The sequence below is a fragment of the Triticum aestivum genome, chromosome 7A (genome assembly GCF_018294505.1).
Source record: "Triticum aestivum cultivar Chinese Spring chromosome 7A, IWGSC CS RefSeq v2.1, whole genome shotgun sequence".
NCBI lineage: Eukaryota > Viridiplantae > Streptophyta > Magnoliopsida > Poales > Poaceae > Triticum > Triticum aestivum.
In genome coordinates, this window is record NC_057812.1 from 9812956 (window position 1) to 9885044 (window position 72089).

The 72089-nt window shown below is 47.4% G+C and overlaps 3 protein-coding genes and 1 long non-coding RNA gene across 4 annotated transcripts; 2 read left to right on the forward strand and 2 right to left on the reverse strand.

Annotated features, from left to right (window-relative positions):
* Positions 1 to 15348: 15348 nt before the first annotated feature.
* LOC123147531 (RING-H2 finger protein ATL39-like) lies at positions 15349 to 15855 on the reverse strand. The gene has a single exon (XM_044566803.1). The coding sequence runs from the start codon at positions 15853 to 15855 to the stop codon at positions 15349 to 15351; it is 507 nt and encodes a 168-aa protein (XP_044422738.1).
* Positions 15856 to 25067: 9212 nt separating this feature from the next.
* LOC123153853 (putative receptor-like protein kinase At4g00960) lies at positions 25068 to 30671 on the forward strand. Its single transcript, XM_044572772.1, has 10 exons — positions 25068 to 25386; positions 25468 to 25661; positions 25733 to 25991; positions 26533 to 26755; positions 26868 to 26991; positions 27388 to 27600; positions 27686 to 27829; positions 27951 to 28085; positions 28209 to 29126; positions 29717 to 30671. Exons 2-9 carry the CDS (start codon positions 25497 to 25499, stop codon positions 28542 to 28544), a joined length of 1599 nt encoding a protein of 532 aa, XP_044428707.1. The 5' UTR covers positions 25068 to 25386; positions 25468 to 25496; the 3' UTR covers positions 28545 to 29126; positions 29717 to 30671.
* Positions 30672 to 60829: 30158 nt separating this feature from the next.
* LOC123147754 (probable L-type lectin-domain containing receptor kinase S.5) lies at positions 60830 to 61545 on the forward strand. Its single transcript, XM_044567063.1, has 2 exons — positions 60830 to 61294; positions 61370 to 61545. The coding sequence occupies exons 1-2, from the start codon at positions 60830 to 60832 to the stop codon at positions 61505 to 61507; spliced, it is 603 nt and encodes a 200-aa protein (XP_044422998.1). The 3' UTR covers positions 61508 to 61545.
* Positions 61546 to 68640: 7095 nt separating this feature from the next.
* LOC123150840 (uncharacterized) lies at positions 68641 to 70903 on the reverse strand. The gene is made up of 2 exons (XR_006475376.1): positions 70534 to 70903; positions 68641 to 69262 (listed from the first exon to the last, which is right to left on the reverse strand). It is a non-coding gene; the product is annotated as an uncharacterized lncRNA (long non-coding RNA).
* Positions 70904 to 72089: the final 1186 nt, after the last annotated feature.

Genomic DNA, 72089 nt, shown 5'->3' on the forward strand with positions numbered 1-72089 from the left:
TGAACCATCGATGGGCTGGGTGCAGGACCCTCATATTCAAGAGCTGTTTCTCAAGCAGACGGATAACGCAAGAACTGCCGCCCGAGAGAAAGCCAAGATGGATCAACTTGATTTAGACGCGGTTACTCCATTGTATGAAGGATGCAGGCCCGAGGATACCCGCCTGAAAGTAACGCTCATGGCTCTGGAGATGAAGGTAAAACACAAAATGACCGATGCATGCTTCGACGAGAACATGTCATTCTGGCACGAACGTCTTCCCAAGGGGAACAAGTGCCCGACCAGTTTGGAGGAGGCGAAGAAAATCGTGTGTCCTCTGGATTTACCGCACGTGAAATACCATGTGTGCATGAACAATTGCATCATTTATTGGGACGAGCACGCGGAGTCTACCATATGTCCGGTGTGCGGCGTCACTCGATACAAGAAGAGGAAGAAAGCTCCTCGAAAAGTGGTGTGGTACTTTCAGATCACTCCTCGTCTGCAGTGGTATTTCGCGGACCCTAAGGTAGCAAAGCTCCTGCGTTGGCATGCGGATAGGGAGGAGAAGAAGCGAGAAGTTGACGCAAATGATCCGGAGATAGATAAAAAAGACAAGATGCTGAGTCACCCTAAGGATGCGAGCCAGTGGCAAGCGTTGAACTTCGAATACCCAGAATTTGGGAAGGATCCAAGGAACATCGTGCTGGGTGCGAGCACCGATGGAGTCAATCCGTTTGGCAACCAGAGAAGCACACATAGCACCTGGCCTGTGTTTGTGTGGATGTACAACCTTCCCTCCTGGTTGTGCATGAATAGGAAGTACATTCACATGAGTATGCTAATTGAAGGGCTGAAATAACCAGGGAACGACATCAATCTGTATCTGGGGCTGCTGAAGGAGGAGCTAGACACACTGTAGAAAACGCCAGCCAATACGTGGGATGCCACAGAGAAAGAATATTTCCCTATGAGAGCCGCACTGCTCATGACGGTGCACGACTATCTCGGTTACAGATATCTCGCGGGGCAGGTAGTCCACGGATTTTCTGGATGCGTAAGGTGCATGGATGACACAACGTATCGCTAGCTAGATAGAGATCCTGGGTCTTCGAAAACCGTGTTCATGGGACATCGAAGGTGGCTTCGCGACGATGACCCGTGGAGGAAACGCAAGGATCTGTTCGATGGTGAAACCGAACCCCGAAAACGCCCGTGTACGAGGAGCGGGGAGGAAATAGACAAGCTGTTAAAAAATTGGAAAGACTGCCCACTGCCGGGAAAGAAGCAAAAGGTGCCAGAGCCGGGAAAGAAGCGAAAGGCGCCAGAGCCGCTGCTGAAGGTATGGAAAACGAGGTCTGTTTTCTAGGACTTGTTGTACTGGAAGATCCACCGTGTGCCTCACAGCCTTGATGTCATGCATATCACAAAGAACGTGTGCGAGAGTCTGCTTGGTACCCTGCTCAACATGCCAGAGAGGACCAAAGATGGGCCGAAAGCAAGGGCAGACTTGAAATCAATGGGCATCAGGCAGGAGCTTCACGCTATATATGATGATGATGATGATGATGATGATGATGATGATGAGGCGAAGCAGGACACAGAAAGTCGTCGCAAAGGCAAAAAGGCCAAGAAGACCGAAAATGACTACCCTCCCGCGTGCTTCACTCTAAGTCAGGAGGAGATCGAGCAGTTTTTCACCTGCCTCCTAGGAGTAAAAACTTCCTTATGGTTACGCAGGGAAGATAAGCAGATACCTAGACCCAGCGAAGCAGAAGTTCAGCGGGATGAAGTCTCACGACTGTCACGTGCTAATGACGCAGATACTTCCAGTTGCAATCCATGGGATCATGGACGCGCACGTCCGTGAAACGCTATTTGGCCTATGCAACATTTTCGACGTCATCTCTCGGAAGTCGATTGGCGTGAGGCAACTCAGAAGGCTACAGGAAGAGATCGTGGTGATACTATGCGAGCTTGAGATGTACTTTCCGCCCGCATTCTTCGACGTTATGGTGCATCTGCTGGTCCATATCGGGGACGATATCATCCAACTCGGGTCGACGTTCCTGCACATCATGATGCTGTTCGAAAGGATGAATGGTGTCATCAAAGGATACATTCGCAACATGTCACGTCCAGAGGGAAGCATAGCCAGGGGCTTTCTGACCGAAGAGTGCATCTCCTACTGCACGAATTATCTAGGCATCGAGAACCCCGTTGGTCTGCCCGTCAACAGGCACCTCGGCAGGCTCGCTGGATGAGGTCACCGTGAGGGTCGCCGCAAAATGCATGTCGACTTCGAGGGTCGACTCGCCGACTTTGAAAGAGCAAACCTAGTCGCGCTACAACACATAGACGTGGTCGATCCTTGGGTGGTAGAGCACAAAACCTTTATTAAGAAGACGTACAATGACCAAGGCCAACAGAGGATGGACGGAGATATACTCAAAGAGCACAACTCATGTTTCACGCGTTGGTTCAAGCAGAAGCTTCTGTCGTACTCTTTACATGAGGATTCTTCCGCGGAAGAACAACTCATATTCGCCTTGTCACAGGGCGCCGAGCACAACCTGATGACCTATGAGGCGTACGATATCAACGGCTACACATTCTACATCGAGGCCAAGGACATGAAGAGCGATGGTTATCAGAACTCTGGGGTAACGATGGAATCCTACACCGGTAACGACAAGGACAGATACTACGGAAGGATCGAGGAGATCTGGGAGCTGAGCTACGCTAGAGAGAAGGTCCCGATGTTCCGTGTCAGATGGGCGAAGAGCGTCCTAAAAGAAGACCGGTATTTCACCACCATGGTTATACCCGAAGCCAAATCCAAGACCGCGGGCGCAAATGTCACCGCGAAAAATGAGCCATGGGTACTTGCTTCCCAAGTGGACCAATTCTTCTTCATTACCGACCCGTCAAAGCCCAATCGTGTTGTCGTGAGGAGAGGCAAAAGGAAGATCATCGGAATGGATGGAGTAGCCAATGAGCAAGACTTCGACAAGTACGGCGACCCGAGGATCGAACATGACGACGATGATGAAGTAGCAGCATACACCACAAGAAGAAGCAGGACCACCCTACCTAAAGGACGTCCGTTCCACAGAAGAACTCCATTTGCGAAAAAGAAGGGCAAGAAGATTGTGAACAGATAGCTAGCTAAGATCGATTGTATTTAAATCGTAGCCTTCATTTCTCGATTGTATTTCATGGGCACTTTTTGAACTATCATGAATATTTTTAAATTTCATGGACACTCGATCTCGATCCCCCTCCATCTCGATCGCTATCCCACCTCGCCAGATCCGGTCCCCCTCGCCGCCGAGCACCCCCTGGTCCACCGGCCACCGCCGCCAACCACCCGCACCCTTGATTCCCCTACTCAACCGCCGCCGCCGACCCCCCGCATCCCTCCCCTACTCAACCGCTGCCGCCGACCCCCCCCCCCCGCACCCCGCGCACCCTCCCCCGCTCCACCGGCATTACTGTTTGATGATATTTTGTAAAAAATTATTACTGTCTTATAAAAAAATATTACTGTTATGATTTAAACAAGTTTGAACATATTTAAACAAAAATAAGTATCAAACAGCATTTTAAATGCATAAAAAAATTGTGGAGCCTAGGAATCAAACCCAGGACCTCCTGGTGTGAGAACTGGCTGCTGGCTAGTCGAGCTAGTAGGGGGAACTTGGTGTGGATCAGATCAGGTGGAAGATAACCTGTTCGCTCGAGCAGAAATAAAAAAAATACTAATGGCGCGCCAGGGTGAGGTGCGCCATTAGTATGGATGTACTTATGGCGCACCGAGGGGTGGTGCGCCATTAGTATTGTGCCGCCCCCATCCATATTTCCTCCTCGGCCCAAACCTATCCCCTCTCTCTCCCTCGCCCTCGCCCTCGATCCCCTTCCCCTCTCCTATCCCGATGCCGCTGCCCCGCCGCCGCCCCGCCGCCGCGACGCCGCCCCGTCGTCCTTGTCTCCTCCCAAACGCGATCTGGATCGGGGCGCCTTGCCCCTGCGCCCATCGCCGGCGCCCCGTCGTCCCTGTCGCCCGTCTCCAACCACCGCCGCCTGAGGCCCCGACGTCGACGCCGCTCTCCCCGTCGCCCCACCTCGTTGGACGCCATCGCCCCGCCGCCCTCGTCGCCGGCGGCCCGGACGCCGTCCCGTCCAAACCACCGTCGCCGGAGCACCACCGCCACCCGTACCTCGTCGCCTCCTCCCCTGCGTCGTCGTCGTCCCCGACATCCTCCCCGCGCCCCACTGCCCTATCCCTACGGCCCCCGTGAGCTCCCCCTCCTCCTCTCCCCCTCTCCCCCTCGCGCGCACGCTACATGAATACAGAAAATTCGTTGACAGTTACTTACCATGGGTGCAGTCATCATTTCGTTTTCTGATTAACCGATGTTGCTAGCGATGTACTGGGTTCTGCATTGTGGGGGAGAAAGCTTTCAAATTGGCTTGTATGTACATGATGATTTTCAAGGGACATGTAGCCTAGTTACAAATTGGTGCTTACAATACATGCTTGTTTGTTCATCGACTGCTCAGGAATCAGTTGCAGTTACCTTGTGTGATGTTATTTGGGTCCTGCATTGCAGTACAAGGCTCCAAATTTGGCTTGTAGGTACATGCAGATTTTCAAGGGACATGTATTAGCTTATGTTGTTGTTTAAGCTGTGTGTGTGCTTATTTATTCAGAATCGGTTGCAGTAGCCATCTGTATGTATACCCATCATTTTCTGGTAAACTAGTATTGGTACAAATGCATATGTTTCCCTGTGGAATACGTGTTAGCCTGCATCAGGGAAAGTATCTGTAAAATCGACTGACTAGTGCACTTATGATTTGAATGTCCATGCACAAAATTGCAAGTTAGGGCATAAAACTGGGTCTATGCTTAACTGGAGTAAAACTCACATCTGGGGGACATGCTGCATTGTTGTTTATGTTGACTACATGCTTTTTGACTCCATTGACTGTTTGAGGGCAGAAAATTGCTTGGGTGCAGTCATTTTTTGATTTTATGTTACACTAATGTTGCCAGTGATGTCTCGGGTCCTGCATTGGAGGATAAACCTCTAAAATCAACTTTTGTGTACATGCTGATTTCAATGGACATATAGCCTAGCTACATTGTTGCTTGTATTATCAGTTGTGATGGAGCCCTTTTTTGCCTTGTCCACCCGAGAGGCCCTTGAGTTTGCTGGAATGTCGATTAACTTCCGTTCCGGCAAATTCGGGTACTCCATATGTCCTATTTTCAGCAAAGGTCATGCTGAAATTTTCCGTGAATTTTAGCATGACTTTGCTAAAAATAGGACATATGGGGTATTTGTGACTAATGCATGGGTCGGGGTATCTTAGTAGTTAATTAAGTAGGATCAAGTACCCCGGCGTACTTGTGACTAATGCATGGCTTTTAGGGTGCCTCGGTTTCGATAAAAACCGAAATGATGAAAGCTTAGGCTTTTAGGGTGCCTCAGAGTCAAAAAACCTCAATGATAAAAGCTTAGCTTTTAGGATGCCTCGGTGTCGACAAACCCTAAATGATGAGACCATGATCTTGTTCCTTGACAATAACCAACTTTTTGACCAAACTTTGTTCCTATTTAGAGAGAAACATGGCCAACAACAATGAGGCCGGGGGTTCGGGCTGCAAGGCATTCTGGGAGCTGTCCCAGGAGATGGAGGAACAACCTCACTTGTATGAGGACGCCGCCTTCCCCATCGATCCTGAGACCACTGATGGTACCGCCGAGGATGACCCCACTGATGCCACCACTGATGGTGCCGCCGAGGATGCCACCACTGATGATGGCGGCGCACACACAGATGGCAGCCAACCGAAGAGGCAACGGAAGGACCGGCGCCCGACCGTGCTCCGCACCCTCAAGGAGGAAGTTACTGAAGTGGACTCCGACGGGAATCCAACGGCACCCGAACGAATAGTCAAGGGGTACTCGCTTCAGCTCGGGTGCATTCTCCGGAGCACCGTCTCGATCAACACCGAGAACCTGAGGCATCCTGACCGAGGGAATTTGCGCAACCTCCTCTTCACGAAGCTGCACGGACGATACAAGTTCCCCGCTGAATTTGAAAACACAAGCCTCAAAGGGAATAAAGTGAACAATGCTGCCCTCACGAAGATGAGCAAGGCCCTGTCTACTTGGAAAAGCAATGTGAAGAGAATGATCGAGAAAGGTCAGAGTTATGAGAAGATCAAGGAGAAAAATCCTTCGATCACCGAAGATGACTACAACGACTTCAAGATCAATTGCTCGAGCACCGCAAACTCCAAATCAAGTAAGTGGGGGAAAGAAATGCGGGAGCTGAACTTAGGGGAACACACACTCGGTCCCGGCGGTTACAGAGTGGCGGAGCCTATATGGGACAAGGAGGAGGCGGACCGTGCCGAGCAAGGCCTACCACCCCTCTTCGATAAATACGGTGACAAGCAGACCAGGAACTTTGTCAGGGCCCGGTACAAGAAGGACCCGAAAACAAAGGAGCTTACCACGGATCCGAAGACCAGGGAGCTTGAACTTGTTCTGGTAAGGAATACACCCCCGCGTAATTAGCTCCATATGGTTGCATTCTAATTAATGAAGCCAAATTTCTAAATAGTTCACATTCCTTCCGTAGGCGATTGAAAGCAGTAGCGCGGGGTCGACTAAGAGCAACCCTTGGGACACCACTCTAAATAGGGCGTTGAATGTAATGAAGAACAAGGATAAGCTCAGTAAGCCGACGTCAGCTGGTCGTGTGGCCGGCAAAGGCTTGTCGACAAGATGGTCGTCATACTATAACACTGGTGGGCGAAAGGAGAAAAAGATCAGCTCGGAAAGCCAGGTGCGCGAGGTTCAAGAACTCAAGGCATAGGTGGCGCGGATTCCAGAGATTGTCCAAGAGCAAGTGCAACAACAACTCGGAGCGACGATCACCGCCATTGTGCCTACCTTGATCGAGGGGTTGAGTGCGTGGATTGCGGGCGGCCAACAGGGGCCGCCCCCGACTCCTAGCTTCACGGCCAGCAACTCGCAGAACGCGATGGCAGAGCCATTGGTGTCTCCGGCGGAGGCGGCATTTGTGTCTCCGACGCCGGCACGGGAGCTTAATGCATCCGGGTGTACGTCGGCCGGCACCTCTGCAGCAAGCGGCCCCTCCGTCAACTGCACGCCCGTCGTTGGCAGTGCCTCGACATTAGCCGAGCTCGACGCCATCATCACGGTAACTAATTAAGCCTCTCTCGTCCGAGGACTTCATCTCCTTGCCTTTGACTGGGCATCCCTGACGCCCTACATGTTTTCGCAGGGCACTGCCGATGTTCCGTGCACTCTCCTGCACTTCGTGAACAACGAGTTGGTCGATGTCACCAAGGGCAAAATCGTTCAACCGGGCAACCCCTTGTTCCACGGTACCCAGATGCCATCCAACTTGTTTAGGGTTCAACTTGTTCGGGTGCTGCCAGGCTGCGACGAGTTGTTACCTCAGATTCGACCCGTCGGGGCCGACGATGATGACGTGATGACCCTCAGCGCCTGCCTGAGCTGGCCCCTACTTTGGCCGAAGAGCCAGATTCGTTTGGGGGCGGGGGACACCACCCCAAAGACAACACCGCCAGTCGTGCCGGCGCCAAGTCGGCCCCATGGCAAGACCGCCGCAACGGTGCCGGACATCCCTATGCCACTGGATCCAAACATGCATATGGCACAGGATCAGAACGACGACGACGACGATACATTTGGCAACGTCGATCAGTACTTTGCCGATCATGGGTACGGTGGCGACTTCATGGGGCCTCCTTCTCAAGAACCCAACCCAACAAAAGACGTGCGCGATCTAGCTGGTACCGCGGAGAAGCCAAGTTGCAACCGGCATCGTCTGCAGTTCAGCTCTCAGGAGACGCCTCCAGCTGCCGACTTCACCGAGCCTCAGATAGGCGAGGCGCGAAATATTATCAGCCCCAACACACTCAAGAAGGCGGTCTGTGAGCGGAACTCGGTCCCATTACAGGAGAAGAAGAAGGCACGCAAAAGAAAGACTAACAAGGGTGCGAGCCAGCCGGCACCGAGTACGATCCGTGCTCAGGACGGGCCACCTTCACCTAAGGATTTAATGAGGAGGTTGCATGTGGTGGGTAGGCTGATGCTACCGAGAAATATGCTCGATGCTGCAACCGGTGCTATGCGGAGTCTGCATGACAGTGTTCTTTCTTTGGAGAACCGGCGTCTCAGAGAGAAGGATGTGGCATACCCGGTTTTCGCGGCCAAGGTGCCAGAGGGCAAGGGCTTTGTGGATAACTCCATCGGGGGTACGATCGTCCTGCGGTTTGATGACATCCACGCTATGTTGAACCTTCATCCGCTGCACTACACCTTCGTTCGGCTATTTTCGCTGAGTATGGAGATGCGGATCATTCGCGACAAGACCCCGGACATCATGATAGTCGACCCCTTCTACATGCGTGCCAAGATCTTGGGCAGCGCTGGGGACCGGCAAGTCGCGAGTTCTTACCTCGAAGGCGTCATTCTGGCAAACCAAGATAAGGATAACTTCCTCATGCCTTACTTTCCCAAGTAAGTCCTCCCCTCAACCGCCGCGTAACATATGAATTCTTAGATTTTGATCGTTTTTCTTTTAACATTCCGTGTTTTCTGCAGTGACACACATTGCACGCTCATCCTCCTAAGCCCCAAATATTCCATGGCCACGTATTTCGACCCGGACCGTCAGTCGAACGTAGACTACACAAATGTCAAGAAGGTTCTTGATGATGTTCTCCCCGGCTACGCCAAATCTGGAGGCACCTTCACCAGACCTATTCGTAAGTACGGCAAGCACGTGTTCTCCCACAATACGACATTCTGCTGCGTCAAGCAGCCGCCTGGCGGTCAGAAGGGTGCCTACTACGCCATCCATCACATGCGGGCGATCGTACGGGACCAGCATCAACTTCTGCTACCGAGTAAACTCAAAGATTGGGCAGCGAGCGTGTCGGCAATCCAGGACGCGGACATCAGACAAGAATTCTTTCGCACCCAGTCGGAGTTCACGGAAATCATCCATCAAGATGTCCTTCGTACCTCGGGGCAGTTCTACCTCAGAAATCAACCGTCCAACAGTGACATCGACACAATGCTACAAATGCAGGCTGACAACGACTGTTATTTCATGACTCCCACGATAGACGGCGGCTTCATCCACGCTCTGGTCCCTTGAGTCGAGTCGAAACCAGTGATGTTGTGTCTAGTTCTGAAACATCGATTGGCTCATGTTGTAATTAAACTTTAATGAACTTGTAGTATGTCTCTTTGGTTTCGAGAGTCATTCAACTTAGATGTAATCGATGCTATTAATGTCTTGCTTTTCTCTTCCGATCGTTCTGTTGCATACTTATATATTGCTTATGTATTGTCTGTGAATTGGTACTAACGTTTCGTTTGGCTAGTGCATAGCGATGCCATCGTATGTCGTGTACAAGGGTAAGGTTCCCGGAGTCTACGACGACTGGGAGGAGTGTCGGAGACAGGTTCACCGATTCAGCGGTAACAGTTACAAAGGGTACACCACTAGGGCCGAGGCCGAATCTAGATACGCCCGCTATCTAGCGGGAGAGGGAAGGGAGCGTTGGAGGAACCGGATGAAGACGAGTTTCATCGTGATGATGCTCATCGTGATGACCGCAGCTCTCTTCTATGTGATGGTAGTTTAGATGATCGATATCGACTTGTAATGTGAAGACAAACTCGCTACTCGCGGTCTCGAGACTTGTAATATAATGTTCTATCTTTGTTCGGTCTTTTCAATTCGAAGACTAATATGATGAATTTTATTTGGAGACTAATATGATGAATTGTATTCAGAGACTAATCTTCTATTGTATTCGATGAATCTGTTGTTGATGTGTGCTGTCTATATTTTGTCCAATTATACATTTTGTAACCTGTGCAAAAAACAGAAAATAGAAAAATAAAAAAACCTAATATTCATACTAAGGGCGCATCACATCACAGTGCGCCATTAGTATGCCAAAGGATACTAATGGCGCATCATTAAACAGTGCGCCATTAGTATGCCGAAGTTACTAATGGCGCATCTTGTTGTTGTGCGCCATCAGTATGCCAAAGCACCTGGGTATACATGGCCCCCTGGGAGGCATACTAATGGCGCACTGTTGTATATACTAATGGCGCATCTGAGGTCCGCCATTAGTATACCAGAGGCGCATCAGTGGTGCGCCATTAGTAAAATATACTAAGGCGTAGCACTAATGGCGCACCACTAATGCGCCATTAATGGCCAAATTAGGTGCGCCATTAGTAGGCCTTTTCCTAGTAGTGCTTCGAACCAGCCTAGCGACCGGATTTTTCCGGTGAACCACCGCACACCTACAAACCTTCTTCCTCGCCTCCGACTATGATGCCACTCCTCACTACCGCTCGATGTGTCGTCCTTGTCTCCCACGAGGTTCTGGCTCAGCCTCGCAGTGCCATCGACACCTTCGGCATCACCGTTGCAGCTCGTAGTGCCATCAACGACTTCGGCCTCAGGTTGCACTTGTGTTCTCCCAAAAATCAACTTGCAAAGATTCAAAATTCAATCGACTTACGAATAGCTCATGCACAATACTAATTATGTCTAACGTGTTACCTTTAGACACTCACATGGACATCACATTTCTCCCATTGCTCGTGCGTTGCAATGAAAGCATACTTATTCTGATGATTTAATAGCGATCCTATCCTCATGCACATAAGACGGAACTTAAATCTATCTGCCCCCAATACAATGTTGGCATCACCGTACCCGACTCGCAATCTCTTCTATCCACACCCCCATACAACCAGAATGGTAAAAGTCAATTTCAAACATAAACATTAAACTAAATTAGCTAAACTGTTCTTGATATTGACCTAAAATAAGAAGCCCAAAAATCAAACTTCCTTTTGAACAAGAGTTGTTGTACAAAAGGTTTACCTAGCTAACCATGAATTTATAAGAGAGTATGAAATCAGTCCACAAAAATACTCAAGAAGCGCATCCACTCTGTCCTTCTCCCTCTTTCCATCTGTATCCTCTTTCACCCCTCTTCTCTCCTCTCTCATCCATCCTCTTCCTTTTCACATCCATCCGTGCTCTGCAACCTTCTTCCTTGCCTAAAGAAAAACAGATAATAAAATGTTAAGGTAAAAAACACATCAACGTGGAGTCCCAAAGCTGAAAAACGTTATGTAATAAAAATAGATGCATGTAACATTAAAAATCGCAGACACACATAGAGCAAGCATGATCTTAACTAATAGGTTGTTGTATCAACTACTTGCATGTATATATGAATTCATCTTAAATTTCTAAGAAAGGAATGCAGGTTGTGGGGCTTACTGTTATTGTCCTATCAGCAGAACCAGGACAAAACCATTTGTTCCCTGGATCAAATGCTACAGATTGCACCCATCCCAAGTGACCACTAATGACCTGTATTACAGAAATAGAAAATATATTTTATCGCTTAGTGAAAACTAAGATGCTCTCACAGTATAATTCCAAGAAAATATGCAAAAGAATCTAGAAGATTTAACTATTTAAACCAGTACATAAAAGCTCAAGGTAGGGTTATTACAATTGCACGCATGATCAAACTAAATCTTATTTTCTAATTGAAATATGACATTGGTATTTCGAGAACTTATCTGAGGTGTCAAACCTTACAGTTACAACAACATAAATTGGAAGGTCGCACTTGAAAATTGTACAACAAACAAAATACTCCGATGGAGCATGCCATGCAGGTTTAGGCTACTGGCACAGATGTCAAGAATTTGAAAAACATATCAAGATATGAGCAATTTAAAATAACAACCAGAAGTGCACATTAGGTCCTAAAAGTACAATGTCCCAAAGTACAATGATCAGACCACCATAGAAGTGCACATTAGGTCCTAAAAGTACAATGTCCCAAAGTACAATGATCAGACCTCCATTGATTCTTTTAGCATTACGATCTAGCCCACCTTGCACACCACCATCATGGTCCAAAGAGTGAAACTGAAACATATGGTCTGGTTTCCTGTGAACCTAAACTACTATGATGGAATAATGAACTCAAAGGAAACGTCAAAATAGAATTATTTTTAAAATATTTTTCTGATGAATGATCCGAGTGATAAGAGACCCAAAGCAACATAAACACACCACTATTATCCTTCTGAAATATGGATGTTGAGGAATCAAAAGGTTTGTCAGGAAAATACTATATTTTTTTCACCATTATATATTTGAACTAAGAAATCTTCTCTTATAAAGGGAGAATTATTTTAACAAAGTTAACATTCATATGTACAGCCAAGCGCCAAAATTTTTATTGGTATATTGTTTCAGTTCACCAAAAGCCAAATTTCTCCTTAAGATATCTTGAATGAAATTAGTGGGGGGGGGGGGGGCATTCATTACATGGATGGAGATACCATAGTTTGAGAAATTCTGAAACATAATAGATACTCCAAATACCTGTAAAGCAAAAAAAGAGTAAAAAAGGTATTAATCATTACTCAAGTTTATTTTACAATGTACGTGCACACACGTCAAGACCAGCACATCCATATAATTTAGCATGCTAATGGCTTTCAAACTTCAAGCAGAAGGTATCCGGCTACTTCGTGAGTTGACCGTATAATCAACCTGTGTATGAGTGAAATCAGTCTGTCTATTTGTTCCGGTGAGATGCCCATGCACCTACCCAGCTCAATCGTGTTTTCCAAAATAAAGGCACCATCTTGATCACAACGAAATCTACTTCTACTTGGTCATGTCAGTCATATGTTGTTGGATGTAGTCAGTAATCAGTTGAGCCTGAAAAGCAGTCGCTAACCAATCAGGCACTGTAAGGGCTGATGGGTCTTTCTTCTATCATAAGACTAACTTTCTTCTATGAAGCTGATAGGCGTTTCAATTTTTATGGTGTACTCTTGAAGATCTGATAGCTAGATATGTTCTCAAGAAATAAGATGAAGCTAAGATGCTACTACATGACTAATTATACCCACCAGCAAATAACAATAGTAAGAATCAAGCTGCAACTAAGAGTTTAATTGCAAACGTACGACAATTTGTGTTTGGGTCACTCTTATTTGTGAGCCTTTTTTCCTGGTAAATTTTCGACGTCTGTTGCTCCAATCCAAGGTGACATCCTCCCATGACGAACTTAGGTTCGCTGTGTGGCTAAGTCGTCAGAGATGTCTTGTCCGACGACCGGCAGCCGCACATGAGGGCGTTCTTGGGGATCAGGAACTTGTCATTCTCTCATGATCACGAGGTATGCCAATTCATAGTAGTATTGCCAGAAGCAGGATTCTAAGTAATTTTTTAAAAATGGAACACAACTCAATATTGTCGACAGTCCAGAGTTTTCAGAAGAAAGCACAATATCCTTACCTAAACAATGTACCGCAAAATGCCATCTCTTAAGGTGTAGATCTGTCTGCTTTTCGGCGACCATTTTCCTCCTTTCACACTGCACCAAAATTTAAGACTCGCTCAGATTCAGATCACATAAAATAAAGCCACAAAGACAGGTAATCATTCCTACATCACTGAAACCAATGTCTCTCACATGCGTACCCAACAACCCAAAAAGACGTAGCCGTCGATGTGTTACGACTGTACTTTGTTCTCAGAGTTGTCAAACACAGGAGCTCTGAGCCACTCCACCTTGACATCATACTGCAGCAATAGCAATGTGTACCATTCAATTCACTACTTGAGAAAGAGGGCATAGGTGCACCCACAAAGGGCGGCGTCTTCCTTGAAGTTGGACGTCACAGAGACACACAGAGAAAGCACAAATCAATGACTATCCATGGAATCGTACCAAGAACACAAGGGAGGGTGGGATTTGAGACGGACACCATACCTGCTTCGCCCCAAAGCCGAGAGGGCACACGCTCGCCAGCCGTTGCCCCATCCTCCATAGCTACAACACTAACCTGTGGGCGCATGCGAACACGAATCCATAAAAAATGGCGATGCAAATCAGCGAGGCCCATCCATGGCGGTAACTGTGTCAGAAGCCGAGGAAGATGCACACACATGGGGAGAGGAAGAGCGGCATGTCAGAGTAGCGCACCGTGGGCCGTGCCTCCAGCCTGCCTCCCATGCGCCCCTCAGTTTGTCTCCACCGCACTCGCTCGAGGGCGCAATGGACCAACCGCGCCGCAGTCTTTGCTTCGATGTCCCTGCGGCACACGTCAGCGGCGGCGGTCCCGTACGTGGACGCGATCTCGGCGGCGTCTTATGTGTGACGGCGGGCGCGGCAGCGGCGATCCAGACGGCGGTGGCAGCAATCCGGAGAAACGACCGAGATGGCGATCTGGAGAAACGGCGGAGGAGGCGATCCGAAGAGGGGATCGATGGAGACACGTGTCCCTGCGGCACACGTCGGCGGCGGCAGTCCCGTACGTGGACGCGATCCCGGCGGCGTCTTCTGTGTGACGGCGGCCGCGGCAGCGGCGATCCAAACGGGGGCGGCGATCCAGACGGCGGCCGCGGAGGGGGTGCAGGGGTGGATCGGGCGTGCGAAGGTCTGGTCGGCGGCGTAGACCGATCTGCCATGGGCACGAGGGTTTTTTTGGCAAAGGTTTTTTTGGCAGAGGTGGGATGATGACGAAAAAAAACGGTGGTGAAAAGATGACGAAAATAAACCAGCGAAAATAAACCATGCGGACTATTCACCAACTGCTCCATTAGGAGTAGAGATTCCGTGCCGAGCCCCCACCGGGTGCCCTAACCGGCCCGGCGGTGGGTCGGCGCTGGGCGGCGGATTGCTGAGCACGTCACGAATGATAGTAAACCTGGGCATGGACAGCCTGAGCCCGGCCCAAAAATCCAGGCCAGGACGGGCTTGCACTTCGCTTTCCATCCTGCAAGGAAGTTCCGGTCAGGCTCAAGCTTCTCTTTTCCATGATTTCAGGCAGAGCTTTTTGGCTCCGGGCCGGGCTTAATGGAGGCCAGGCCGTGGCGTGGCCATGAGGATGGTCGAGACATCGAGCGGAGCCGTTTGTCATATTTTATTTATTTCATATTGTAAAGATATATATATTTTCCTCTATTTTTTTAGCAACATATATTTTTCTCTATAAATTTGGTCAAAATTTGCGAAGGTTTTTCTTCTTGTGAAAATAATATCTAAGCCCACTATGAAACGCAGCCACCAATATAAGCACACTTGACTTCACAAACATTCCTGTACACGCACTATGGCCGGAGCCATGACCACACCACAAAAAAAGGCCATTCTCCGGTTAGTATCGCTACTCGCTAGTCGATCCATCACTCTGGCTATTCTCCGGTGGGTGTGGTTCAATTCATCCGTTCCAAGGCAGGCGGCGTGCCTGCAACTGCAACCACGCCAGGTGGCAGCGCCGCTGTCGCGGCCGGTATGGTGCCGGTGGCAGCGGCGCGGCACATGGGGCAGGTGGAGTGCGCTTGCAGCCAGGCGTGGACGCAGTCGGCGTGGAACAGATGCGCGCACTTGGGGAGCCGACGCAGCTTCTCGCCGGCCTCCACCTGCCCTAGGCACACCGCGCAGTCCATGGGCGCGGCCAGCGCGTCGGCCTGCTCGTACACGATCGCGGCGTCGCTCATGCCGGCCTCCTGGTCCTCCGCATCCGCACCCGCGTCCGCGCCGCCCTGACGGTGACAACGGCGGCGGCGGCAGGCGTAGGAGACGGTGAGGTAGAGGAGGATGGTGAGGATGCCGATGGCGAAGGAGAGCCCCGTGAGCAGCAGCCGCGAGCGGGTGCTGTACCTGGAGCTGTCCGCGACGGCGAGGTCCGCGAACACCCATGATGTGTCCGGCGCGCCCATGCTGCTGAAAGGTGAGAATGGCGTCGGAAGCTGTGGATCTGTGTTTGTTTACGTCGTGGTGCTGGTGCTGGGGCAAAGTGGCGCCGATGCAGTATATAAAGTGGCAGCCGTACGTAGGGTATAGTGATGATCAGTGAGCTCCACTCGCGTCGCTCATCACGTGCTTCCCGATCGAGATATTTGTGGGGGACAAGGACACGCGCTCCCTTCCGAGACGTTTTGCATGGTGGTGGTGGTGAGACATGTGCATGCAACGTACCTATATTCTCGATGGATGGTCTAAGTTACTCCCCACTATGACCACCCTGAGGCAAAGGTGTTGAGACCTGTGCATGCATCGTACCTATTCTTGATTCTCGATGGATGGTCGACATGATCAAGTGTTACTCCTACACCCTTGAAAGAAAAAGTGTTACTCCTACTTTGATATTTATGCTGTTGCTAGACTAGTACTTACTGTTTGGGCCGACTAGAAATTGGACTTTTATGATAAGTGTTACTTGATGTTTATGCTTTTGCTAGAGTACCTCTCACCTCAATGCAAACAGCCTTGCTTGTATAGTCTCTTCTTCTCGCAGGCACAAGAAGGACCTGACCAGTTGATTGCCATGATGCCATCAATGCATTCCAGCTCCGGCTCCTCCAGATTCGGAATGCAGCGGCGGTGGTCGGCGGACCTGACCAGTGGCCTGGTTGTGTTTTTCTCATAGTTGCGGGCTTCTTGGTGTTGTCCGGTGACGTCCGTCCTCTCTCGTCTTTCTCTCGTAGGGTCGGATGTGCGTTGGAGCGAACCGAACGGACCAGGAGCCACGCAGTGCAGCTAGGCTAGCTCTCCTGCACGCGAGGGAAGCAGAATGATCCCGGCGCCATGCAGTGCAGCTAGGCTAGCTTTCACGTGGTATTTCCATTCTTTTTTTAGAACATAACAATAATAATATTTTTTTCGAGAACAGTATTTCCATACTTTTGATAGACCAAAAAATCAAAATATTGCAAGCTCAGAGTTTCAGAATTAGAAAATCCAAGAGTTCAAAATTTTGAAAGTGACATGGAGATGAATAAGCCACGCCATGGCTGCGGTTAGAGTGCGCCGCACCTTTGCCAAAAAACTCTTTTTTTTTTGGCAGTCGAAAGCGCTAGTTCATTCCAGTCGAAAGTTCGTCTCCCCACCCATAGTTATCCATGAAATGTCACTATCCCAGAAAGGGAATAGACCACTTTCTGGCCTCTCTTACACTGTTTTGCCCCCAGGGAGCACTAAAGTGGTAACAAATGTGCATGCATGATGTTGGCACGTCCACACCTCGCTCGTTTCCTCTTCTTTCTTTTTTTTAACAAGAAAGAGAAGGGCCAGTGCGCTTACCAATCTCAACTCATACCGACTGCCTGCTAAGAGCAACTCTAACAGACCCCGCATCCTCCCGACCCACAAAATGTTTTTGCAGTTTGCGGAAAAATGTCTTTGCGGGTCGGCGCGGACGGCCGCAGTTGCAGACCCCGCATAATGGACCCGTAAAAAAGGATATTCCCAGAATATGCTTTTTTACGGGTTGGGGTTGCGGCGTCTGATCTGGCGCATCTCCTCCCGGCCCGCAAAACTTAAATTTGTAACTCAATTTGATCTAGCATGTTGCATTGCTTTGACATAATTGAATACAAAAAGCATCACCAAATCTTTGCTAGAATAGCAAGACCTAAGAAAACAAGAACTACAAGAATGCATTTTAGAAGATTTTCAATTTCCATAACTGCTCCCACTAGTTGGACTAATATCTTCTTCATGCATGCTTGATTTTGCATTCTTCTTTCTTCATCTTTGGTTCGGTAGAAGTAGATGTTGCTTCCCCTCTAGTTGCACATACAGCCGCATCATTGCCTTCGATTATACTAAGGAGTGCACTAACATCTATTAAATTTCTTTCTATCAACAAATCAATGTATTGCCCTTCCCATCCCAAAACCAAAATGAGCATCCTTCGTCCTACACAAAAGAATGAGCAAGCTCAAAGTGAGCCACCGCAATTTAGCTAAAGAATGAACTGTGAAACAAGCTACCGCAAGTGCATGTACCCCGTCGTTTTCGCATTTGAAGAACACCCATCCGGGGTGCTTCGGCGTGCTCGAAGTGAGCCGCAGCACTTTCCGCGTGCAGTCGTCGCATTCTATGAGCGGCATCGGCAAGCCACAAAGACGTTGCGCGAGTGCCGAGCCCCGTGGACGGCCGGACGAGTACGGCGGACGGACGAACTCGCACCTGCATGCGGCGATGCACCCTTGCCTGGGCTGCGGGAGAGGCCCCCCGACCACTCCATCGCTTGGGGCAGCAACCGGCGGCAGGAAAAAGCCAAATTCGGCGGCCCGCGATGAAGTGCCGCAGATCTGCAAATCCGGCGGCCCTCCGACGCAGGGGGAAGGGGGGAGGCCTCGTGCGCGTGGCGGCCTTCTGGCGTGCTCCTACCGTCTGCGGTCGCCGGAATCTTGGGCGGCGGCCGGCGGCGGCGCGAGAGGGGAGAGGAGAGGTGGTTGGTGGGAGAAAGCGCGGGATGAAATGTCCCCCCACCAATCGCTTCCGCTTATATGCAGGGCACCGCAGCCGCGAGGGGGAAACCCGCGTTTTCCCGGGTTGGGCTCGGGATTTTTCCGCGCCCTCTAAAAAATTTTGCGGGCCGGGGCGGGATGCGGGGTCTGATCGGCCGGGTTTTTCCGCCCCGGCCCGTATTTTGACGGTTATTTTACGGGTCGGGGCGGGATGCGGGGTCTGCTAGAGTTGCTCTAAAATGGTATACCAACAGGAAACCCTAGAAAAAAATGTATACCCTCGACACCCATGCAAAAGTAAGGCGAAACACCGATGGTCTCTCATTTCCAGTGAGCTCAGTAAAAGGTAGAGCTGCTAGCAGGTCAAAATTCTGTTTCGAAAATCAAACCACTTCGTTGCATTGTGTGCTGGAGGAGGAATGACTGAACCAACAGTTGATGTTACTGTGCACCAGTTGCTGATGTACCATGCACGCGACGGTACATCAACTGGCATACTAATGTCTAGTGGTGTGGTGTGGTGCACCGTGCACGCAACGCGATGTTGTGGGGGCCGAGATATTACGGCAAGGCGCAGCGCCATCGTTTTTTTTATTGTGTCTGCACGACAAGGCAGGGTGAAAAGGGACGGGAGGTAGATAGAGGAGGATTGAGTTTGACACACACGAACCAACGGCACTCATTCTCAATGATGGTCGAGGTGATATCTACGTACTCCCTTGGTCCCTTTTTATCTTAAAAAACTAATGATATCTTCTCCCCACGCATGAGAGGTCCTTCACTGGATATTTATGTTGTTGTTACCAGTGTTTAATTAGGTCGACTAGAAATGGCGCTTCTTCCCTCCTATATGGCGCTTCTTTGCGGAGTGGCCCTCATGGAGCCACAGACTCGGGTCGCCAAGTGTGCTCTCTTGCTTGGCACGTCGCTTTTGCTGGCCACTTCCATCTCTTGTTCGCTGCTGACTGGTCGTGATTGACTTTAAAAAAAATCTAAAACAATTCCCAAAAAATAAAAACAATCGTGAATTAAAAAATGTTCATGGTTTTGATAAAGTTCAAGAATTTGGAAAAAATCATCGAATTTAAATTTAAGTTCATAAATTTTTAAAAAATCACCGATTTTGAAAAAGTTCATCGATTTTGTAAAAATAAATCATGAATTTGGAAAATGTTCATGAATTTTATAAAAAGTTCATCGGTTTTAAAAAAAGGTTCATCAATTTTGAAAAATAAATATAAACAAATTGAAAAAAATTCATGGGTCTAGGAAAAAGTTCATCGATTTTGAAGAAAAAGTTTGTGAATTTGAAAAAAGTTCATCGATTTTGAAAAAAAGTTCACGAGTATGAATTCTTTTAGCATTTAAGAAAAACAAAGAAAGGACCAAGAAAAAAGAAGAGCAAAAAGAACTAGAGCAAAAAAGAAACAAGAAACAGAAGGAAAATAACGATGAAGAAACTGTCCAAAAAATGTCAAGCGAACCGGAAAAACCGGTTAAATCGGAGGCTTTACGCAAACAAAGAAAGAATAACAAGAAATGAAGAAGTATGAAGGCATAGGCATTTGTTGTCCCTAGTGGTTAATGCGGCTTAGACCTAACAAATAGATCGCATGATGCACCTTTTTTGCGGTTTAAGAGAAAAAAAAAGAAAAGATGCAAATGGGCCGACCCAACATGAGGGGGATGCGCCTGTCTGCTAAAATGCATAGTGACAGCGTCAAATAGGAAATGCCACTACCGGGAAGGCAAGGAAGCACAAGACAATGACATAACAAAATTTAGGGTAAGACACAACCGTAATCACTTCTACTGGCCTCAATAGCATGCTAAAGCCACCAAATTGTACATGATGCTATTGGCTTGACTCCCCTCCAAATGTTACAGCCCGAGATAGCACGCTATTGTTAAAACTTGGTTTTGTATTTTGTTGGATTGGTTCCGTTCGGTTTTGAACTCCGATCTCGCCAAGATGATACAATAAAACACAGCACCTTCGAGCTAAAAAAGGGAGCCTTTGTATTAAAAAAGAGGACATGAAAAATATATGATGTGATAGAATTTACTAGATGAGAAATGTAATCGGGTCCCTGACATCTTCTTCATGGTTGTAGCTACGTCGTCGTTAGGGACAACGCCTCTTGGGACGGAGAAGCTTCCAATGCACCACGACATAGATGCCATGGAGAAAATGACTAGATGAGCTGCCTCCCTTTAGGCACTTTTGGCCGGGAGGAAGAAATAAGAAGGCCGCCCTTTGGCCTGCATGTAAGATGGCGAGATGGAGTCAGCCGATAACCGAGCACCTTGGCTGGCTTTGCAACCAGTCCCAATCAGCCATCGAGGATGATCACAAACCCCATCCGGATCACCATCTCCTCTATGCTTTGATTCCACCACCATAGTGACCTTGGAAGATGGAGAGAGAGCAGAGCACCACCGTAGGGACAGAAGCACAAAGCTTATTGGTGGAGGCACCGATTTTGCGTTCCATAATAGCAGCTGACCATCAGTCAGCACCACCAGGATCGCCACCACCAAAAGCCAGCAACCGCTGCTCGCTTGGAGCGGCGGCATCCTCTGCACATCGACATATCACGAGACACCACATGGGCAGAAGACAAACTAAAACTAGATGCTCTATTCACAGAACTACACCGAGCACCTCTCCCTTTTCTGCTCTAGCCGTCGGAGAAGATAGGGGGTTGAGCCGGAAGATGCGGCTCTCTGTCGAAGCGCATGAGTTGTCTCCACCCTTTCATCGATAGAGGTGACCCGTGACTATTCAAAAGCACAAGTTGGCTTTTTCCTGTTGTATGTATCCTCCCCTTCTAGTTCATGTAAGATTTCGTGGAAGCGTTCCTACTCCCTCGAGGGGAGCCGCGTGCGTTTATATTGATGAGGCCGACGGCCTTGCCTTGGCGTACAAGGAGAGGTACAAGAGTTTGGTTACAACACGAGATAAAGGAAGAAGTTGAGGTTACAACGGTATGGAGCCACAGACTTGGGCCGGCCAAGCACGTGTGCTCGCTCGCTTGGCACGTCGCTTTTGCTGGCCACTTCCATCGCTTGTTCGCTGCTGACTGGTCGTGATTGACTTTAAAAAAAATCTAAAACAATTCCCGAAAAATAAAAACAATCGTGAATTAAAAAATGTTCATGGTTTTTGAAAGGGAAAATTTTGTTTTTGCCACTCTAGCTTTTGACCACTTTGCTTATGCTACTCTAGAATTTGACAGTTCACTTTTGCCACTCTTAGTTTTTGACAATACATCACAATTGCCATTCCATGGCAAAAACAATAATTTTAGAGTGGCAATCGTGATACATTGTCAAAATTTAAGAGTGGCAAAAGTGAAATGAAAAGTTATTGCTTTTGCCACGGAATGGCATTTGTGATGCATTGTCAAAAACTAAGAGTGGCAAAAGTGATATGTCAAATTCTAGAGTGGCATAAGCAAAGTAGGCAAAAGCTAGAGTGGCAAAAACAAAGTTTTCCCTTTTTGAAAAAAGTTCATGAATTTGGGAAATAATAATCGAATTTAAATTTAAGTTCAATTTTTTAAAAAAAACGTCGATTTTGAAAAAAGTTCATCGATTTTGTAAAACAAATCATGATTTTGGAAAATGTTCATGAGTTTGAAAAAAAGTTCATCGGTTTTAAAAAAAGTTTCATCAATTCTGAAAAATAAATATAAACAAATCAAAAAAAGTTCATCCATTTTGAAGAAAAAATTTGTGAATTTGAAAAAAGTTCATCGATTTTGAAAAAAGTTAACAAATATGAATTCTTTTAGCATTTAAGAAAAACAAAGAAAGGACCAAGAAAAAAGAAGAGGAAAAATAACTAGAACAAAAAAGAAACAAGAAACAAAGGAAAATAACAGTGCAGAAACTGTCCAAAAAATGTCAAGCGAACCGGAAAAAACCGGTTAAATCGGGGGCTTTACGCAAACTAAGAAAGAATAAAAAAATGAAGAAGTATGAAGGCATAGGTGTTTGTTGTCCCTAGTGGTTAATGCGGTTGATGCACCTTTTTTGCAGTTTAAGAGAAAAAAAGGAAGAGATGCAAATGGGCTGACCCAACACGAGGGGGATTCGCATGTCCGCTAAATGCATAGAGATGGACGCCTTAAGCACCAAATAGGAAATGCCACTGCCGGTAAGGCAAGGAGGCGCAAGACGATGACACTAACAAAATTTAGGGTAAGACGCGTCGCTAATCACTACTACTGCCCTCAATAGCATGCTAAAGCCACTAAATTGTACATGATGCTATTGGGTTGACTCCCCTCCAAATGCTATAGCCCGAGATAGCATGCTATTGTTAAAACTTGGTTTTGTATTTCGTTGCATTGGTTCCGTTCGGTTTTGAACTTCGATCTTGCCAGGATGATAGAATAAAATGCAGCACCTTCGAGCTAAAAAAGGGAGCCTTTGTATTAAAAAAGAGGACATGGAATATATATGATGTGATAGGACTTACTAGATGAGAAACGTAATCGGGTCCCTGACATCTTCTTCATGGTTGTAGCTACGTCGTCGTTAGGGACAACACTTCTTGGGACGGAGAAGCTTCCATGGCACCACGATATAGATGCCACGGAGAAGATGACTAGATGTGCTGCTTACCTTTAGGCCTTTTTGGCCAGTAGGAAGAAATAAGAAGGCCGCCCTTCGGCCTGCATGTAAGACGGCGAGATGGAGTCAGCCGATAACCGAGCACCTTGGCTGGCTTTGCAACCAGTCCCAATCAGCCATCGAGGATGATCACAAACCCGATCAGGATTACCATCTCCTCTATGCTTCGATTCCACCACCATAGTGACCTTGGAAGATGGAGAGAGAGCAAAGCGCCACTGTAGGACAGAATCACAGAGCTTGTTGGTGGAGGCACCGACTTTGCGTTCCATAGCAGCAGCTGACCATCAGCCAGCACCACCAGGATCGCCACCACCAAAAGCCAGCAACCGCTGCTCGCTTGAAGCGGCGGCATCCTCTGCACATCGACATATCACTAGACGCCACATGGGCAGAAGACAACCTAAAACTAGATGCTCTTTTCACATAACTACACCGAGCACCTCTCCCATTTCTGCTCCAGCCGTCGGAGAAGATAGGGGGTTGAGCCAGAAGACACGACTCTCTCTCGAAGCGCATGAGCTGTGTCCCCCCTTTCATCAACATAAGTGACACGTGACTATTCAAAAGCACAAGTGGGCTATTTCCTGTTGTATATACCCTCCCCTTCTAGTTCTAGTGTGGATTTTGCTTTGAAAATGGAAAAGAAATCAATGAGTCCAAACCAAGACTATGTTTTTTTAGGAAACCGGGGTTATGGTTGGATTTATAGCGTTGGTAATTATCTGGAAACTATAGTAGTAAGGTGCACTGGGAGAAGAGCAAATAAAATTTTCAAAAGCAATTGCCTCACGCGCTCGGCATACCATGGAAAGGTGGACACACTCAACAGTCACGGACCATGAATCACTGCAAACAGTGGAGTGGGAGTAGGAGTAGTGCGTGGTTTCTTTCTCCGGTGAGTCTCCGCCTGGTCGTCCTCCATTTCATTGTTGGGACAAACCCGGTCGGGCGACGAACGCCGCGTACTCTTCGGCGACACGAACGCCGGACGAACCTCTCTCTCTCTTTCACCCGCTTGAACAGAGGTAGAAGAAGGAGCACAACGCACTGGATTTTTCAGACGACGAACGTCGTGCCACACGAACGGCGCCACGCCGACGAACGGCGCAACGACCGCACGCACGGCCTTTCTTTTTCTCTTAACCGGGCACATACCCCGCGCTCTACAACGGACTGGATTACATGCTTAAATAGCCAGACTCACCGGCCACCCCCGCAGCCTGAACGCACACATAGCTAACTACCCTGGAGTGTGGAGTCTAACAAACTCTATCCATGCACACACAGGGACGCCCACCTCCCAGAATATCTCAACCACATGCAACCATATCCATCCCATGCATGCACGTAGCTAACAACTCTGGAGTCTAACTAACCTACGTGCATGACACATACGACATAATCAACTGACTCAATCATGATTATCCTAACATTCATTGTCGGCACGGCCGCTTTTTCTTTCTCCACTGAGTCTCCGCCCACAGACTCCAGGTCAAGCCTGGTCGTCCACTCGTCCTCCATTTCATTGTCGGCACGGCCGCTTTTTCTTTCTCCACTGAGTCTCCGCCCACAGACTCCAGGTCAAGCCTGGTCGTCCACTCGTCCTCCATTTCATTGTCGGCACGGCCGCTTTTTCTTTCTCCACTGAGTCTCCGCCCACAGACTCCAGGTCAAGCCTGGTCGTCCACTCGTCCTCCATTTCATTGTCGGCACGGCCGCTTTTTCTTTCTCCACTGAGTCTCCGCCCACAGACTCCAGGTCAAGCCTGGTCGTCCACTCGTCCTCCATTTCATTGTCGGCACGGCCGCTTTCCCCCCTCCGCATCCGCCTCTCCGCTCCCACCCTCCCTCCCTGTCAAGAAGGGTACTCCTCCGGCGAGGGCGCCTCCACCCTTGCCGTCAAGTTCTTCTCCGGCCCGCCCGACCTCAGCCATCCTTTGACGCTTGTCCTCCGGGCCCCGGCGCCGCTTCCCCCGGCAGAAAAGGGTACCTACCGTAAGCCAATAAGGTGGGTGATAGATGGGAACTCGTCCCTGGTTTTTTGGTTAGTTAGTGCTAGATCCGTATCCTCCGTGGATCTAATCAGGGGGCTCCTTTTTCTTCAATGCTTTTTTTGGTTGCTAACTATATAATGGAGAACAAAGGTCCGTCCGATTTGTTTCAGATTAAGACTTTCTATATCGATGTCTCTTTCACACTTCATCAGATAGACATATCACTTCTGTAATTTCTTACACACAGATTCTCTTTTCTTGTTGCCATACATAATCAAGAGAACAAGTCCGTCCTCTCTTTCAGAATTTTTAGATCCAAGTCGACTTCAGAGTTCAGAACTTCAGATAGATATACAGTAATATTTTTCTGCAAAAATTGCTGCTTCTTCTTGTTTGCACGTACGGCTAATGAACAACACTAATTATGCATGTTTCAGGAGAATAACACCTAACTTCCACAACCGAGATGACGGACGGCGGCCAAGGCAGCGAACTTGCTGCTCTGGAGAAAGTGTTGCTCGATGAAACTGCGGATCCAGTCAATCTACCTTTCTCGCTGCTCAGCTCCATCACAGGAAATTTCTCTGAAGCTCAGGAAACCGGCAGGGGCGGGTTCGGAGCCGTTTACAGGGTAAGCAAGCATACCCTCCACCCTGAACTGAATTAACCAGAAAGCTGACACAGATTCTATGTGAGATGCAGGGAGTGCTTCCAAGTGGTCGCTCTATCGCGGTGAAGCAGCTCTTCGAGAGGTACGAGATCCTGGACAAGAATTTCGAGACCGAGGTCACCTGTCTCGCGGGGGTCAAGCACAAGAATACCGTGAGATTTCTCGGGTACTGCTCTGAGACGCAGCAAGTACTGATGCCATATGATGGGAAGCGTGTCTTGGCAGATGTGCGGCATAGGCTGCTCTGCTTTGAGTACATGCCCAAAGGATGCCTTGCTGACTATGTCTCCGGTAAAGTCAGATTAGCCTTATAGTTTTCTTTGCGTTTCTACTATAGTAGTAACAAATGTCTACCAACTACAGTCCAGAGTATTTATTGTTTGCCACTCTTCTGAGCTTTGTTAATTCCTTTTGCACACTAAATGGTACTCCCTCCGTCCCATAATGTAGGATGTGTTTTGACACTAGTCCTACATTATGGGACGGGGCGAGTAGTTTTCAGCTCTGTTCTTATACCGCTGCAAAACATGCACTCTTCTGTTTGGACATATTTTGAATTCTCATCCTCTTTGCCTCAGAGAGAGGAGCGCAGTAACAAATATCTTTTCCTGTTGTGGATAGAGCTTAATCGAGCATCCAAAAAAAATATCGGAGTATCTCCCACGTTTTGACAATGAGATGGGTGTTTCGAGAACTTCCTTTGAACTTGTTAGCATATTTATTAACTTTCGAAATCGGGCAATCATTCACGAAGGCCCTTTTTTGTTTCGTTGGACTGCTTATTCCACCGCATATGGTACTAACTATTTGTTATACTGTGTCCTCTTCGCAGATGCATCTTGTCGACTTCAGTGGACCACACGTTACCAAATAATTAAGGGGATCTGTGAGGGCGTACATTATCTTCACCAACAGGGTATTATTCACATGGACCTCAAACCTCAGAATGTATTATTGGATGATAACATGGCGCCCAGAATTGCGGATTTCGGTCTATCACATCGCTTAAGTGGAAGCCAGAGTCGGGCTATTACTGAGCACAAGCTTGGGACAATGTAGGCTAGCAATTTTCTTTGCGAACTTAACATTTTTATTAGTCATCTGCAAAAAAAAATTGCATACTCTTCATTCACCTAATCGAACAGACTACACCAAAATTTTGTGGAGGGGATATATGGCACCAGAATTCTTAATTAGTGGAGAAATCACCTTCAAGACCGACATATATAGTTTGGGCGTTATTGTAATGCAGATCCTTATGGGACATAAGGAGTGCTCCAGTGTTAAGGAGGTAATTATTTTGTATGTGAGGTTTCAACAAAAAAAATTGTAGACAACATGTTTAGAAGAAACCACAATCTTGTTGGAAAAAAAATTCAACATATATTCAGTTAGTGTATCTAATTAACATTAGAATTTGCAAATGACAAGATCTGAATGTTGTCTTTGCAATGATCTTCCACCCAAAACATAAAGTAAAATAAAGCTGATTTTGATTTCTAAAGTCATTATGTGCATCGAAAGATTAATAACGCAAAATTAATCAAGTGAGAAATTCAAATTTGTTTGTGATAGTAATCCTTGCATTTGGTCTCTGGTCCTGATCAATACGGCTGCGTGTTTTTGTTTTTCTGTCCTAAATGCATGTCGTCCTTCTTTATAACAAACCATGGTTATCAAATTGCAGGTAGTTGAAAGCTGGACGGACATGTTTGGGATATCAAATAGTCACACATCATTGGAACAAGTAAAGGCATGTGCCGAGATAGGGATACAATGTACGAACTATTACCCAGGGAACAGGCCGACTACATGGTTTATCATCCATAGAATACTGGGTGACGCGGAAATTTCAAATTGGCCTGTTACAAGTGATGTAGGTGCCTCAACAGAAGGGCAGGTACAATCACTCAATAGTAAACGTATGTGATCTACCAGTAATTATTCAGTGATGTGTCATGGTCATTTTTTTATTTTTGTTACAGATAAGCATTGCCTCCAAGCAGGCGGATGAGTTGAAATTAATGGATGGTTCTGCTGCTACACCATCCAAACTGCCACCATCAACATTGGAGGTGGAGCAGGACGATAGCAAATTGAGCCAGGAGAGGAAGAGGAAGGCATCAAACGTGAGTGTGGCGACTAGGGTGATGAGCATCCTGCATGGCAAGCTTACCATGTTCGTGGGCAACGAGTACAATACGTGTTATTTAGTGATTTCTCCTAAACATGTTTTCATTTTTATTGTAGATAAGCTCCTCGAAGCTAGCGGATGAGCTGAAGTTGATGGGTAATTCTGTCGCTAGTGGCAAGCTGATGGATAATTCTATCACACCATCCCAACTGCAACCATCGGCACTGGACGTGGAGAAGGAGGATGGCAAGGTGAGACAAGAGATCAAGAGAAAGGCATCAACCATGCTCGGTGGCAGGCTTACCTTATCCATGGGCGCCTAGTACAATATGTGCTATTTAGTGATTTCTCCTAATCTTGTTTTTTGTGCGCAGATAAGCTTCTCCAAGATGGCGGATGAACTAAAGTTGGTGGATGATTATGTTGCACCATTCCAACTGCAACCATCATCGCTGGAGGTGGAGCAGGAGGATGCCAAAGTGAGCCAACAGAAGAAGAGGAGGGCATCAACCGTGAGTGTGGCGACCGGGGTGATGAGCACCCTTAGTGGCAAGCTTACCACTTTCATCAACGATGAGTACAATAAGCGCAAAGAGGTAAGGAAGCAGACGTCGTTCCTTGAGAAGGAGTTGAGTGCCATACATGCTGCTCTTGAGCTGCCGGAGCTCATGAATGAGCTTGCTCCAAGTGTAAAAAAATTGGAGGGATGATCTCAGAGAGATTTCCTACGACATGGAAAATTGCATTGATGACTTCATCCGCCAATTCGGGGGTGAGGATGTTGAGGTAGGTTTTTTCTGGGAGGCTGCTGAACTTCACAAGAGGTTGTGCGAGCTTCATCAGATTTCCAACCAGGTGGAAGAGCTTAGGACTCTTGCGGTAGAAGCAAATGCTCGACGAGAGAGTTACAAGATTGATGATTGCAAGCCTAGCTTTGGCCCTGTGGCTGTTGACACTCGTTTGCGAGCGGTCTACCAGGAGGCGGCCAACCTTGTGGGCATTGAAGGCCCTAGAGAAGAGGTTATTAGTTGGTTGATGAATACTCAGAAAAAACTAAAGGTTGTGTCCATTGTTGGTTTTGGAGGCCTGGGTAAAACTACACTTGCCAAACAGGTGTTTGACAAGATCAAAGGGCATTTTGTTTGTGTGGCATTCTTTTCAGTTTCGCAGAGGCCTGATTTGAGAGTGCTTCTCAATCGCCTACAACTGAAACTTGGGATAAATGTATCTTCTCACGATTGCGGGTTTGACGACATCATTGAAGAGCTAAGGAAGTATCTCATAGATAAAAGGTAATTACTTACGTTCTATAGTCATTTGCAATGGCTACTATCTTAAATTTGAAGTATCAAGTAATTGGTGTGCATGTTCTGGTTATGCTTGTTTGTCCATGCATGTGGGAAGTTTGAATTTTTTTTCTTGTTTTTACGATTGTGATATAGATTCAAAATTACAAAAACATGTTGGAGCAGAAACACTGTCTTTTTCCCGGGTACTCGGATTCAAATACCAATGGATTTTTTGTTTCTTTACTGGCTTCATATAATTCTGAAAACACAAGTTTTCTTGAAGCCTCTTGCTCATATCTCTCATCAAAGTGTGCAATTCTATAATGTTTCTTTAACAGATCCCACACTATACATCTTCTGAAAAATTTGATTGATGTATTGTACTTTTTTCACTCAGTGTAAAAAAATTGCTAAGATGTTTATTGGAAGAGTCTTGTGAGGGAGGGCGGGAGGAGGGAGGTGGAGAGAGAGGGAGGGACCAACCATCCGAGCAATAGATTTGCTTACATCAATTTTGTTTTTATTTTGCATGCTTCTTTCTTCAACGTAGTCATATCCTGCTACATTATAACCATGTGCAAACATTTCAACAGGTACCTTATTGTAGTTGATGACTTGTGGGATCAATCAGCATGGAATACTATTAGTTGTGCTTTTCCAGAAAATGGAAATGGGAGTAGAATAATTGTAACCACACGAGTGGAAGATGTGGCTGGCATGGCCTGTCATAATAACCGTGAGTGCATTTACGCAATGAAGCCCCTCAGTGATCAGAACTCAAGAATGTTATTCTCAAATAGAGTATTTGGGTCTGAAGTTGTTTGTCCACCCCATCTTAAAGATGTTGCGGCTGAAATTCTGAAGAAGTGTGGTGGTATGCCGCTCGCAATTATCACTATAGCTAGCCTATTAGCTACTCAAGTGAAATCAAGGAAACACTGGGCGAGCATAAGGAAATCTCTGGGTGCCCAACCTGCCACAAATCCTTCATTGGAAGAGATAAAAAAATATTAAACCTTAGCTACACACATCTTCCTCTTCATCTCCGGCCATGTTTTCTGTTCCTTGGTATGTATTCTGAGGACCACATCATACTACGGGATGATCTAGTTAAACAATGGATAGGTGAAGGCTTTGTCAGCAGTTTGCATGGGCCAGATTTGTAGGATGTTGGCAAGAGTTATTTCAATGAGCTCGTCAATAGAAGCATTATTCAGCCATGTGAAATTAGCTACGGAGAGGTGTTGTCTTGCAGAGTACACGACATGATGCTTGATTTGATCTTAAGCAAGTGTGTAGAAGATAATTTTGTAAGTGTGGCACACAATTCTGAGGACATGGCAAGACTGCTGCATCTCAGCAAATACAAGGTTCGCCGGTTATCCCTGTGCTCCATGGCTGTTGGTGGAGCAACATATGACACTGCTATTGCTACTAGGCTGTCACAAGTTCGATCATTACTGCTCAAGAACGCTATACTCCCTCTTTTGTGGTTCAAGTACCTTAGGGTGCTAATCATTTTCAATGACCGGGAGATAGTTGACCTCACCGCTGCTAGCCAATTGTTTCTGCTGAGGTGTCTGATGGTTAGAGCTTGGAAGATAGAGCTCCCTACTCAACTTGGTGAGCTTGTTTACTTTTTTTTGACCCGGGCCACAACCCCTTTCCATTAAATGCATAACGGAAATACAAAGTTCAACATTCAGCGAACACCGACCCAGTATAAGCGACTACAGCATAAGGAAACGAGAAAGGGGTAAGGCGAGATCAAAGCATCACTGGGAAACCCACTATGAGCACTCGTCATCGAGCAGCCCATCGCGGGACGAAAACCCAATGACACCTAGCATCACGCAAACCACTAGACCTAACCAGTTCAAGACAAACTTCAACAGGAAACATAACAGTACTACAAACGCCCTGCTCGCAGGCAAGATACAGGGGAGCAAAAGACCCTCGCGCAGGAATGCGATCCACCAAACGGCTGCGCACAGTTTTGAAGCTCTATTCTGCCTTGGTGGGGTAGATTCAGTTCGTCGCCGATGGAGGTGCACAAATCCTCATCATCGTCGAGGCATTCGATCTCAGCATCTTGGCTCCGCGCTCCATGGACTCTCGATCCTCACCAGCCATCAAACCTGCCCAGTATGTCAAAAAGCCACAAGCAGCATAAACCACATTAAAATGACTTTTAAGAGATTTATGTTCAAAGGTAGCCTGATTGCGACTGGTCCAAATTGCCCAACAAATAGCTGCCAAACCAAATGTATAAAACTTGGCCCCATCGGGAAGGAAAATGTAACAACATGAGCTTGTTTACTTGGAGACGCTGGACATAAATGATTGTGAACTGATAAAGAGTATCCCTTCAGATATAGTTCATTTGCCCCGCCTGTCCTGTCTGGTTCTTCCAAATTGGACAGAGTTGCCTGAAGGTATCGAGAATATGAAATCACTGCACTCCCTGCGAGGGCTTGACATGAAATCGCTGAAGTGTTTTATGGGTCTCAGCGAGTTGTTCAATCTGAGGGAACTGCATATGTCAATAGATACTAGTTTGGAGTTGCCAAAAATTGATGCTTTGATCTGCTTCATTGAAAAGCTCTATAACCTTGAATATTTGTTCATCTCTGGCAATCCTGCTGAATGTGAGCATAGCCAGCAGCGCTCATCATCTAATCCTTTTGAACATATTGAGCGTCTTGAATTGCAATTTTGGCGGTTATGGAAGTTCCAAAATGGTTGTGTGGTCTCCATTCCCTGCGCTTGCTTAAGCTGTATGTTGAAGAGACATCAACTCAGGATGTTCATCTGCTTGGAAAACTTCCCTCCCTCATCCACCTCGAATTCAGAGCATGTGAAATCCCTGATGAAAGAGCTATGTTAGGCACGGGGCTATTCCCAGTTCTGGAGTTCCTAAATTTCTGGTCTAGGAAAGACACTACAGCGTACCTGGGCTTCGAGGCAGGTGCTATGCCCAGTTTAAGAACACTCAGGATCCATGGGTCCCACTGGGGCGGCACTGTACCAGTCGGCATGGAGCACTTGTTACACCTCCAGGAGATCAAAGTGCATGGGGTCTGCAATAATAAGAATACGGTGGAGACGTTGAAAGAGGTCAAGGACGCATTCAAGCAGGCCTTGCTGATGCACCCGAACCGCCCTTCTGTTGAAGTTCATCATTTATACCAGTGTATAATTACCACATGCATCGCACTATGTCTATCTTCCGTAGACCTGCTGGGGAAGTGAAAAGGGGCAGCTGATTAAGGAAGGAGCCCGCCACGAATGTCTAACTTTTCCGGATGTGGTTGTACTCACGACTGCCGATGTGTCTGCTGCATCTTTGTTTTTGACAGCTAATGGGGGATACCGATTAAGATCTGTATTTTTCTTGTAATCTGCCTCTCTGTTATGGCTTGTAATCCCGATGATCAATAAATGAATGCTCCTCCTGATCCTTAACTGTCATTTGTTGGAACAACCCAGTCCATGGCGAAGGCTGTCTGCTACGCACGGGAGAAGGCACCTCCTAGAGAAGGTGGACCGGTGTAGCCGAAGCTCCTTTGAGAGAAGAATTGACATCCAATTTTTGCTGGAGAAAAGAATTGTCAGGTTAATTGATCGTAATCCAATGCAAATGAGCGTGTACAACACAGAGTAGAATCTTAGTAATCCCTTCAGAACTACAAAGAGAGGGGGGAAATGATGAGAGCAGAAACTATTTTCTCCATTTGCCCTGCATTTTTAAGTTCATCCCTTCCTTTGTACTTTGCTGCGATCTCACAACTGATTTCAGTTGAAACATCGCCTAAAAGCTAGAAATAATAAAAGCTGCGAACAAGAACATCTCATTTTTCCATTCAACTTGGGTGAATGGCAAAATAGTTGAAGCTGACAGAGATAACATGACTTGGGTGTTGTGCCAAGCAGGTGAAGGAAGTCAATACAAAGAGTTTATAGAGACAGAGTGTTGTAGAGATCATGCCGTCTGCTATAGGTTGCTTGGAGGACATGCAATTTCCTGAAACTGCATCGTTAACCCGGTTGAATGGGGTGCGCTTTTCACAGACTGAAACTGCACTTCATGATCTGCATTGGATCACGACAGTTTGTAACAAGTGCTCAGCATCGATCTGCAACAATCACTCTCTGTCAGATGCATGTAACTGTCTATCTATATATTCATAAACAGATTGACCAGAATGAGCAGAGGACTGAATCCCAGCTAGAATCATACACAATCTTGATGGCTGCATGCATCGTTCTGATGCAGAGGCCGGGGGATAATCTCCTTTTCGAAAAGAAAAGAATCATACACAATCTTGGTCTAGTGGTTTTTGCATTTTTCCTACGTGTATATTTTTTCCATTTTATTGGATCCAAAGTGAACTCCTTTATCTCACTCTTTATGCAGAAAGCGCCGATGAACTAATCTATCTATTATATACATAATACAGAAGACAAATAAGCCACCACGTTCTTCCACACAGATTAAATTACCTCAACCGTTAATTTTAGATATAGACGGTTGAGATTTAAAGATCTAACGTTACATACAAATATTGTGTATGAGCAATTTCTATCACATGCCAAGTAAACAAAAGACTGTCACGTATATGTCTATAATGGAAAAAATCAAGCATAATCACGTACATGATAAGGACTCCTCCAAACAAAACATCACGTATGTCACAAAGGAAATAAAGGGACATCTTATATTTGGAAGCACCAACCAACGCTCCGTTAATCCTCAGAAGAAAAAAAACATCCGGTTATGCACCAATTGAAGGAAATATGCCCTAGAGGCAATAATAAAGTTATTATTTATTTCCTTATATCATGATAAATGTTTATTATTCATGTTAGAATTGTATTAACCGGAAACATAATATGAATACATAGACAATCTTAGTGTCACTAGTATGCCTCTACTTGACTAGCTCGCTAATCAAACATGGTTATGTTTCCTAACCATGAACAAAGAGTTGTTATTTGATTAATGGGATCACATCATTAGGTGAATGATCTGATTGACATGACCCATTCCATTAGCTTAGCACCCGATCGTTTAGTATGTTGCTATTGCTTTCTTCATGACTTATACATGTTCCTATGACTATGAGATTATGCAACTCCCGTTTGTCAGAGGAACACTTTGTGTGCTACCAAACGTCACAACGTAACTGGGTGATTATAAAGGAGCTCTACAGGTTTCTCCAAAGGTAGATGTTGGGTTGGCGTATTTCGAGAATAGGATTTGTCACTCCGATTGTCGGAGAGGTATCTCTGGGCCCTCCCGGTAATGCACATCACATAAGCCTTGCAAGCATTGCAACTAATGAGTTAGTTGCGAGATGATGTATTACGGAACGAGTAAAGAGACTTGCCGGTAACGAGATTGAACTAGGTATTGGATACCGACGATCGAATCTCGGGCAAGTAACATACCGATGACAAAGGGAACAACGTATGTTGTTATGCGGTCTGACCGATAAAGATCTTCGTAGAACATGTAGGAGCCAATATGGGCATCCAGGTCCCGCTGTTGGTTATTGACCGGAGATTTGTCTCAATCATGTCTACATTGTGAAGGAAATATACCCTAGAGGCAATAATAAAGTTATTATTTATTTCCTTATATCATGATAAATGTTTATCATTCATGCTAGAATTGTATTAACCGGAAACATAATACATGTGTGAATACATAGACAAACTTAGTGTCACTAGTATGCCTCTACTTGACTAGCTCGTTAATCAAAGATGGTTATGTTTCCTAACCATGAACAAAGTGTTGTTATTTGATTAACGAGGTCACATCATTAGTTGAATGATCTGATTGACATGACCCATTCCATTAGCTTAGCACCCGATCGTTTAGTATGTTGCTATTGCTTTCTTCATGACTTATACATGTTCCTATGACTATGAGATTATGCAACTCCCGTTTGCCGGAGGAACACTTTGGGTGCTACCAAACGTCACAACGTAACTGGGTGATTGTAAAGTAGCATTACAGGTGTCTCCAAAGGGAGATGTTGGGTTGGCGTATTTCGAGAATAGGATTTGTCACTCCGATTGTCGGAGAGGTATCTCTGGGCCCTCTCGGTAATGCACATCACATAAGCCTTGCAAGCATTGCAACTAATGAGTTAGTTGCGAGATGATGTATTACAGAAAGAGTAAAGAGACTTGCCAGTAACGAGATTGAACTAGGTATTGGATACCGACGATCGAACCTCGGGCAAGTAACATACCGATGACAAAGGGAACAACGTATGTTGTTATGCGGTCTGACCGATAAAGATCCACTACTAGAAATACCACTACTAATGGCGCACCTAATATGGCCATTAATGGCGCATCACTGGTGCACCACTGATAGCACGCCATTAGTAATTTTTACTAATGGCGCACCAGTATCTGGTATACTAATGGCGCACCACCTGGTGCGCCATTAGTATATGCGAGGGTGCGCCATTAGTATGCCTCCCAGTTGGCATGTACACCCAGGTGCTTTGGCATACTAATGGCGCACCACCTCTGGATGCGCCATTAGTAACCGCAGCATACTAATGGCGCACTACCCGGTGATGTGCCATTAGTATGCACTGTCATACTAATGGCGCACTGTCGTGTGATGCGCCATTAGTATGAATATTAGGTTTTTTTTTATTTTTTTATTTTCTATTTTTTGCACAGGTTACAAAATGTATAATTTGACAAAATATAGACAGCACACATCAACAATAGATTCATCAAATACAATAGAAGATTAGTCTTTGAATACAATTCATCATATTAGTCTCCGAATACAATTCATCATATTAGTCTCCGAATTAAAAAGACCGAACAAAGATAGAACATTATATTACAAGTCTCGAGACCGCGAGTAGCGAGTTTGTCTTCGCATTACAAGTCGATATCGATCATCTAAACTACCATCACATAGAAGAGAGCTGCGGTCATCACGATGAGCATCATCACGATGAAACTCGTCTTCATCCGGTTCCTCCAACGCTCCCTCCCCTCTCCCGCTAGATAGCGGGCGTATCTAGATTCGGCCTCGGCCCTAGTGGTGTACCCTTTGTAACTGTTACCGCTGAATCGGTGAACCTGTCTCCGACACTCCTCCCAGTCATCGTAGACTCCGGGAACCTTACCCTTGTACACGACATACGTCGGCATCACTATGCACTAGCCAAACGAAACGTTAGTACCAATTCACAGACAATACATAAGCAATATATAATTATGCAACAGAACGATCGGAAGAGAAAAGCAAGACATTAATAGCATCGATTACATCTAAGTTGAACGACTCTCAAAACCAAAGAGACATACTACAAGTTCATTAAAGTTTAATTACAACATGAGCCAATCGATGTTTCAGAACTAGACAACTCGACTCAAGGGACCGGAGCGTGGATGAAGCCGCCGTCTATCGTGGGAGTCATGAAAGAACGGGCGTTGTCATCCTGCATTTGTAGCATTGTGTCGATGTCACTGTTGGACGGTTGATTTCTGAGGTAGAACTGCCCCGAGGTACGAAGGACATCTTGATGGATGATTTCCGCAAACTCCGACTGGATGCGAAAGAATTCTTGTCGGAGGTCCGCGTCCTGGATTGCCGACACGCTCGCGGCCCAATCTTGGAGTTTACTCGGTAGCAGAAGTTGATGATGGTCCCGTACGATCGCCCGCATGTGATGGATGGCGTAGTAGGCACCCTTCTGACCGCCAGGCGGCTGCTTGACGCAGCAGAACGTCGTATTGTGGGAGAACACGTGCTTGCCGTACTTACGAATAGGCCTGGTGAAGGTGCCTCCAGATTGGGCGTAGCCGGGGAGAACATCATCAAGAACCTTCTTGACATTTGTGTAGTCTACGTTCGACTGATGGTCCAGGTCGAAATACGTGGCCATGGAATATTTGGGGCTTAGGAGGATGAGCGTGCAACGTGTGTCACTGCAGAAAACACGGAATGTTAAAAGAAAAACGATCGAAAAGTAAGAATTCATATGTTACGGGTCGGTTGAGGGGAGGACTTACTCGGGAAAGTAAGGCACGAGGAAGTTATCCTTATCTTGGTTTGCCAGAATGACGCCTTCGAGGTAAGAACTCGCGACTTGCCGGTCCCCAGCGCTGCCCAAGATCTTGGCACGCATGTAGAAGGGGTCGACTATCACGATGTCCGGGGTCTTGTCGCGAATGATCCGCATCTCCATACTCAGCGAAAATAGCCGAACGAAGGTGTAGTGCAGCGGATGAAGGTTAAACATAGCAAAGATGTCATCAAACCGCAGGACGATCGTACCCCCGATGTCGCCATCCACAAAGCCCTTGCCCTCTGGCACCTTGGCCACGAAAACCGGGTATGCCACATCCTTCTCTCTGAGACGCCGCTTCTCCAAAGAAAGAACACTGTCGTGCAGACTCCGCATAGCACCGGTTGCAGCATTAAGCATATTTGGTGGTAGCATTGCCCTACCCGCCACATGCACCCTCCTCGAGATATCCTGCGGTGAAGGTGGCCCGTCCTGAGCACGGATCGTACTCGGTGCCGGCTGGCTCGCACCCTTCTTAGTCTTTCTTTTGCGTGCCTTCTTCTTCTCCTGTAATGGGACCGAGTTCTGCTCACAGACCGCCTTCTTGAGTGTGTTGGGGCTGATAATATTTCGCACCTCGCCTATCTGAGGCTCGGTGAAGTCGGCAGCTGGAGGCGTCTCCTGAGAGCTGAACGCCAGACGGCGCCTGTTGCAACTTGGCTTCTCCGCGGTACGAGCTAGATCGCACACGTCTTTTGTTGGGTTTGGTTCTTGAGAAGGAGGCCCCATGAAGTCGCCATCGTACCCATGCTCGGCAAAGTACTGATCGACGTTGCCAAATGTATCATCGTCGTCGTCGTCGTCGTTCTGATCCTGTGCCATATGCATGTTTGGATCTAGTGGCATAGGGATGTCCGGCACCGTTACGGCGGTCTTGCCATGGGGCCGACTTGGCGCCGGCACGACTGGCGGTGTTGTCTTTGGGGTGGTGTCCCCCGCCCCCAAACGAATCTGGCTCTTCGGCCAAAGCAGGGGCCAGCTCAGGCAGGCGCTGAGGGTCATCACGTCATCATCGTCGGCCCCGACGGGTCGAATCGGAGGTAACAAGTCGTCGCAGCCTGGCAGCACCCGAACCAGTTGAACCCTAAACAAGTTGGGTGGCATCTGGGTACCGTGGAACAAGGGGTTGCCCGGTTGAACGATTTTGCCCTTGGCGACATCGACCAACTCGTTGTTCACGAAGTGGAGGAGAGTGCACGGAACGTCGGCGGCGCCCTGCGAAAACATGTAGGGCGTCAGGGATGCCCAGTCAAAGGCAAGGAGATGAAGTCCTCGGCCGAGAGAGGCTTAATTAGTTACCGTGATGATGGCGTCGAGCTCGGCTAATGTCGAGGCACCGCCAACGGCGGGCGTGCAGTTGACGGAGCGGCCGCTTGCTGAAGAGGTGCCGGCCGGCGTACACCCGGGTGCATTAAGCTCCCGTGCCGGCGTCGGAGACACCAATGCCGCCTCCGCCGGAGGCACCAATGGCCCCTCCATCGTATTATGCGAGTTGCTGGCCGTGAAGCTAGGAATCGGGGGCGGCCCCTGTTGGCCGCCCGCAATCCACGCACTCAACCCCGAGATCAAGGTAGGCACAAGGGCGGTGATCGTCGCTCCGAGTCGTTGTTCCACTTGCTCTTGGACAATCTCCGGAATCCGCGCCACCTGTGCCTTGAGTTCTTGAACCTCTCGCGCCTGGCTTTCCGAGCTGGTCTTTTTCTCCTTCCGCACACCAGCGGTATAGTATGACCCCCATTTTGTCAACAAGCCTTTGCCGGCCACACGACCAGCTGACGTCGGCTTACTGAGATTATCCTTGTTCTTCATTATATTCAACCCCCTATTTAGAGTGGTGTCCCAAGGGTTGCTCTGAGTCGACCCCGCGCTACTGCTTTCAGTCGCCTGCGGAAGGAATGTGAACCATTTAGAAATTTGGCTTCATTAATTAGAATGCAACCATATGGAGCTAATTACGCGGGGGTGTATTCCTTACCAGAACAAGCTCAAGCTGCCTGGTCTTCGGATCCGTGGTAAGCTCCTTTGTTTTCGGGTCCTTCTTGTACCGGGCCCTGACAAAGTTCCTGGTCTGCTTGTCACCGTATTTATCGAAGAGGGGCGGTAGGCCTTGCTCGGCACGGTCCGCCTCCTCCTTGTCCCATATAGGCTCCGCCACTCTGTAACCGCCGGGACCGAGTGTGTGTTCCCCTATGTTCAGCTCCCGCATTTGTTTCCCCCACTCACTTGATTGGGAGCTTGCGGTGCTCGAGCAATTGATCTTGAAGTCGTTGTAGTCATCTTCGGTGATCGAAGGATTTTTCTCCTTGATCTTCTCATAACTCTCACCTTTCTCGATCATTCTCTTCACATTGCTTTTCCAAGTAGACAGGGCCTTGCTCATCTTCGTGAGGGCAGCATTGTTCACTTTATTCCCTTTGAGGCTTGTGTTTTCGAATTCAGCGGGGAACTTGTATCGTTCGTGCAGCTTCGTGAAGAGGAGGTGGCGCAAATTCCCCCGGTCAGGATGCCTCAGGTTCTCGGTGTTGATCGAGACGGTGCTCCGGACAATGCACCCGAGCTGAAGCGAGTACCCCTTGACTATTCGTTCGGGCGCCGTTGGATTCCCGTTGGAGTCCACTTCAGTAACTTCCTCCTTGAGGGTGCGGAGCACGATCGGGCGCCGGTCCTTCCGTTGCCTCTTCGGCTGGCTGCTATCTGTGCGTGCGCCGCCATCATCAGTGGTGGCATCCTCGGCGGCACCATCAGTGGTGGCATCAGTGTGGTCATCCTCGGCGGCACCATCCGTGGTCTCAGGATCGGTGGGGAAGGCGGCGGCCTCATACAAGTGAGGTTGTTCCTCCATCTCCTGGGACAGCTCCCAGAATGCCTTGCCGCCCGAACCCCCGGCCTCATCGTTGTGGGCCATGTTTCTCTCTAAATAGAAACAAAGTCCCCTCTACTAGCTCGACTGGTCAGTAGCCAGTTCTCACACCAGGAGGTCCTGGGTTCGACTCCCAGGCTCCACAAATTTTTTTTTATCATTTAAAAAGCTGTTTGATACTTATTTATGTTTAAATATGTTCAAACTTGTTTAAATAATAACAGTAATATTTTTTTATAAGACAGTAGCATTTAAAAAGCTGTTTGATACTTATTTTTTTTATAAGACGGTGCGCGGGGTGCGGGGGGTCGGCGGCGGCGGTTGGGTAGGGGAATCGAGGGTGCGGTGGGTCGGCGGCGGCGGCCGGTGGACTTGGGGGGTGCTCGGCGCCGAGGGGGACCGGATCTGGCGAGGTGGGATAGCGGTCGAGATGGAGGGGGATCGAGGTGGGCTCCACAAATTTTTTTTAGCATTTAAAAAGCTGTTTGATACTTATTTGTGTTTAAATATGTTCAAACTTGTTTAAATAATAACAGTAATATTTTTTTTATAAGACAGTAGCATTTAAAAAGCTGTTTGATACTAATTTTTTTTATAAGACGGTGCGCGGGGTGCGGGGGGTCGGCGGCGGCGGTTGGGTAGGGGAATCGAGGGTGCGGGGGATCGGCGGGGGCGGCCGGTGGACTGGGGGGTGCTCGGCGGGAGGGGGGGCGGATCTGGCAAGGTGGGATAGCGATCGAGATGGAGGGGGATCGAGATCGAGTGTCCATGAAATTTAAAAATATTCATGATAGTTCAAAAAGTACCCATGAAATACAATCGAGAAATGAAGGCTACGATTTAAATACAATCGATCTTAGCTAGCTATCTGTTCACAATCTTCTTGCCCTTCTTTTTCGCAAATGGAGTTCTTCTGTGGAACGGACGTCCTTTAGGTAGGGTGGTCCTGCTTCTTCTTGTGGTGTATGCTGCTACTTCATCATCGTCGTCATGTTCGATCCTCGGGTCGCCGTACTTGTCGAAGTCTTGCTCATTGGCTACTCCATCCATTCCGATGATCTTCCTTTTGCCTCTCCTCACGACAACACGACTGGGCTTTGGCGGGTCGGTAATGAAGAAGCATTGGTCCACTTGGGAAGCCAGTACCCATGGCTCATTTTTCGCGGTGACGTTTGCGCCCGCGGTCTTGGATTTGGCTTCGGGTATAACCATGGTGGTGAAATACCGGTCTTCTTTTATGACATTCTTGGCCCATCTGACACGGAACATCGGGACCTTCTCTCCAGCGTAGCTCAGCTCCCAGATCTCCTCAATCCTTCCGTAGTATCTGTCCTTGTCGTTACCGGTGTAGGATTCCATCGTTACCCCGGAGTTATGATAACCATCGCTCTTCATGTCCTTGGCCTCGGTGTAGAATGTGTAGCCGTTGATATCGTACGCCTCATAGGTCATCAGGTTGTGCTCGGCGCCCTGTGACAAGGCGAATATGAGTTGTTCTTCCGCGGAAGAATCCTCATGTAAAGGGTACGACAGAAGCTTATGCTTGAACCAACGCGTGAAACATGAGTTGTGCTCTTTGAGTATATCTCCGTCCGTCCTCTGTTGGCCTCGGTCATTGTACGTCTTTTTAATAAAGGTTTTGTGCTCTACCAACCAAGGATCGACCACGTCTATGTGTTGTAGCGCGACTAGGTTTGCTCTTTCAAAGTCGGCGAGTCGACCCTCGGAGTCGACATGCATTTCGCGGCGACCCTCACGGTGACCCCATCCAGCGAGCCTGCCGAGGTGCCTGTTGACGGGCAGACCAACGGGGTTCTCGATGCCTAGATAATTCGTGCAGTAGGAGATGCACTCTTCGGTCAGAAAGCCCCTGGCTATGCTTCCTTCTGGACGTGACATGTCGCGAACGTATCCTTTGATGACACCATTCATCCTTTCGAACGGCATCATGCTGTGCAGGAACGTCGGCCCGAGTTGGATGATATCCTCCACTATATGGACCAGCAGATGCACCATAACGTCGAAGAATGCGGGCGGGAAGTACATCTCAAGCTCGCATAGTATCACCACGATCTCTTCCTGTAGCCTTCTGAGTTGCCTCACGCCAATCGACTTCCGAGAGATGACGTCGAAGAAGTTGCATAGGCCAAATAGCGTTTCACGGACGTGCGCGTCCATGATCCCACGGATTGCAACTGGAAGTATCTGCGTCATCAGCACGTGACAGTCGTGAGACTTCATCCCGCTGAACTTCTGCTTCGCTGGGTCTAGGTATCTGCTTATCTTCCCCGCGTAACCGTAAGGAAGTTTTACTCCTAGGAGGCAGGTGAAAAACTGCTCGATCTCCTCCTGACTTAGAGTGAAGCACGCGGGAGGGTAGTCATTTCCGGTCTTCTTGGCCTTTTTGCCTTTGCGACGACTTTCTGTGTCCTGCTTCGCCTCATCATCATCATCATCATCATCATCATCATCATCATCATCATCATCATCATATATAGCGTGAAGCTCCTGCCCGATGCCCATTGATTTCAAGTCTGCCCTTGCTTTCGGCCCATCTTTGGTCCTCTCTGGCATGTTGAGCAGGGTACCAAGCAGACTCTCGCACACGTTCTTCGTGATATGCATGACATCAAGGCTGTGAGGCACACGGTGGATCTTCCAGTACGGCAAGTCCCAGAAAACAGACCTCGTTTTCCATACCTTCAGCAGCGGCTCTGGCGCCTTTCGCTTCTTTTCCGGCTCTGGCGCCTTTTGCTTCTTTCCCGGCAGTGGGCAGTCTTTCCAATTTTTCAACAGCTTGTCTATTTCCTCGCCGCTCCTCGTACACGGGCGTTTTCGGGGTTCGGTTTCACCATCGAACAGATCCTTGCGTTTCCTCCACGGGTCATCGTTGCGAAGCCACCTTCGATGTCCCATGAACACGGTTTTCGAAGACCCGGGATCTCTATCTAGCTGGCGATACGTTGTGTCATCCATGCACCTTACGCATCCAGAAAATCCGTGGACTACCTGCCCCGCAAGATATCCGTAACCGAGATAGTCATGCACCGTCGTGAGCAGTGTGGCTCTCATAGGGAAATATTCTTTCTCTGCGGCGTCCCACGTATTGGCTGGCGTTTTCCACAGCGTGTCAAGCTCCTCTTTCAGCAGCCCCAGATACAGATTGATGTCGTTCCCTGGTTGTTTCGGCCCTTCAATTAGCATACTCATGTGAATGTACTTCCTCTTCATGCACAACCAGGGGGGAAGGTTGTACATCCACACAAACACAGGCCAGGTGCTATGTGTGCTTCTCTGGCTGCCAAACGGATTGACTCCATCGGTGCTCGCGCCCAGCACGATGTTCCTTGGATCGTTCCCAAATTCTGGATATTCGAAGTTCAATGCTTGCCACTGGCTCGCATCCTTAGGGTGACTCAGCATCTTGTCTTTTTTATCTATCTCCGGATCATTTGCGTCATCTTCTCGCTTCTTCTCCTCCCTATCCGCGTGCCAACGTAGGAGCTTTGCTACCTTAGGATCCGCGAAATACCGCTGCAGACGAGGAGTGATCGGAAAGTACCACACCACTTTTCGAGGAGCTTTCTTCCTCTTCTTGTATCGAGTGACACCGCACACCGGACATATTGTAGACTCCGCGTGCTCGTCCCGATAAATGATGCAATTGTTCATGCACACATGGTATTTCACGTGCGGTAAATCCAGAGGACACACGATTTTCTTCGCCTCCTCCAAACTGGTCGGGCACTTGTTCCCCTTGGGAAGACGTTCGTGCCAGAATGACATGTTCTCGTCGAAGCATGCGTCGGTCATTTTGTGTTTTACCTTCATCTCCAGGGCCATGAGCGTTACTTTCAGGCGGGTATCCTCGGGCCTGCATCCTTCATACAATGGAGTAACCGCGTCTAACTCAAGTTGATCCATCTTGGCTTTCTCTCGGGCGGCAGCTCTTGCGTTATCCGTCTGCTTGAGAAGCAGCTCTTGAATATGAGGGTCCTGCACCCAGCCCATCGATGGTCCAGCGTCGTCTGCTCCGCCGGCATCATCATCTTCATGATCATGCCCGTCGCCTGCTCCGGCATCTTCCTCATCATCATGTCCTGCATCTTCTACATGATGACTGTGTACAACATCACAGTCGTGATCATCTCCTGGGGATTCTTCGTCTTCTCGCCCGCCCGAGCCGCGGTGGTTGTCTTGCTGCCCTTCCTCATTTCTTGCCCGGCCCGCATGGACGACTTCGTAGTCATCTTCATCACCTTGCCACCGATAGCCATCCATGAAACCACGCAACAGCAGGTGGTCCCGCACCTGCCCGGAATCCGGGTCCGCAATAAGGCTCTTCAGCTTGCATCTTCGACACGGACATCTTATCTCCGTCTCGTTCTTTTGAAGCATCTCGGCCTTCGCGGACCTCAAAAACCTATTCACGATGCCTTCGGTCATCGTGCGGACCATGGTCGCCTGCGGGGTAGAGCAAAACGATATTTTAGAACCAAACAAAAATTTGGCATGACCTTCCCTAAAAATAGGACCAAAAAGAATGCTTAATGCCAAAATTCTCGCCGAAACGGAAATGAATCAACATTCCGGCAAAATATTGGCAACTATCGCATATCAAATACCGGTACACCTCCAAACACAAACACATATGCAACACCACAAACATATGCAACACCACGAACATACATAGATCTAGCTAGGCCGTAAAAAGTGCATGTGCACATTGTTGTAAGGAGAACAACCTAAATATAGCTTCCCCCCTTACTTACCTATTAAAACAAGGTAATTTAACCACTTAATTTGAATGAATCTATGGTGGAAATGAGGTGAAAAAGAGGAGGCACCCGAGACAAGGAGGAGGTGGAGAGAATGAAGTGGGGAGAAAGTGAGTGTGTGGGTAGGAGAGGCTGTCCCAAATATCTTGTTGCTGCCCACTTACTAATGGTGCACCTCTTGCATGGTGCGCCATTAGTACTTACAACTACTAATGGCGCACTTGGGCAGGATGCGCCATTAGTATGTTTGGATAGGCGCACTAGTTCAAAAAAAATCCTATACTAATGGCGCACCCACTGCCTGGTGCGCCATTAGTAGTTACAACTACTAATGGCGCACTTGGGCAGGATGCGCCATTAGTATGTTTGGATAGGCGCACTAGTTCAAAAAAAAATTCTATACTAATGGCGCACCTGCTGCCTAGTGCGCCATTAGTAGTTACAACTACTAATGGCGCACTTTGCCGGGATGCGCCATTAGTATGTTTGGACAGGCGCACTAGTTAAAAAAAAATTTGATACTAATGGCGCACCCGTAGCATGGTGCGCCATTAGTTGTTTAAACTCTAATGGCGCATCAGATTGTGGTGCGCCATTAGTATATACTAATGGCGCACCATCTTTCTGGTGCGCCATTAGTGTCAATCCCATCTATAGCCATTTTCCTAGTAGTGATCTTTGCAGAATATGTAGGAGCCAATATGCGCATCCAGGTCCCGCTATTGGTTATTGACCGGAGACGTGTCTCGGTCATGTCTACATTGTTCTCGAACCCGTAGGGTCCGCACGCTTAAGGTTACGATGACAGTTATATTATGAGTTTATGCATTTTGATGTACCGAAGGTTGTTCGGAGTCCCGGATGTGATCACGGACATGACGAGGAGTCTCGAAATGGTCGAGACGTAAAGATTGATATATTGGAAGCCTATGTTTGGATATCGGAAGTGTTCCGGATGAAATCGGGATTTTACCGGAGTACCGGGAGGTTACCGGAACCCCCCGGGAACCATATGGGCCTAGATGGGCTTTAGTGGAAAGGAGAAAGGGGCAGCCCAAGGTGGCCGCGCGCCTCCCCCCTCCCCCTAGTCCTATTAGGACTAGGAGAGGTGGCCGGCCCCCCTTCTCTCTCTTTCCCCCTCGGGGAATCCTAGTTCAACTAGGATTGGGGGGGAGTCCTACTCCCGGAAGGAGAAGGACTCCTCCAGCTCCCTCCTCCTGGCCGGCGCCCCCCTCCCCCTTGGCTCCTTTATATACTGAGGTAGAGGCACCCCAGAAACACACAAGTTTATCCACGTGATCTATTCCTTAGCCGTGTGCGGTGCCCCCAGCCACCATATTCCTCGATAATACTGTAGCGGAGTTTTGGCGAAGCCCTGCTGCTGTAGTGCATCAAGATCGTCACCATGCCGTCGTGCTGACGGAACTCTTCCCCGACACTTTGCTGGATCGGAGTCCGGGGATCGTCGTCGAGCTGAACGTGTGCTCGAACTCGGAGGTGCTAGTTTCGGTACTTGATCGGTTGGATCGTGAAGACGTACGACTACTTCCTCTACGTTGCGTCAACGCTTCCGCAGTCGGTCTGCGTGGGTACGTAGACAACACTCTCCCCCTCGTTGCTATGCATCACATGATCTTGCGTGTGCGTAGGAAATTTTTTGAAATTACTACGAAACCCAACACATTGTTCTCGAACCGTAGGGTCCGCACGCTTAACGTTACGATGACAGTTATTATGAGTTTATGCATTTTGATGTACCGAAGTTAGTTCGGAGTCCCGGATGTGATCACGTACATGACGAGGAGTCTCGAAATGGTCGAGACATAAAGATTGATATATCGGACGGCTATATTCGGACACCGGAAGTGTTCCGGGTGATTTCGGATAAAACCGGAGTGCCGGAGGGGTTACCGGAACCCCCCCGGGGGAAGTAATGGGCCTTATTGGGCCTGAGGGGAGAGAGAGGGCAGCAACCCAAGAGGTGGCGCGCCCCCCCTCATGGGGAGTCCGAATTGGACTAGGAGGGGGGCGCGGCCCCCCTTTCCCTCTCCCTCTCCCTCTCTTTCCTTCCCCCTCAAGTCTCCTAGTTGGACTAGGAAAGGGGAGTCCTACTCCCACTAGGAGGAGGACTCCCCCTCCCCTTGGCGCGCCCCATAGGGCCGGCCGGCCTCCCCCTTGCTCCTTTATATACGGGGGCAGGGGGGCACCCTAGGACACACAAGTTGATCCACGTGATCGTTCCTTAGCCATGTGCGGTGCCCCCTGCCACCATATTCCACCTCGATCATATCGTTGTAGTGCTTAGGCGAAGCCCTGCGTCGGTAGAACATCATCATCGTCACCACGCCGTTGTGCTGACGGAACTCATCCCCGAAGCTTTGCTGGATCGGAGCCCGAGGAGCGTCATCGAGCTGTACGTGTGCTAAGAACTCGGAGGTGTCGGAGTAACGGTGCTTGGATCGGTCGGATCGGGAAGACGTACGACTACTTCCTCTACGTTGCGTCAACGCTTCCGTTGCGGTCTACGAGGGTACGTAGACAACACTTTCCCCTCTTGTTGCTATGCATCACCATGATCTTGCGTGTGCGTAGGAATTTTTTTGAAATTACTACATTCCCCAACAGTGGCATCCGAGCCTGGTTTTCTGGTTTGATGTTATATGCACGAGTAGAACACAAGTGAGGTGTGGGCGATATAAGTCATACTGCCTACCAGCATGTCATACTTTGGTTCGGCGGTATTGTTGGATGAAGCGGCCCGGACCGACATTACGCGTACGCTTACGCGAGACCGGTTCTCCCGACGTGCTTTGCACAAAGGTGGCTTGCGGGTGACTGTTTCTCCAACTTTAGTTGAACCAAGTGTGGCTACGCCCGGTCCTTGCGAAGGTTAAAACAGCATCAACTTGACAAACTATCGTTGTGGTTTTGATGCGTAGGTGAGATTGGTTCTTGCCTAAGCCCGTAGCAGCCACGTAAAACTTGCAACAACAAAGTAGAGGACGTCTAACTTGTTTTTGCAGGGCATGTTGTGATGTGATATGGTCAAGACATGATGCTAAATTTTATTGTATGAGATGATCATGTTTTGTAACAGAGTTATCGGCAACTGGCAGGAGCCATATGGTTGTCGCTTTATTGTATGCAATGCAATCGCGATGTAATGCTTTACTTTATCACTAAGCGGTAGCGATAGTCGTGGAAGCATAATATTGGCGAGACGACAATGATGCTACGATGGAGATCAAGGTGTCGCGCCGGTGACGATGGTGATCATGACGGTGCTTCGGAGATGGAGATCACAGGCACAAGATGATGATGGCCATATCATATCACTTATATTGATTGCATGTGATGTTTATCTTTTATGCATCTTATCTTGCTTTGATTGATGGTAGCATTATAAGATGATCTCTCACTAATTATTAAGAAGTGTTCTCCCTGAGTATGCACCGTTGCGAAAGTTCTTCGTGCTGAGACACCACGTGATGATCGGGTGTGATAGGCTCTACGTTCAAATACAACGGGTGCAAAACAGTTGCACACGCAAAATACTCAGGTTATACTTGACGAGCCAAGCATATACAGATATGGCCTCAGAACACGGAGACCGAAAGGTCGAGCGTGAATCATATAGTAGATATGATCAACATAGTGATGTTCACCAATGAAACTACTCCATCTCACGTGATGATCGGACATGGTTTAGTTGATTTGGATCACGTGATCACTTAGAGGATTAGAGGGATGTCTATCTAAGTGGGAGTTCTTAAGTAATTTGATTAATTGAACTTAAATTTATCATGAACTTAGTACCTGATAGTATCTTGCTTGTTTATGTTTGATTGTAGATAGATGGCTCGTGCTGTTGTTCCGTTGAATTTTAATGCGTTCCTTGAGAAAGCAAAGTTGAAAGATGATGGTAGCAATTACACGGACTGGGTCCGTAACTTGAGGATTATCCTCATTGCTGCACAGAAGAATTACGTCCTGAAAGCACCGCTGGGTGCCAGGCCTACTGCTGGAGCAACACCAGATGTTATGAACGTCTGACAGAACAAAGCTGATGACTACTCGATAGTTCAGTGTGCCATGCTTTACGGCTTAGAATCGGGACTTCAACGACGTTTTGAACGTCATGGAGCATATGAGATGTTCCAGGAGTTGAAGTTAATATTTCAAGCAAATGCCCGGATTGAGAGATATGAAGTCTTCAATAAGTTCTATAGCTGCAAGATGGAGGAGAACAGTTCTGTCAGTGAGCATATACTCAGAATGTCTGGGTATAATAATCACTTGATTCAGATGGGAGTTAATCTTCCAGATGATTGCGTCATTGACAGAATTCTCCAATCACTGCCACCAAGCTACAAGAGCTTCGTGATGAACTATAATATGCAAGGGATGAACAAGACTATTCCCAAGCTCTTCGCAATGCTGAAAGCTGCGGAGGTAGAAATCAAAAAGGAGCATCAAGTGTTGATGGTCAACAAGACCACTAGTTTCAAGAAAAAGGGCAAAGGGAAGAAGAAGGGGAACTTCAAGAAGAACGGCAAGCAAGTTGCTGCTCAAGAGAAGAAACCCAAGTCTGGACCTAAGCCTGAAACTGAGTGCTTCTACTGCAAGCAGACTGGTCACTGGAAGCGGAACTGCCCCAAGTATTTGGCGGATAAGAAGGATGGCAAGGTGAACAAAGGTATATGTGATATACATGTTATTGATGTGTACCTTACTAATGCTCGCAGTAGCACCTGGGTATTTGATATTGGTTCTGTTGCTAATATTTGCAACTCGAAACAGGGACTACGGATTAAGCGAAGATTGGCTAAGGACGAGGTGACGATGCGCGTGGGAAACGGTTCCAAAGTTGATGTGATCGCGGTCGGCACGCTACCTCTACATCTACCTTCGGGATTAATATTAGACCTAAATAATTGTTATTTGGTGCCAGCGTTGAGCATGAACATTATATCTGAATCTTGTTTAATGCGAGACAGTTATTCATTTAAATCAGAGAAAAATGGTTGTTCTATTTATATGAGTAATATCTTTTATGGTCATGCACCCTTGAAGAGTGGTCTATTCTTGTTGAATCTCGATAGTAGTGATACACATATTCATAATGTAGAAGCCAAAAGATGCAGAGTTGATATTGATAGTGTAACTTATTTGTGGCACTGCCGTTTAGGTCATATCGGTGTAAAGCGCATGAAGAAACTCCATACTGATGGACTTTTGGAACCACTTGATTATGAATCACTTGGTACTTGCGAACCGTGCCTCATGGGCAAGATGACTAAAACACCGTTCTCCGGTACTATGGAGAGAGCAACAGATTTATTGGAAATCATACATACAGATGTATGTGGTCCGATGAATGTTGAGGCTCGTGGCGGATATTGTTATTTTCTCACCTTCACAGATGACTTAAGCAGATATGGGTATATCTACTTAATGAAACATAAGTCTGAAACATTTGAAAAGTTCAAGGAATTTCAGAGTGAAGTTGAAAATCATTGTAACAAGAAAATAAAGTTTCTACGATCTGATCGTGGAGGAGAATATTTGAGTTACAAGTTTGGTGTACATTTGAAAAATTGTGGAATAGTTTCGCAACTCACGCCACCCGGAACACCACGGTGTAATGGTGTGTCCGAACGTCGTAATCGTACTTTACTAGATATGGTACGATCTATGATGTCTCTTACTGATTTACCGCTATCGTTTTGGGGATACGCTCTAGAGACGGTCGCATTCACGTTAAATAGGGCACCATCAAAATCCGTTGAGACGACGCCTTATGAACTGTGGTTTGGCAAGAAACCAAAGTTGTCGTTTCTGAAAGTTTGGGGCTGCGATGCTTATGTGAAAAAGCTTCAACCTGATAAGCTCGAACCCAAATCGGAGAAATGTGTCTTCATAGGATATCGAAAGGAAACTATTGGATACACCTTCTATCACAGATCCGAAGGCAAGACTTTTGTTGCTAAATTCGGAAACTTTCTGGAGAAGGAGTTTCTCTCGAAAGAAGTGAGTGCGAGGAAAGTAGAACTTGACGAGGTAACTGTACCTGCTCCCTTATTGGAAAGTAGTACATCACAGAAAACTGTTTCTGCGACACCTACACCAATAAGTGAGGAAGTTAATGATAATGATCATGAAACTTCAGGACAAGATACTATTGAACCTCGTAGATCAACCAGAGTGAGATCCGCGCCAGAGTGGTACGGTAATCCAGTTTTGGAAGTCATGCTACTAGATCATGATGAACCTACAAACTATGAAGAAGCGATGGTGAGCCCAGATTCCGCAAAATGGCTTGAAGCCATGAAATCTGAGATGGGATCCATGTATGAGAACAAAGTATGGACTTTGGTTGACTTACCCGATGATCGGCAAGCAATTGAGAATAAATGGATCTTCAAGAAGAAGACTGACGCTGACAGTAATATTACTGTCTACAAAGCTCGACTTGTCGCAAAAGTTTTTCGACAAGTTCAAGGGGTTGACTACGATGAGACCTTCTCACCCGTAGCGATGCTTAAGTCTGTCCGAATCATGTTAGCAATTGCCGCATTTTATGATTATGAAATTTGGCAGATGGATGTCAAAACTGCATTCCTGAATGGATTTCTGGAAGAAGAGTTGTATATGATGCAACCGGAAGGTTTTGTCGATCCAAAGAGAGCTAACAAAGTGTGCAAGCTCCAGCGATCCATTTATGGACTGGTGCAAGCCTCTCGGAGTTGGAATAAATGTTTTGATAGTGTGATCAAAGCATTTGGTTTTATACAGACTTTTGAAGAAGCCTGTATTTACAAGAAAGTGAGTGGGAGCTCTGTAGCATTTCTGATATTATATCTGGATGACATATTACTGATTGGAAATGATATAGAATTTCTGGATAGCATAAAGGGATACTTGAATAAGAGTTTTTCAATGAAAGACCTCGGTGAAGCTGCTTACATATTAGGCATAGATCAAGACGCCTAATTGGACTTTCACAAAGCACATACCTTGACAAGATTTTGAAAAAGTTCAAAATGTATCAAGCAAAGAAAGGGTTCTTGCCTGTGTTACAAGGTGTGACCACTGCAGAAGATAGAGAGAAAATGAAAGATGTTCCCTATGCTTCAGCCATAGCCTCTATCATGTATGCAATGCTGTGTACCAGACCTGATGTGTGCCTTGCTATAAGCTTAGCAGGGAGGTACCAAAGTAATCCAGGAGTGGATCACTGGACAGCGGTCAAGAACATCCTGAAATACCTGAAAAGGACTAAGGATATGTTTCTCGTATATGGAGGTGACAAAGAGCTCATCGTAAAAGGTTATGTTGATGCAAGCTTTGACACTGATCCGGACGATTCTAAATCGCAGACCGGATACGTGTTTACATTAAACGGTGGAGCTGTCAGTTGGTGCAGTTCTAAACAAAGCGTCGTAGCGGGATCTGCATGTGAAGCAGAGTACATAGCTGCTTCGGAAGCAGCAAATGAAGGAGTCTGGATGAAGGAGTTCATATCCGATCTAGGTGTCATACCTAGTGCATCGGGTCCAATGAAAATCTTTTGTGACAATACTGGTGCAATTGCCTTAGCAAAGGAATCCAGATTTCACAAGAGAACCAAACACATCAAGAGACGCTTCAATTCCATCCGGGATCTAGTCCAGGTGGGAGACATAGAGATTTGCAAGATACATACGGATCTGAATGTTGCAGACCCATTGACTAAGCCTCTTCCACGAGCAAAACATGATCAGCACCAAGACTCCATAGGTGTTAGAATCATTACTATGTAATCTAGATTATTGACTCTAGTGCAAGTGGGAGACTGAAGGAAATATGCCCTAGAGGCAATAATAAAGTTATTATTTATTTCCTTATATCATGATAAATGTTTATTATTCATGCTAGAATTGTATTAACCGGAAACATAATACATGTGTGAATACATAGACAAACTTAGTGTCACTAGTATGCCTCTACTTGACTAGCTCGTTAATCAAAGATGGTTATGTTTCCTAACCATGAACAAAGAGTTGTTATTTGATTAATGGATCACATCATTAGGTGAATGATCTGATTGACATGACCCATTCCATTAGCTTAGCACCCGATCGTTTAGTATGTTGCTATTGCTTTCTTCATGACTTATACATGTTCCTATGACTATGAGATTATGCAACTCCCGTTTGCCAGAGGAACACTTTGTGTGCTACCAAACATCACAACGTAACTGGGTGATTATAAAGGAGCTCTACAGGTGTCTCCAAAGGTAGATGTTGGGTTGGCGTATTTCGAGAATAGGATTTGTCACTCCGATTGTCAGAGAGGTATCTCTGGGCCCTCTCGGTAATGCACATCACATAAGCATTGCAACTAATGAGTTAGTTGCGAGATGATGTATTACGGAACGAGTAAAGAGACTTGCCGGTAACGAGATTGAACTAGGTATTGGATACCGACGATCAAATCTCGGGCAAGTAACATACCGATGACAAAGGGAACAACGTATGTTGTTATGCGGTCTGACCGATAAAGATCTTCGTAGAACATGTAGGATCCAATATGGGCATCCAGGTCCCGCTGTTGGGTATTGACCGGAGATTTGTCTCAGTCATGTCTACATTGTTCTTGAACCGTAGGGTCCGCACGCTTAACGTTACGATGACAGTTATTATGAGTTTATGCATTTTGATGTACCGAAGTTAGTTCGGAGTCCCGGATGTGATCACGGACATGACGAGGAGTCTCGAAATGGCCGAGACATATAGATTGATATATTGGACAGCTATATTCCGACATAGGAAATGTTCCGGGTGATTTCGGATAAAACCGGAGTGCCGGAGGGGTTACCGGAACCCCCCGGGGGAAGTAATGGGCCTTATTGGGCCTGAGGGAAGAGAGAGGGCAGCAACCCAAGAGGTGGCGCGCCCCCCCTCATGGGGAGTCCGAATTGGACTAGGAGGGGGGGCGCGGCCCCCCTTTCCTTCTCCCTCTCCCTCTCTTTCCTTCCCCCTCAAGTCTCCTAGTTGGACTAGGAAAGGGGAGTCCTACTCCCACTAGGAGGAGGACTACCCCTCCCCTTGGCGCGCCCCATAGGGCCAGCCGGCCTCCCCCTTGCTCCTTTATATACGGGGGCAGGGGGGCACCCTAGGACACACAAGTTGATCCACGTGATCGGTCCTTAGTCGTGTGCGGTGCCCCCTGCCACCATATTCCACCTCGATCATATCGTTGTAGTGCTTAGGCGAAGCCCTGCGTCGGTAGAACATCATCATCGTCACCACGCCGTTGTGCTGACGGAACTCATCCCCGAAGCTTTGCTGGATCGGAGCCCGAGGAGCGTCATCGAGATGTACGTGTGCTAAGAACTCGGAGGTGCCGGAGTAACGGTGCTTGGATCGGTCGGATCGGGAAGACGTACGACTACTTCCTCTACGTTGCGTCAACGCTTCCGTTGCGGTCTACGAGGGTACGTAGACAACACTCTCCCCTCTCGTTGCTATGCATCACTGTGATCTTGCGTGTGCGTAGGAAATTTTTTGAAATTACTATGTTCCCCAACACCAATGGCAATGGAAAGACGTCCTTTCCACTAGGACTCCTTCCCTACCTAAACAGTTGCAGCGCTGCTCCGTCCAAATACTGTTTCATGTACGACTGCTACCCTCCGTAACTTCCCGTATGGCTGTTCGTCTCACGCCCTCCATGGCTGCATCATCAACCACCGCACCTCAGGAGTCCTCTCCGTCGACGTGTCAGGTGTCACAGAGGGTCATGTATATAGAGGTAGTTAATTTGATTCACTCAATTTAATGAAGGTGCCCTATTTGGGCGTTGCAAGGAATTCGTGCATGCTGCTCTTGAGCTTTTTATGATGTTGGATAGAGCAGAGAGCATTTGTTTATGCTAAGTATTTTATTAGCCTTCTTCTGCCAGCTGAGCTCTGAAACATATAGGAAGTTTAGCTTTCAGGTTGAGCACGTCAGGATTTCTGTCAATAGAAGTGCCGACGGATAGTATAAGCTAATGTATGATTTGTGTCTTCTGTTTCAGGCCAGTATATGTTAACTGATCCATATTATTAGTTAGTTTTTGAGAACGTGGATACCAATGCTTTCCATGATAATCAAGGAGGAGAAAATAATGCGTATAGCCCATCAACTTTTTGTTGGTATTTGATCATGATTGGTTGATATTTGAGAACAGAGAAAGCCATGGTATCGACAAGAATGCAGCAAGTCGGATATTAGATATATTCTCAAACAATCATGGGAACCTAATTGGCTTATTCCTAGGCTACCAATTCCAATATATGTGGAGCACTTGTGCTTTATCGTGCGGAACTTCAATCTGTTGATAACAAACATATAGCGGTATGTACAAATATTCCCACGCCCTGTGCATTCCACACACACAAAAAAAAACTATGCATTGTGTCGCGCCGACGGCCGTTGGGCGATAGCACAGGCCAAACAAGAGACTCTGTATATTCACACATTAATATGCATATATAGCAAAAACAAGACTGACTTACATATTTGATCCCTGCATGCATTTTCTAATTATATTCATGGTTATTATGGAAGGTCTATTATACATTTATCCGGGTGGCAGAGAATCATACTATTGCACACCATTTCAGTTTTGAACCTGAAGGTTATATTGTACAAGACATGTCCCAACCAGTCTATGTTTCCCGGAACAATAACTATTGTTTTTGAGTGTCTAATATAAGTGAAAGTTCTACTATTTTCTTTTCCACTGGAGGTGGTCTACCTTCAGTAATTCATATAGTAGGGCCTACAAAAATTGGCTGCATGTTATGCATAGGTACTGGATCAGGAGACAATTCACAATTTTCACTCTGTTTTTTTTTACTGCTGATGCGCTCTATATTATTCACTTAAGTTACACACATATGCTAGAACACATGCCACTGACAATTCATTATAATGATATTGCCATAAAATGTGAGGCCTATATATATATATATATATATATATATATATATATATATATTTCCATCAGGAGCTACGGTCTATTGAATCGTTTATTTATCATTTGTTCTTCGAACTTTAATGCACATGCGAATTTAATTGTGACAGTGTACCAATGGGAGCAGTCCTCATTTAGTATATCTTACATGGTGATATTGCTCTTTCATTTGGATTAAAGCATGGTTGTGAAGTAGTATATCCTGGGGAAGGCCAATGGGACTCGGAGCAACAAAGCATTGTCGGATGTATATACTTCATATTTGTATTCTGATGCGATGCATGTACAGCAAGCGTATTCTAAGATAGACATAGTGGACCAACTTAAATACTTTGATGCAAAAAATCATGTCGAATATTTAATAAATCTTGGAGCATATGGATGGATGATATTAGACAAATCAACTAACGTATAATAGCAATGCTACTAAATATGAGATAAGCGGAGAAAATGTGAAATGTTCTGATTTTAGCCAGCGATATTTGATTTAACATTTGTTTGTAATTTTGTGAGAAAGATGCTTTAAAAAAAGTATGCCAAGGAGTTCCTCCTTTGTTGTCGGACTATATATGCAGTGAAAATCATAAAAGCACATAACAGGAATAACGTGTGCATCCAAAATTTACAAAATTTCTAAACAATAATTTTAAAGAAAAAAATTATTTTACTTTTTTGTGGTCTCTTTCTCATTTTACTATCATTTATGATATTACAAACACATGTTCATATGAAAATATATTAGTCAAAATCAGATTGTAAGGTCCATTGAAAGTATATAAAATCTAGCCGCGCAAATACGCGGGTAACTTCGCTAGTTTACCTGGAAGAGAATACAAGCGCTGAGCTTGCACGCAGGTAGCTTTCAGGGGCCCTCCGGACAAGACCCTCCCTGCATGAAATGGCAGCAAAGATTCACAACAGTAATAACCTGCTCGTCATATATACGTCAAATTTGTCGCAGGCGAACTTCTGGGCTCAACCAAGAGTGACGGTCCCCCCGCTCCCGCTCCTTCCTAGGGTTTCCTGCGCCGCCGCCGCTTGCCCTCCCCCGCCCCCACCCCCTCCTCCTCCCCTCCCTCCCCCCTCCCTCCCATGTAACCCCCGCGTCGCCACCCTCCACCCCCCTCCCCGCCCCGAGCGGGGCGACCGGGGGCCTCGACCCATCTCTCCTCCGAGCTCCCCTCGCTCCTCCCTTCCCCCGCCGCCGGTTCCCCGCGCATGGTTGCCGGCGGCGGTGTGGCAAGGCGGCGGCGCTACTGCTTGCCACGGTGGCCCTCGACGCGGCGACACGGCCGTTGGTTGTGGGGCGGCACGGTGGCGCTGTTGGCCGGCAGCGCCCACCGAGCCCAGATCTGGGCCCGTTTGGGCCCCGTCTGGGTTGGGTCGGGCCGATGGCACGGCGCTCGGCGGTGTCGCTTCCTAGTGGCAGTGGCGAGGCGGCGGCGGTCTACGGGCAGCGAGTACTTCGTTGGTCGGCGTGTTGCAGCGCGGTGACAGGGACTGTCCAGGTCCACGTGGACCCGACAAGTCCTCGTCGCCGTGTCCGGTCGGCTTTGCTCTTGCGATGGAGGTTGTTCCCTCCCACCGGTCGAGTAGTGCCCGCTCTCGTGGCCGTTGTCTCCTTTCCCTCTCCAGGCCTCGTGTTGGCAGCTCCAGAGAGACGGCGAGGATGGTCCGGTAACCGTGGTGGCACATGCTGGTGGGCGGCTGCGTGGGTGGTGCACTTCGAAGTGTCTGGAGTGGTGGTGGTGGTTGTGGATCAGGAGAAATCCTTGTCGGCCCGTCGACACCGATGCGATGACGCCTGCGGGTGCCGTCGAACCTTCCTGAGGGGCATCGGGTATATCCCTTCCCCACTATCCCTTGCGTACCGGGGAAACCCTAGAACTTGTTCGGGCAACAACGGCGGCATCGTCGCATTCCTTCTTGAAGGTGTTGCTTGCTGTGCGGCGCTTCGGTGCTGGAAGCGTGGTGGTACTTCTTCGGAGGGTGCAGCGGTTGCCGGTCTGCCTTTCTTCGTTGATCGGCCGGTGTCGGCATTTATTTCTCTTTTTTCTTGTTGTTTTTCTTTTGGGCTTTTCTGTGCTGCGGCCCCAGCAAGCTGGATGTATCGGGTGTTTGCTTTATAATATAAAGCGGGGGAAAACCCTTTTTCTTAAATTTGTCGCAGGCGGCAACAAGGCAGGCAAGCAGGCATGCCATCTCTGTTGAGGTGCCTAGGAAGATCATGACACACTCCAGGTACCACCCAGCTGCCTTGAGGAAATAAAATGACAGAAGAAGATCTTTTGTTCCATGAAAAAAAAAATATTTTGAGTCTGCAGCAGACTTTCAGATATTTTGGCATGGTTGGCGTCTTTATTCCTTTTACACAGTTCGCACATATATTTGGTGCTGGAATGCAGGCAGCATGTAAATGGTGATCTGGGGCAAATTCATGCTAGAGCTGCGATGGTTATCTCATCTTTGCAAATTTCTCCGATCGAGCGTGCGAAGATATTGCTGGACTTGACAACCTCCAGGCATATATTTAATTTAAAGCACCAAGTCCAAATCAAACACGTGAATAAGAACATCAAGTTCAACGTCCACAGTATTACTCCTACAAGCCAATGGAAACTACACTGTTTCCATCAAGTTGTCACTGATCAGTTTCTTATACCTCTTAGAGTTTTTGTATGTTACACTGTTTTACTTGTTCAACAGCCCCGTTATTCCTACTGTAAGCCCCTGTTTAAATCTGCCTCTGGAGTCTAGTCTAGAAAGAAAATAAGAGATGATTCCGTAGTCAAGCGTACTACTATGAACATTTTGTCAGCGCAGGTTATTAATTTAAAAGTTGGTAACTTCTCAGCGGCTGCAGAACTATTGTTGCCGGCTGTATATGACGATTCCCATTGACTATGTCTCATCGAAGTATAATTTACAAATATATTAAGTGAGTTGAGCGACAATGCTTGTTTTCTTTGACTACATCATGTGGTACACTTGTAAATTGTAAGAGCTTTCATCTCTGGAGACAAGTTCTGCATTGACAAGCAATCTAATATATAGAATTATTGGATGAAAGGCATTTTTACCCAACTCCTTCATAGTTGGCACTATTCACCTCTGAATGTTTTTTTTATGTTAATGTCATTATTCCGCTAGTTAAACAGACCTTGTGGATCCTCTCAGATGTCCCTCTTTTCATTGGGAAACGTTTGTAATCGGCGCACCGGCCGAACACTGGGCCGGTCGCGCTCGCTCGCGAATACTGGTGGGCCACCAATCGTTTTCTTATCCACTCACGAAGGGAGCGACACATCCACTCGTTCCTTTTCGTTTCTTCTTCTTTCTTCGCATCTTCTCCAATAGTTCTCTTCCCCTCCCTCTTCCTCACAGAAACCCACCATGGATCCACTTGATTGTGATCAAGCTTTTGTTCGTGTTGCGCCTCTCTCCTCCATATAGTACTCCGCCATGGATCCCAAGAGGCGGATGCTGGAACCAGCATGTTTTTTTTGCTGGATCCAACATGTGTTTGTGCTGGAACCACCTTGCGCCATTCATGGAGCCACCAGAGCATCGGTGTTGCAACGGGGCGCATCACGAAGAAGCGCGTTGGATGCTGGAACCGGCGCCCGTTGTTGCTGGAACCATCGCACACGGATGCTTCGAGCGGGGAACCTCGATGCGCTGCGACGATGATGGGCGCGGTGACTGTCACCAGTACAGGAGTTGCAACCAGCGGCAAAATTTGCTGGAACTAGCAGCAAAAAAAGCTACAACCGCCTGCAAAATAAGCTACTACCGGCAACTGAAAAGTCTTGCTTTGCTAGAACGCACCACCGGCGTCACAGTTTTGCTACCACCGTGTCGCCGTTTTGTTACAACTGGAGTTTCTTTTTGCTACAACCGGCAGCCGGTGATGGTAGAACTGGCAGTGCGACAAACTACAAGCGGCAGACAGGGAATGTTACAACCACATCCTTTTTTTGCTACAGCCCCATCCTGTTTTTGCTACCACCGGCGACTTTTTTGCTACATGCGTGGCAGACGACGGGCGCCGATGCTTCAACTTGACATGGAAAAAAGCTTCAACTCACCAAGGAGAAGTTACAACCGGTGGCGGAAAAAGCTTCAACGGGCATAGTGGAAAAAGCTTCAACCCCCATGAAAAATCTTCACCCGTGGAAAAATGCTTCAACCGGCGTAACAAAAGCTTCAACCAGAGGCTAAAAAAGCTTCAACCGGGGACGAGTCTGTGGGCGCATGAGCGGCGACAGCGACGAGCGGCGACGGAGAGGGAGAGGACGGGGGTGCTGTGACGGCGAGGGAGAGGACGTGGATGCTTCCTATTCTCGCCGGAGCACACGCACGAGGTGGCTGGGGCAGGGACACATCGCGCCGCATGGATCTGAAGCGTGGGGAGTGAGGAAGAAGATGATATGACGTTGGGGAGGGGGGATCGGACGGCTCCTGCCTGCCAGATCGCACGGCTGCAGGCTGACCGGCCCAAATTTGGGCCGGTGCACCGGCGCGTATCACTGCCCCTTTTCATTCCTCTCTTGTGAAAAGAAGGTGAGAGATCGCATAGTCAAACATATTGCTGGTTAGTAGCATATGTCACAACATTTTGCGCGCACCGCTTCTTAGTCTAACATTGGGCTGTTTCTCTGCAATTGCACAAATATTATCCCAGGCTTTATCCTGACGATTCCCATTGACTATGTCTCTTCCATGTACTTTGTCAACTCCTCCCCGCCTCCGTAATGAGAAGCAGTGAAGTACAAGGATCGTATAAATACTCCTCTATCTTGAGAAGGTTGGAGGAAGCTATAGGAACCATTTAGCATGACAATGCCCAATACCAATAGCATGTTCAGCTTTTCCTGTATTGTCGTCCTAGCCCTAGGCAGTAGAAGCTGTAGTTGCTTGCAGTTTACTTATCCCAACTTCAACGCAATCAAGATGGATGATTTCACCTTCAGCCCAGGCTCAACAATTGCAGATGGCGCCTTGCAGATCACCCCAAGTACCGGAAACATGCGCCACCGGTCGGGGAGAGTGGTTTATGCAAGGGAAACCCTCAAGCTGTGGAACAACAAGCGCATGGCGCCCACCTCGTTCAGGACAGATTTCCTGCTCAACATCCTCCCCGGTCAGAATGGGGCTGGAGAAGGTATGGCATTTGTTCTCACAAACAATCCATCGTTGCCCAACAAAAGCAGTGGCCAATGGCTTGGCATATGTAATGCCACGACAGATGGCACAAAGACGGATCCAGTAGTAGCTGTCGAGTTTGACACGAGGAGGAGCTATGAGGATGACCTTGACGCCAACCATATCGGCATCGACATCAACAGCATCAAATCTATTCGGCAGTACCCGCTTAGTAATGTTTCCATCATCTTCTCAAGTGGGTCTGATGTATGGGTCAGTATTAGGTACCACGGCACATCGAAATTGTTTCAAGTATTTCTAGTCCAACACAGCATTCGTGGGCGGTAGGTGTACCAAGGAGATATCTACATTGATCTATCACAGCTTCTGCAGGACAAGATATATCTGGTATTTGCAGGTTCCATTGCCAACTTCACCCAACTGAACCAGATAAAGTCGTGGAACTTCACCATGATAGATGAATAAGCCTGCGTTTCTTTGGCCTTCGGGCGGCAATTAGCGGGAGATGGAGCTATCGGACGTCGGGTTGCTCTTCACGGGAGGGACTCGACAACACAACAGTTTCTGCTCCAGGACCTCTACTTCCCTCATGAGGAAGTGAGTATTGTGGAAAGTTGTACTATTGTATTGAGAGTGTTGAGTGTTCACTGTGGTGTGCTTGTGAAGTTGTACGTTACATTCTTGCTTGTTTTCTGGCCGAATAATTTTATACATGTATCAGTTCTTTTTAATCACTTAAACAGGACCTATCAAACCAATGCTCTGACGATTTCTTAGCATGTCCTTTTTTTGTCTTTTTACCCTGCTATAAATTAAACTTTTAATATACCAAAATAAGACTCAGATAAAATGAAAGACATATTTTTAGGAGATTGCTTGTTGATCTACATTAAGAAGGAGATTGCAATAGGATTCTAGACAGAAGCAACTATTGATAAATTCAATTGCGACGAAACATCGTGTGCCATTCAACTTTCAACTAAAAATTGTTGGTCATGACACCATTCAATTTGTTGTGCTCGATGTTTGGCCCCCTTGTGTGTATTTTCTGGCTCCGCCATTATTCTTCAAGAAATTTAGGGTTTGAGAAATAATAACTTGGTGATAGTTTCTAGCTTACCGACCTGTCTGAATCTATGTAGCTGTCGTCGGAAATGAGTGAAGCTTCTGACTGTACCTGAAGTCTGAAGCTTTTCAACACATCCAACATCTTCAATTCCTATATACAAAATAAATGGTTCGAGAAATACCAGCTTGCTGCTAGTTTGTAACTTACTGACTTGTCCGAACCAATGGTCGCTGGAAATAGGTCAAGCTTCAGGACCGGAAGCTATAGACACCCAACCTGCCAGCTGCCGCCGCACCACCACACCGTCTCTACACAATTTCACCCCTGCTTCACCGCTTTGGCCATGCCAACCAATCGTGCCCACCTGGCGAAGTTCCCGCACACTGGCTTCTCCCACCACGCGCCGCTAGCGCGCCACCCAACATCTCCAATGGACTAATCCTGCTGGTTTGAAGTACTCCGGGGACACAAATTTGAACTAATAACTACTCCCTCCGTTCCTCTATGTAGTGCGCCTCTTCTCTAGCTGCAATACCAAGACGTGCGCTGGCACATGTACTTTGGACCATAATAACCCTCCGCTCCTGAGCTTGTCCAGGCCCCATGTGCGCAGCCATCCGCCTCGCATCTCATATCTCCGCATTTTCCTCTCTGCATACAGAGTACTAGTACACCATTTTTCTCTCCGGGTCTCTTTCTCCCCATTTCTTGGTCTTGTTGGCCGCGTGCCCTTGCAGTCATCCGGTCGACAAGCAAGCGTCAGCCGCGGGGACGCCGGAGATGCCGGCCACGGGGACACCGGCCAAGGACGCGGTGCACAGCTGTGGCCGCGCAACGGCAGGGTGCAGGGGACGGCCACACGCGCGTGTTGCTGGCAAAACTCGAGGCGCAGCTGCTGGGTGTGTTGACGGCTGGTGGACGAGCTCCACGCGGACGCCCAACTCCCGCGGCTGGTTGCGTACTACAGCCATGTAGAGATCATGGAAGTGCTCCTCGCCGAGGGCCTCGTCAAGCGCCTCCTCTACCTCCAGCGCGCGCCGAGCTCTAGACCCTGACACTGGTGGCCCTGCTCCCCACTGGCAATCGTGGCAGGGGCGCGGACACGCCAGCCGTGGCAGGGGCGCACAAGCATCCTTTCGACCTAGAACAGCAGCGTCGCCGCCATGAAAGGCGCCCCTCCATCTTGGCCCCGTCGGACCAACGCCACCGGGCGATTCCGTCGCTGCCGGTCGATTCCCATCAGCGGCGACGCCCATCACCTCCTCTGTCCATCATCCCTGACCGTCGCGGCGGCGCTGCCTCCGCCACCTCTCGCCTCGCCGCTGGACATGGAGACACCAGCCAAGGACACGGTGAGCCCCGCTGGATTTTGAGAACGGAGGCGATGCGGACTCAAGAGAAAGGGATTGCGGAGGAAGAAGATGCGCAACAGAGTAAAGAAAGAGATAAGGGGTATTATCGTCTAAAGTAGCGCAGAAGAGCAGATACGCACTACATTCTGGAATTTTGCTAAAAAAATTAGGCGCACTATAAAACGGAATGGAGGGAGTACCATCAAACGAGCTGTTTGGTATGCTAATGAGAAGCTCAAAGGATGATAAGAAAGGAATTTACCATGTCAGAATTCCTGCAGCTAGCATGCCGATTCGCACTCATACTGAAATTGAACAGTGGTGTGTAGACTTGACAATCTGAGCCTCGAATGATTGTAAGGGGGCAGTGGCCTCGCTAAATCTCCAGTTGTTAGAAATTCCAGTGTAAAGTTAGTCGCTTAACTAGCAATAAAATTCACACAAAAAAAATCTCTAAGCCGCAGAGGACACAAACCAGTCGTTGCAGCAGATGATGAAGACCACCAGGAGCTTGCCAAGACTGGTGTGCTCCAGAAGAAGTTGAGCTGCGTCGTAGCAAGTTGAAGAGATCCTGACTGAGTGTACATTTCCTGAGAAATATCCCGCGGACGTTGCAGGGTGCAGCGTGCACACGTCACAGCGATGGCGCTGCTGGTGGTTATTGCGGCCACTACCTCCTTGGAAGGAGCGAGCCAGGACCAGCGGGGTTGCGCCACCGCCGCGGCGCTGAGCCCGGGAGGTGGGAAGAAGGCGGCGGTCTTTGGGCTAGTTTCTATCCTTTCCTTTTTAGAATAAAGTTCTCTAGATTAAAAAGGAGTTTTACTAGAGCACATATGATTAATGGTATTTTGTTTCATCACTGCTTGAGAGAAGCAAATCAAGTGGCACATCAATTTGGCAAAATATTCTTACGAGTCTCATGCTGAATTTGGTTAGTATGGTCGTCCACTCGATTTCCTCCTGTCTTATGTAATCCATGATGTAACTCTGTTGACATTGTAATAAAGATTCATGACACAAAATTTCAAAAAGTAAGAAAAAAAAGAGTCGTCCTATTTAGCAACCTCAGCTTGCGAGGGGGCACAAACGCCCACGCCGAACCATGTGCCCTGTTTTTCCTTTCGCTTTATTTTCTTTTTTGCTTTTTTTGCATCATATTGTTTAGGATTAAAAAAAACGAATTTCTAAAACCTTCAACAATTTGAGAATGCTCTCGGATTATAAAATGTTCATGAGTTCAAAAAATATTCTCAAATTCAAAAAATGTCCGTGCATTCAAAAAATATTTTTATTTCTAACAAAACTTCTTGAATTTGAAACAAATGCTTGCGTATTTAAAAAAAATCCACTAATTCAATAAAGATTCATCAATTTAACTTTTTTGCAAATTCAAAAAAAACATGGATTAAAAATATGTCATGAGTTTAAAAAATGTGTATGAATTTACAGAAAAGGTCCAAAAATTTCAAAAAATGTTCACGATTTTCAGAAATTGTTCACGAAATCCAAAAACGTCCATCAAGTTAAAAAAATGTTCACGAGTCCAATTTTTTCACTAACATCAAACAGCGTTCGAATGTGTTAATAATTGTTCATGTATGTGAAAACTTTGTTCATGAATTCCATGAAAATGTTCACAAATTCATAAAAATCATGAATTTGATGTTCACAAGTTTGAAACAAAATTTTGATTTTAAAAATACTTTTGCGAGTTTATTCTTTTCACAAATTTAGAAATTATTATCAAATTCGTAAAATGTTCACAAGTTTTTTATAATCAGGTTTTTGGATTGTTGGAAATATGAGCAAATTACTACAAGATTTAATCTGAATAAACAGAAAATAAATCATGACTACAGTAGCAGAGATTGAACTAATCATGTGAACTAACATAGCAGATGAACAGATCACATCTAGGGCACATACTAGAAACATGAGTTCTACCACGATCTCGAACAGAAAAGATAGAATCACGTACGGTGCAGCGGGAGCAGCACCGCCGGCGTTGACGTTGTCGCCCATGTCGTCGAGGATGAGGTTGCCGAGGTCGGGGAAGAAGTCGTCGTTCGCGAAGTCATCGCTGCCAGCAGTCGCGCGAGTGCGCTCCCCAAAAACCTGACCGCCCCTCTCCCGTACAGGATCACGAGAGGCGGGGTTCCGGAGGCCTGCTGCCCCTTCTCCCGGTGCACGCCGAAAGAAGGGATGGAGAAGACTTGCTTGGCGGCGCAATGATTTGGAACGGGGGTGAGAAACCATACGAAGCGGCGGCGGCTAGGGTAGACGTCTGCCTGACTATATAGCGCGGGCCCGAGCAGCAAAAATATAGACAACGTGCATAGCTCTGTCCTCGGCTCGGCTCAATCCCGCAACCCGCGGCGCGTCGTGCCGAGCGAGGAGGAGGAGCGCGCGTGTAGGTCTCCTCTTCTCATGCTCATACAAGTGGTAGGAGAGCTCACCTTATAAAGAGGTGCAACTCTTTCTCAACTTATGATGTGGGACTAAACTTTAGCCTCACTCACTCCACTCATATATGTGCATGAATGGGCCAAGAAAATTTCAAAATTTTAGTTGGGCTTTGGGCCAAAAGCCCACTAGCAAATTCCAACAAGATCTGCAAAATCCGCTCACTACGGGCCAGCTTGGGTAATTCTTCGTCATAATGGGTTCTTCTCTTTATCGTTCTCCTTGTGGCTCAATGGCATGGTGCGGGATGCAACGATTTTGTTGGTGTCTACCCTAGCGCTCTCTCTCTCTCTCTCTCTCTCAGCGTAGCACTCTTCTCTCTCTGATGCGCTCGAACGACACGAGGAAGAAGAAGAAAGGAGGAACAGGAGGGACACAAGAGACACGGTGGTGTTTTTCCCGGCGCACGAACGCCGCTGCCACAACGGGCAATATCACGAGCAACAACTCGACACACTCCCATTACAACGAGCTCCACAGGGGTCTTATACCCAGGGCCAGCAATGGGCACGACCCACGCTCCCACCCAGTCCAAGCGCTTGATCCGGCACGCTCTGGCGGTTCCCACGACCCGCACGCACGCGCGGGGATCGTCCCGAGCCCGCAACGGATCGGTGCCAGTCACCCCCGTCCAGCTCGCCAACGGCTTGGACCTGGTCTGCGGCCTCGCGCACACACACGCGTGCGCCTGCACCTTTGCTCTACCTACGCACGCACGGACGCAAACCAGACCTGCCCTCTACACTAGTCGGACACAAGTCAAACTATGCCCAGACTGTGAACCAGTCGGACCATGGCCAGACACACTCACGCACGCACGCCACGAGTCCGACGCACACGCTCGCACCCCCGACGCGATCGCCGCGGCTTATTGCCAAGAGATTTGTCCCAACTGGTTAGAGCGGCCAACAACTATGTAAGTGCTCCACAGTAAATGCTTCTCTATAGGTTTGTCTTCAAGTGATGTTGCACGTGTTTTGCTACTCCATCAATCGCTGGGGTTGGAGGGCAGGAGTACAACCGGGATCGGGGTAGGGGTGTAGCATGGAAGTGGCCAAGGACAACCATAAAACAAATAATTTTTTTGTCGGAATCTCACTGGATTCTCGCCAAAATTTGGACAAAGCTCGGCGAGGCCACGGGTTGTCGGCCGGCGTGTGGGGTGGTCGCCGGAGACAGAATGTGGCGTTGTGGGCGCCGGTGTGGACATAGAGGAGCGAGGGAGAGAGAGGTGGGTGAAGGAAATCATGTAGGAGAGTTGTGTTCGACTGCTCAAATTTGAGTCGCGGCTGATGCATCTCCTCAAACTTTTATAAGGTGTTTAAGGATTTGAGAGTTGGTTAGAGTGGTCTTAATTTCGAAACAGAGAGGAGTTAATGCATTTTAGGGGTTTGATTAGAGATTCCCATAGTATACGTATTGTACAAACCTACATGAGAAAAAGGAATGGAGGGCACCTATCAATCGAGGCCACACCGTGCTAGATCACCAAACGCACCTGCAAAAAAGAGTCCATCCATGGGGACAGACCCTTGCAAGAAGGACAAAAAAAGTAAAAGAAGACCAAAGGACACCACCACGTAGGTGTGTTTGAGAAAGAAGCATCAGCTGGGTTGGCAAAGCTCGGAAAATAAGCGGCATTGTAGCATTAGATCTGACGTTTTGTTCTTAAGAGTCTTGAGTCTTCTTTTCGATCTCTGGTTGGCCTTCAGAGAAAAGAGGAGCTAATCTAGTTTAAAATCAATTTTACCTATTGCCATTGTTCAGGCTGCCAAGTCTATGGATTGCTCGTTTAGACGTCGATTGGAATAGTAGTGGAAAGTGAGCTCCAGACTAATCCTCGTGGACCTTATGAGTCGGCTATTGGTAGATTCACCACAACATGAACATAAGGATTTTATCGTCTTCAGAAGCTGAAAATATATAGACAAGCCACTAAAAATATAAGCAATAACGTTGATTACATATGTCCCTTCGAGAACCCTCAAGCCAAATCCGAACAAACTATATGATATCCGTGTCAAAAGATCGCACAATTCTTAATAAATGAGCATTACATAGTTCAGCAGAAGATATAATCAGTTTGTTTCAAAAACAATCCCAAATAGTCCAACAAATTGCAGCCACATGATGAAGCTAGTACAACATTTATGCCTACACTGAGCCCCAGTGTGAAGTCCATTCCAGATGCTAGGTGCAATGCTAATATTTTTGAGACATTTGGTTTTCAACGGAGATGTTCAAACCACCTACTAAACGTAAACGGAATAATTTAGAGATGCAGAAGTACAAAGCACTTCCTCACTCATTGAGCCGTCCACTACAACACTCCTATGATTCGGAACTCAAGACTAGCTAAGTCCCTACAGTTCACCGGTGGAAGTATGGCTAAATTTTGGTACTGGTACAAGCGTCTTCTTATGTGTCCTTCGCCTGATGTGATTGTGGTTTGGTTCGCTCCAATCTCCCATGCAGAAGTTAATTTAAACATTCATTAACCTTGGGCCGTGATACACGAGCTCTTGTTTTGTGACATATTCATTGTCAAGGGCTGGCTAACTACGAGTATGTTAGTTCTCTCGTGTGATACCTTCTATAGCAGCTCCAGTACAACAAACCATATATATAACTAGCCTACCTAGACAGAGGTGTCCATAGCATAGGTAAGGTATGTATATGCATGCACTTTACCTGAATTAACTGAATGCAATACATTCACCAAAGGTCATGCTTCCATGCTTGTTTTGCCTGTAAGGCATCACATTGGTCTCATTGTTTCAGTGCACTTTTGCATGGCTTTGCCGTAAACATACTAAGGTTGGCTCATTGCCAAGTGCCAACGCCATCAAACAAACACGGTTAGCACACATACTAATTTCAACAAATAATTTAGAGCTAGCTTCTCCACAGTGCAGTCTACAATCGGACTGCAGACAACGATGTATTATCTTCCTTGGCGGCTCCAGTAGTGGCACACTTGGCCATCACGGTGCTAGTTGTAGACACACAACCCACCGATGTAAAGAGTGCCTGTCAATTGGACCAGTCCTCCAATTTGTCCTCTATTGAGTAACTGTGCATGGAAGGATGAATGTAGGCTGCCATTACATGTGCAGCATGGCAGCTTCACAAATCACAACCGTCGAGTGACCACATTTACGGCTCACATCGATGACAAGCAGACCAATCACGGCAGTCTGCATCTCCATCTTCCAAATGACTCAAGACTTCCTGTATCACGTGCCATGCCATCACCACAACAAATTTCCGACGATTGCATCACAGTGGGAGAAGACTGCTTGCTAGCATGCACTTTGGCATCCTCCAATCTCTCATCTAAGCTTTGCAAATACATTCATTGCTGTTAATATTTAAGTAAAAAATCTTCATTCTGAGCTAGGTAGCCTTGTTGATAAGCATTTAGGCAAATGAAATAAATCGGGGATATACACAGAAAGCTTTGGCCCCTCAACAAAGGCATGAGCGATGCGCATTAACATGATGAGGTCTGAAGTGCGTGAGTATATCACATAACTACTCCCACAAAGGGCTAGCATCTTTTTTTTTCTTCTCTTCTTTTTGCCGAAAAGGTCCGCCACCTAGCGAGCCGTCTGATCCAGCGTACTATCCGTCTTTGCAACAACAGTATTGTTTCAGAAACAACGGTGACTATTGCAACATGAACTTTGTTTCAGACAGGGGCTCGCCCCCCCTCAACCGTTTTCAGCTCGATGTGCACTGTATACAACGCTAGTGGCCGCTGCTAACTGTATCATTAGCCCATATAAAAATATATTCACTGAACCCAGTACACCGAACATAGAAGGCCAAAGCGCAATAGCCCACACACCTAAGCGTATATGTGATGGCGATTGATAGGCGCCGGTCGACCGGCCCAAGTTTGGGCCAACCGGTTGGCCCGCAGCCGTACGATGCAACTATATTCAACCGTCAGATTCGCCTCCAAGCTTCTTTCTGTTGAGCGTACGTTGTACACTGCATATGTATAAGACTTGGGTCTGTATTTATACCGTTGTATCTCTCTCTCCCCTCGTATATTTGTACATCTTGGGAGACAAGTAGAGGCCGGTCCACCTTATACCTATATATGTGCACCATGCACACAATCAATGATTATCGATTCGTGCAATCTCATTCTTCCTAACTAACACTTCCACCTCGCGCATCTCACTGAAAAAATTCCCCTTCTGCTTTCATGCATCTCGCGGCGCACCCAACTTGTCGCCCAGACCGTGATGCAGCGACACTGCTGCCTCCTGTTCCCGCGATCACGCACCACCGCCGGTGTTGCTGCAAGATGCCACTGGCCACAGGTCCACCATTGTGGGCTCCGCCCTGCCGCCGTTTGGATGCAGCTCTTCCAGGGAGCGTTGCACCAAAATAAAAATGTCGATCCAGCAAAAAAAAGCTGCTGGTCGAAGAAAAAACTCACCGCCGGTCCCAGCCAAACTCATCGCCTGGGCACCCACACCCAACATTTGTTGGTTCCAGCAAAAACAAACAGAAAATCCAGCAAAAATCAAAGCCAGTTGCAACAAAAACCACGCCGATGCCAGAAAAACACCATTGGTTCCAGCAATAATTACCACCGGTGGCAGCAAAAAACTTCGCTGGTTCCAGCATCCCGCTTCCCCGGTTCCAGCACGTCGCCATCTTGCGGGTCGTCGTCATCGCAGCTTCTGCGAGTGCCGGTAGCAGCTTCCCCGTCAGCCGGATGCAGCTTTTCCACGCCCCGTGGTAGCACGCACGCTCGGCTGCCGCTTCCGCTCAGCATCGACGGCGATGCGCCGATTGCAGCTTTTTTTGGTTCTGGTTGGAGCTCTACGGCGACGCGCGGGAGGACGGTGGGGCTTCGTGCGAGCACAACAAATGTGGAAGCTACCAGGGGAGGGCGTCGGGGCGAGCACGAACGAGCGCGCTGCGGCGCCACAGCTGGAAGAGTAGAAGAGAGAAGGGGGTGGTTCTGGCAACAATAAATGTGTGGCTAAGGAGAAAAGGATAAGGAAGCAGGGCGGTGTGGCGGAGGACGTGGCACGCATGCTCGATAAGGACGTGCGTGAGGAGCGTATCCAAACGTTTCCCATATGTGATCGATCCGATCTATTCATTGATCTACGTGTGTGTTCTGCCGAACTGCTTAGAGCGTTGCCGCTGCCGCTCATGCCATCCTCCGTCCGAGTCCCGTCCTGCGTGCCCAGCTAGGGCGTTTGCAAACTGCCAGGGCGGCAGCTCGCCACGACGACGGCGCCATCCACTGATCTACAGTCCTCTGCCTGGATATTACTAGAGGCAGGCGGATTAGATCACCAAAAGTTCAGAATACAATTAGCGGCCGCTAGCCAGACGACTAGGATTGAAGATAATTGCCGCAGGAACCACTGTGCACCAGTATTTTTTCCATGGATTATTATCTTAGTCTGGTTAATTAGCATTGCGTACAAAATAGAGCTTCTGATTTTTTATGCATTTTTGGATCCACGAGATTAGTTATTTGATGTGACTAATATATGCACAATGGTGGATTTTTGTATCTTGTAGTCTTTTCTAGTCAAGAACGGGTCAATTTGAGTCTAAACTTGCAACCATCTAGACCTAAAAATCTTGTCTTCACTTGCCGATTTAACCGTTCGATTATTTCATACAAGTAAAACTACCATAGATTAATGCAGTTTGTCATAACTCTTTCAGTGTCAACCACGATCGACAACCGAACAAGCTTTTTCGACCATTCGAGACATGAATGTTTTTGAGACACAATGAAGACAATTTTCTTAGACATTACATGATTTTCTATATTGGAAGGAAAAATAGTCAACTTGTTTAACGTGGGTGGTTGTAGGGCTAAATTTAAGTTAACATTAATGTAACATTAATCAACAAAAATATTCAACCTATGATGATGTATCACGACTGTTGTGAACATTGACTTTTCGCCCCCGTCGTGTCCAAATCCTGGCTCCACCCCTGATTTTCAGAAACACATCGGTGATTATTGCAACAAGACCTTTGTTTCAAAAACATTGGTGACGTTGAAAGCATTTCCGCGTATGTTCCCTTTTTGCAACAAGAGCTTTGTTACGGAAACACCATTGACTATTGCAACAAGAGCTTTGTTTCAAAAACATGTCGTATAAGGCTGGGA

Bases quoted from the DNA above. Each gene is read 5' to 3' on its own strand.
- LOC123147531 (XM_044566803.1), bottom strand. From the start codon at position 15,855: ATGGGCGCGCCGGACACATCATGGGTGTTCGCGGACCTCGCCGTCGCG.
- LOC123153853 (XM_044572772.1), top strand. From the start codon at position 25,497: ATGACGGACGGCGGCCAAGGCAGCGAACTTGCTGCTCTGGAGAAAGTG. The intron at 25,662-25,732 runs GTAAGCAAGCAT...TGTGAGATGCAG, and splicing joins GGTTCGGAGCCGTTTACAGG to GGAGTGCTTCCAAGTGGTCG. The intron at 27,601-27,685 runs GTACAATCACTC...TTTTTGTTACAG, and splicing joins GTGCCTCAACAGAAGGGCAG to ATAAGCATTGCCTCCAAGCA.
- LOC123147754 (XM_044567063.1), top strand. From the start codon at position 60,830: ATGGATGATTTCACCTTCAGCCCAGGCTCAACAATTGCAGATGGCGCC. The intron at 61,295-61,369 runs GTCAGTATTAGG...CGTGGGCGGTAG, and splicing joins CAAGTGGGTCTGATGTATGG to GTGTACCAAGGAGATATCTA.